General features: G+C 40.9%; 2 protein-coding genes across 5 annotated transcripts; both read left to right on the top strand.

Annotated features, from left to right (window-relative positions):
• The first annotated feature begins 14,007 nt into the window (after nt 1-14,007).
• tfap2d (transcription factor AP-2 delta (activating enhancer binding protein 2 delta)) lies at nt 14,008-32,067 on the top strand. The gene is made up of 8 exons (XM_061051661.1): nt 14,008-14,308; nt 14,994-15,509; nt 19,196-19,256; nt 25,559-25,724; nt 27,274-27,392; nt 27,531-27,672; nt 29,262-29,375; nt 30,336-32,067. The coding sequence occupies exons 1-8, from the start codon at nt 14,270-14,272 to the stop codon at nt 30,550-30,552; spliced, it is 1,374 nt and encodes a 457-aa protein (XP_060907644.1). The 5' UTR covers nt 14,008-14,269; the 3' UTR covers nt 30,553-32,067.
• An 8,918-nt stretch (nt 32,068-40,985) lies between these two features.
• Nucleotides 40,986-54,429, top strand: tfap2b (transcription factor AP-2 beta). 4 transcript variants are annotated; one of them, XM_061051659.1, is made up of 7 exons: nt 40,986-41,133; nt 43,291-43,749; nt 45,153-45,207; nt 46,225-46,444; nt 46,822-46,940; nt 48,072-48,213; nt 52,354-54,429. In XM_061051659.1, the coding sequence occupies exons 1-7, from the start codon at nt 41,086-41,088 to the stop codon at nt 52,640-52,642; spliced, it is 1,332 nt and encodes a 443-aa protein (XP_060907642.1). In that variant the 5' UTR covers nt 40,986-41,085; the 3' UTR covers nt 52,643-54,429. The 4 variants fall into 4 exon arrangements, with proteins under 4 accessions (XP_060907642.1, XP_060907640.1, XP_060907641.1 ...); XM_061051657.1 differs by having other exon boundaries at nt 46,201-46,444; XM_061051658.1 differs by lacking the exon at nt 40,986-41,133 and adding an exon at nt 42,606-43,009 and having other exon boundaries at nt 46,201-46,444.
• The last annotated feature ends 294 nt before the right edge of the window (nt 54,430-54,723 follow it).

The raw sequence follows: 54,723 nt of genomic DNA, 5'->3' as shown, positions 1-54,723 counted from the left end.
TCTGTTTATTTCCCTGCATTCGTTTGAAATGGTTGGTGTGTGTGTGTGTGTGTGTGTGTGTGTGTATATGCGTTTCTCTAGGCCTCTCTGTATGTGTGCGTGCTGGTATATGTAAACCATCATCCTGTGAGTGTGTGTGTGTGTGTGTGTGTGTGTGTGTGTGTGTGTGTTTGGCAGGTGTTTGATGGTTTGCAGCGGTAAATGGGTTCATTGTGAGAACAGCAAAGGTTCCACATCAGGAGACTTCCCTGGTAATTATACAGGAGCAGTCAGGTAACCACACACACACACACACGCACGCACGCACACACACGCACGCACACACACACACACACACACACACACACACACACACACGCACGCACACACACGCACGCACACACACCTCTATATAAGTGGTGTTGTTGTGATGTGTTTCCTGTGTGTTTGCCTTGCCATAAAGCAGCAGATCTGTGATCTCCGGTGTAGCGTGTACGCTGCGGTTGACACACACGCTGGTTGTTACACAGTAAACAAGATTTGTCTTGCATCCGGCGACTTAAGGAAAACGGCGTACGTACGAGCTTATGGACGACCAAAAGGCTCAAAGCTGGAGGAGTCTGTTATAATTGACCAACTCTGCTTTCAACTCGTACAGCGTCTGGGTGTCTCTTTAAGGCCCCTCTGCTTGGTTAAGGTGTCGGTGTGTTTCATCTATAACTCTCCTGTTTCAGACCTGCGTGTTGCATTCGAGGACATCTAAAGCTTCAAAGGCTAAAGAGACAACAATGAGTGAGACTTGAGTTTGACAACAGGAGGGAAATCAATAATGGCTAATGGTGGCGTATGAGGGACAAAATGTGATCCTTGGTCATGTTAGGAAAATATCAAGGCCGGTCTATTCATTTTCTGGATTGATAGCAGAACTGTGTTGACATTAGAGCTCCTCCTGTTCCTCCTCACACAAAGGGAGCAGATTCTGGTCCTGCTGCTGGGTTGACACGCTTCTATAGGGCCCCGTCCAGCTCTCCTCATGTCTGGTGTCTCCTCCATGCTATTGAGACTGTGCTGGGAGACACAGGAAACCGTCTTACAACCTCTCATAGCCAATGTGCGTACCATCCAGGAGAAGCTGGACTGCCTGTGCAACCTGATCGAGCTCCAGGTACCGCCTCATGCTACCAATACACAATCTTCCTCATCTTTCTATAAGAGAATGTTTACATATTGTTCATATTCATTTGGTATCCATCACTTCATTACATTAGTCCATAACGTTGAGCTGCTGTAACTAAATCCCCCCCCCCCTTTGAAGGATCAATAAAATGTTGTTTTTACTTATCTTCATGTATTACTAAACTTCTCTTCGGCTCGTGGCCTCCGTCAGGGTCACGAGCCGAAACGCGTCGGTCTAAATTGTTAATAAAGTTGATCTTCTTACTGCAAGTATTGCGGGAGCATTTTGACCTCTTCTAAGCCTTTCACTCTTCATGCACCTCGTCAGCTGGTGAAGTTTGTGCCAGAAAATCATTTTTTTTCTCCCAAGCTTCTCTTCCAAACACATCAGTAACAACTAAATTGTTGCGTGTCTTCAATTCACCAAGTTTTTTTTCCCACTCAATTGAATAAAACACCCGTATTTTTGTGCTGTGCAAGACTCAAAGGTGCTGGTTTGAGTTCATGTCCACACAACAGACTGTGGTTAGTCTAAGCACTCTGGTTACGAGAGGGCAAAGATCTCAAGGCACTGCTGACATTTTCTGAATAAATCATAACCACAAAAATCTGAATGAAGCTGTACTCACTTTGAGATTAAAACAAGAAGCCAAATCCTGCTGAAAAGTAATAAGACAATACATCATTGGATAACATTGTCTTATTATTTACAAGTTACCAGGTATGTTCATTTCCAATATTTACTTTGTGTGAGTTCATCCCACAAACATACTGGATGAAAGCCATGGAGGCAGGAAGGGACCCACAGAGAAAGCCTTAGTACAGGGTCAAGAATTTAGTTTTCTTTTTAACACCCCCCCGAGACTGACACATTATTATCTGTCTTTTAAATGTTTGGTGTTGTTGTGTCCTTTACAGAGACAACATGGACTGGCTCATAAACTCTCTGGATTCCTGTGGAGAAAATTGAGTCAAAAACTTTCCATCCTGCAGCATAAGTCACTTTTAAGTTGTTCAACATTATTGTTCAAAGTATGTTTAGTATGTCTTAGTATGTATATTTTTGCTGGAAATGTACAAATTTCCTCTTCTCATGTTTTAGTTAGTTTGTGCACATTCGAGCAGCTTCATTGCTCAGTGATTGGCTGGCCTGCCTGACCTCCTCCGTGGTTCATTTGTAGGTCATGATCCCTGTTGTGGTTTGTGATTTGGCTCATTCTGGGGGAGACTGGCTCTGTAGTGAAGGAACAGACATAAGTTGTGCTTAAAGCCATGTTTTCTCTAAAGTGTTCGGAGGACAGTGAGCATATGGATAGACGGATAAGAAGAGAAATATGCTGCCGGGTACTTTGCTAAGTTTCTGTGGAGATGTCTTTACACTATTGTTGTGGTATTTGTCAGCATGTGGGTGAGAACAGATCTGGTAACTTTGTGCATAAGTACAGTATGTGAAATTTCACAACTTTGGTTTAAAGACATGGTTCTACTAATCTGGTTCTTCATTATTTTCAGGCCTCATTAGGACCTTCTTTACATAACATTGATTCTAGTGTAACATTAAACAGAGGGGGATGGCATGCTCCTAATGGTCAGAGGTCAAACCAGCGATCAGTGTCGTCTGTATATGTGGTTCCTGCTCTACCGACTGAGCTAATCCAGCAGCCCTGCATATTGTTTGTTGGTCTTTTGCTTTTTCCTGGCACCAGGTTCAAAACAGCAACACGTCGACATGGGACAGAGGAGAAAACTTCTGAAAGATTATTGTAAGACAACTGAGATTCAAGTTGAGGAGAGCTGCTGAAGTGCTTCATTATGAATAAAACCACCAGATATACACAGTATCTGAGTTAGGAGCATAAGGCCACCGCTTCTTGTTTTGAAATTCATATCATTGTGTGTGTGTGTGTGTTGCAGAGTGTGGTGTCGAACACATCATCTAATCTGAAGATATTTAAAATGCCAGCTGAACACTATTCTGATATCTGGGGAAAATACACCTCAGGTCGGACTTGAAAATGGGCCGCCCAATTAGAGGACTATAGCCTCCATATATGGGTCACAACCTAACCGTTAGGCCGTCACCACTTTTATTTTCTCTTTTTTTTTTTATTGCTTCTGGTTAATTTTTGTTTTTCATTTAAAAAAGAAAATGATTCACAATTCACACATTCAGTGTCAGGAAGGGAGCAAGAGAAGATAACTCTTATTTTGCCTGCAGCTTAGTCAAAACGCAGGTTAACAAAAGAAGGTTGGTCGAATTACTTATCAGCCAATTTTAAAGCAATGCATAAAGAAATTTCACAGTCTAATAATTCTTTCTTTATATATTTTCTAAAACTGAAATGTATTTATAGAGCCCTTCAAATTGTTCTGTATGAAGTTCCAGTTTGACTCCAGCCACAGAGATACTCATCTGCTTTAAGGTCGTCCATGCAAACTGATGCTTCAAATTTAATTTCCTCCTATGTACCTCTTGTTCTGAGCTAAACACAAACAACTTTTGCAGATATTCTAGCAGTACTCTTTTGCTTCATCATCTGGTTCATTCAATGTATCTGTGATGTCCATGGGAAATAAAAGTCTATCTATCTATATTTTGTTTGTACATGTGCTATATGAGCTTTCCATGTTGTTTCCATCTGCAAATAGCACAAATGTTGCAGTAATTATGAAGCTTCGCATGTCATTATTATAGAAACTAGTTAAGGCCCCAAAGCCGAGCCTTGTGGGACTCCACATTCAATGTTTGTGAAAAAGCTGTGGAACCAATTTGTCTGAAAACAAAACCGACTCTCACTTAACAATTTTATCTGTTTCATTACAAAAAAAATCGAACTTCAGTACAAACAATTTTATCAGGCACTTCAGAGAAATCAGAAACTTGTGACACTGGTCTATAGATGGTAAAATTCTCCTGTTTGAGAAAGTGGAATAACCTTTGCTACTTTTATTCTGTGAAAATGTTACGTACGCATACATCACTTTATTAAAAAACTTTTGTTTGTGAAAAGTCTTGTGTTGTCCATCACAGGGTTACACACTATTATAGTCTAACAGATGCAGTTATTCAAAACACAGTGGAGACTTTATGCAAAGAGTTGGATAAAAGCAGACTTACATGTGCATGCAATTCCCAGAAAAGAGAAAGACAACAGACAATATTGAAGTTCTTGTGGTCAGGATTTATTTTACAATCATTCCATATAACATGTTTGATTTGAATGTTGTAACACAAAAAGAAAGAACAATGGCGTACATTGCATGACACCATACAACAAAGTGTCTACAGCCTGGAGGCCATTGTTGCCCCTGTAAGTGTTGTCCTATACAGTTAAGAGCTTCTGGAGTATCTCTTGTGGATTTCAGGACTCTCGTTTTATTATCACAATAGTTGCCCTTCTGTCTGTTGACACAAACATCCACACAGTGTAAACAGAGCTGTACTAAAACGTGTTTTCCTGTGTTACTGTACTGGACTGAAAGAACTGTGAGCGAGGGACCGGCCAGATCGTTTGATTCTTAAAGATTTTCTTTTAGCAGTCGTCTCGGCCTCCATTTCATCTTGTTAATCCTGATGTACATCACGCAAAGTCATCCCACACACACACACACACACACACACAATCACACAATTACACACACATACTACATACATTCAAACAGCTCTGCTTTAAAAGATTACAGAGATTACGCAGGAATTACACGATCAAAGTCATTGAACCTGCGTCGCCCCGCCTGCATGTGTATACTTACAAGCTTTGAAACAGGGTGTGAAACTATGCGTGTGTGTGTGTGTGTGTGTGTGTGTGTGTTCCCCTTTCTGTTGTCAGAGACCTGCAGGTTAATCTCCCCTCAGGCTGCTCTGCCAAAGCGGCGCACTCTGCTGGCTGGGACAAGAACAGCACAACAAGGGGGAGACACTCTCAAGAAACAAAACTCAGTTAAAGATTTCTAAAATGTTACACTAAATACATTTCCAGAGGAGGAGAAACTCAAAAAAAGGACAAGCTGAGACAAGCTGGAGAATTTATTTCATTCTAAGGTCATCTTTTCTTGCCCTGTTGCCCTGAAACAGCTGATCTTGTGTTTTTTTCGCAGCACAGTATGTGGTTAAGACACAACTCATGTTTGCTGCTCCCTCACTGAATGCACGTCAGTTATAAATACGTGTTAAGTTTTGCAGTACCAAAACCTGAAATAGAGTAAAAGATTATAAAATAAATCACTACAGATTCAACAGAAAGGAGTTGGAGGAGCGTTGCTGTTGAGAGACCTTGCTGTTTTGAATCGTGCACAAACAAATAAAAAACTAAAAGAACTGTTGCAAAAGCCAATCAGGTAGTTTCATGTGAGTTACTTGCCAGCTTGTCTTTGTTTTTTTTAAAGACAAACTATAAAAGTTGTGTTTTATTTTAGACTTTTTTTCCTAATGTAAACAGAGCAGGGCAGCCTGTACAAAAGAAGTGGTGAATGAGGTTATTAGATTCAAATGATTGGTTGGAAGATTTTTCAAAGTGCAGAGGAAAAATAAACTCAAATTTTGTAACACAAGATTCATTTTTTTCAAGCTTTCCTCTGATTATTGTTGGTTTTATCTTATGATGTATTCCACCTTTTTGAGCTTCCAAATCATTCTAAAAACATTATTTACTCCGCTTAACTGTGTTAACGAGTTATTGCTGGTCGTTGTCTCGAGGTCTCGACCTTTTCTTTTTCTCCTTACCTCAGGATAACAAAGCTTGTTTTCTCGTTATAACGGGATTGTTTTCGGTTGATCTAGAAAACCAAACAATAGTCTGGTGACTGTGATAGGCCGGACCATGACATGACATGCTGCCACAGCCCACACTAATGAGATAAGTGAAGCCTGTTTCTGTATATGTTTGGTGCTTTTGCAAATCTGAGGATATGAGAAATGCATTGCCGATCTCTCGTAAACAACTGGAATTATCTCTTGTCAAAAACAGAGTAAATAAAAAGCGTGGGTCTGCTTCAGGCTTCCATAGTTCACAACCAGTAGATATGCAATAAGTTAATATGGTAGTATTTAAACTTCCCATTGTTTTAAGGCAGTCTGTTAAAACACTTCTATGTCAAGAACTTTTCCACGGACACTTTACGGACCAATGAGCCCTTTTGCTTTTAGATAAAGCATCCCCAATAGTAAATTAAACCTTCAACCAAAACATTACTGTATGCACTCATTGTGTTAGTGTGAGTGGAAATAAATACAGTGAGACTTCCTAAAAGCCCCTTAAAGACCCCACTTTGAGGATCCACTGTTTTAAGAGCTTAGCATGTGATTCCATAGAAACGTTTTTGGATATCTTTAACTCCGGCAGGTAAGTAAGTCACAAACACTTTCTGCATCCGTGGGGGTCGGATAAGGTCGTTACAATTACTCTTATACACAATCTAGAAGTAAGAAATATAGACATAAACAAGGAATTTAAATAAGAAATGAGTCAATGAGCATGAAAGCAGAAAAAAAGCTATGTACAAAAAGTGCAGTATTAAAAAGTGGAGCTGTCACACAGAGTATTTGCACATGAGGCTCATTAGAAACAATGATATGATTATAATAGATCACACTGAATGATACGACACAGTATAGAAGTACAACAATTTAACAGCTTTCTCCTTTTTTTTTTTAATTCTACGTCTGTGTTCATTGTTTGTGCACCAAAAACACCAGGCAGGAAAAATTCCTTGTATGCTAAAAAAACAAAAAACAACTTCATGATTCAATCCTGATTCTGAATCTGATGACAAAGGAAGAGTTCCACTCAGGGAGAAAAGTCTGATAGACTTGAGTCAAATGAATGTTGTCTCAATAAATTAGCACTTGTTGACAGAACTTTGGATGTGTTGATGTTTGGTTTGAGTCCTATCAGCTTCTAAAAACCACAATATACAAACATTAGAAGACGCTGCATTCACTGACAAATCCACCAAGTTGTGGTAACTCGTCCCTCATGTCTTAAAGGAAAATGTTACATTATTTGTGTACACATGACAATCTCTGTAAGACAGTAAAGTATTGAGATGAATTGAATGTGGCTGCAGTGGGTGCAGAGGAGAAGAAAGCCTCCATTAAAGCCTGCAGCCATATATCGAAACTAATCACACATATAATCATCTCCATTATGCTGTCTGTCTTTTTTATAACACAGCACGTTTATGTGCTATTTCAATCCAACATACACAATTGATTCACAGCATGTGTCTAAACAATCAGAACCCAGAGAGATAATTGATTAATTTATAAGTTATAAAGGTCGTTTTTATCTCTCCTTTAAACTGCCTGTTGCATGTCATGTAGCTGCTGGATCTAAAAAAAAAATATTGAGGAAGAGGAGATGATGAAAATCTGAGAGTACACCCTGATCTATTCCTCCCATCTGTGCACTCAACCCCCCCCACCCCCCCACCCCCCTAAAAAAACTGGATGGGAAATAGTCAAAAGACTTTTAGCTTTCGTGTGATCTTCAGGAGCACTTCAGAAACTCCTGAAAAAAGAAGTTAATGAACATCGATCGACGCGCACAGACACACAAACACACGCATGTGCGCACACACAGATTTACACTAGGCTTACTGATCCAACAGCTGCTGAAGTTAAGTTTTACAGATCAATTTTGAAGCATCAGTTATGGCTGTAATGTCTATTTAAAATATTGTTGGCCATTCATGCTAGCGGAGCATTCATTGATTGTTTGATACGGAAGTAAAAACCTGAATAGACCGCGCTGTGACAGCCAATCAACGAATCCCATCGTGGCTTATTAATATGATATTTTGAGTTATTAATTACTCACTTAATTAATACAGTTATTAATACAGTAAGAACATAATTTGGATGATTTTTAAACAAGATTTGCAAACTTTAAATGAAAAGTGAAAAAAACATTAGTGCGCCTTTTTTGTTGGCTGTGCCCCAATAAACAAGCATGATTATGGCCTCTAATGTCTAAAACTTTTCCATGATGTTAAAGTTTAAGCCTAGTTGTTGTTGGTCACTGTTGCCATGCACAGGCCTATAAGGATTATATTTGTCCAATATGTCATGGAGGGACTGTCCGTTGGCACCAGATTGGCCTTTTCTTCGGTGTTTTCGCAGCAGCTGACACGCGTCTGCCCTGAGTTGAACTCCTGCGTTGACTTCAGGAGTAATTACAGCAACAAAGAACAACAATTAAACGCGCTAATTGACAACACAAACCGGCAATGATACCCGGTGGCTGCCTCTTGTGAATGGGAAAAGCCCGAGCACACAAGCTATGGAAAGAATAATATTGTTTCCTGGAGAGATGCGGGGTACTTGAAGTAGCCTAAACGTCCTGTGGGTTCTGTATTTTGTGAGTGGGTGGAGGGGGTGAGGAGAAAGAGGGGGGTGGGAGTGTGTGTGTGTGTGGGGGGGGTGTCACCCCGGGGCGATAATAATTAATATGATGTGTGCACTTGACAGGAGGTGGATGCATTTTTAGATGATATTTGTTTTAATCCCTGAGAAAGAAAATAAATCTCAGGAAAAGTGTGGTGAGAAAAAAAAAGAAAAAAAAAATTGAATATAATCCAGATTTTTTTTTTTGATTTTTTTTTTGTTTTTTTTAGGGCCTATCTCTCAATCTGGGACTATATATTCTGGGCCTGCTCTTCCATCTAACATCGACCACCTGTTTCCTGCCTCCTCTGCTCTCCTCACCTCACGCACTGCATCATGGGGAGAAATTAATTTGCTGCAAATCTTGAAGGCTTAAACCAGAGTGGTGACGCCCCCCCTCCCCTCCCCTCCGCAAACCCACCCCTCCCCTCCCCTCTCCTCAAACTGACAAGTAAATCCCCACAATTAGCAGATCCATATTAGCATATTAACCTGTCCTTCTTTTCTGTATGTAGGTCACACACCATTTTCTTAATTGCTTTTGGACAAACATCTTCTGGACCGTTTGTTATGATTCGCCTTCATTATGCCAGTCGTTATTTTGGCTGGAAAGGTGCGGGCCTAAACACACACACACACACACACACACACACACACACACACACACACACACAGAGACACACACAGACACACACACACACTGGCTACCACAGCACCGAGTTAACGGACGCTCATGGCCATATGAGGTCGGTGTCTGACCGGAGCTGATTAAAAACCAAAAAACAGCCTCATAAACAAGGCCAACACATGTGCACACAGACTGCGAGCAGACACTATTGTGAATGTTTAGTTGCCTCTCACTTCTGACAACAGATTAGTAATGTGTAAACAGACCTCTTATTTCACACCATATTAGGCTATCTATAAGACAAGGAATTAAATACAAGCTTGTATAAATCCCCACAGACTTTAAACGCATCGCCACTGAGGACTACTGAAAGTGTTCAAATCTGACACAATATATTTAAAAGGAGCCTTAAAGCCTATAAGGAGATTACAGTTTACTGTGGCAGGGCTAAATGACTGCAGGCTATGTAGTGATCTATTATAGATAGGCGAGGTAAGTTGCCCACTATTAAGGCCATTTAAACCAATCAGGGGTGATAGGAAGACCAAAACAAAAAGGGTGACATCCAGTTTTAAAAGACATGGGGATTATCTTTCATTTCATGAGTTTACAATATGAAATCTGTGTTCAGGGGGGAAACGGTGGACTTTCAACATCATACTTTGGATGAGGCAGTTTACCCTGCGCTGCATACATTTCATATTGCGCCATGAAAAATGCAGAAAAGTTATTATTATATCTTATTCTCATATCAAAGCTATTTTTTCCAGGTTTAAATGGGACCTTGTGATTAAGAGATTATTTGTCAAGGATGATATTTTTGCATTTTTAGGAAAATGTTGTCTTATTATCTCCATCTGAGACATACTGTGGAAAGATTATGCTACTCATTTATCATGAATGAAATCAAAGGTGCACCAAAGCTACATTCCCACATTAGTATATAAAAACCTTATCTTCTGCCTCGTCTTAATTCATGACACTTGCTCTACAAAGGAAAAAAAAAAAAAACTCAGCTACACAAGGCCCTCCTCTCTCTCTGCAGGATCAGCGCTCCATCCAGGAACCTCGGGGCTGATCTAAATTCTCGCCTCTGGGCTGTGGGCTGTGCGGGGTTTCGGGGCCTTTCCCTGCCTCGTCAGGCGGCAGATGGACTGGCTCCAGTCCGGAGATCAGTGCGCATCTGGTGCTGCGCTCCCAGACCCGCCGGTAAAAGCGGGGCCACTCGTCGGCCTTAAGCCCCCATTAGAACCGTCTACCGTGCAACTGGTGCCTCCACCGGGTTGGCGGTGGTTAACAGTCGCTGCACAACCAGCATACATATACCCATGAAGGCTACCTCTCTCTAATACAACATGAATATATGTGACTTGGTGATCTATGGGTTAATTTAGAGGCGAGACCTGAAAGTGCATTGTTTCTCACAGCAGCATAGAAAACTAGTTTTTCATTGACACAGACAACAAGTTAGACTGCCTTCACTGATCTGTTAGGTTAATGTCATGTACACTTTGGAGGTTAGACCATTTTTCTTTCAAAGCTCTTTCATTGACTTAAACAGAAAACCTGACAGTCATGACTGATATGTTTGGTTATCTGTCACATTTTAGGAGGTAGACCAGGATTGTGTCTTTTATGGTAATTGAAAAAAACTGATCTGAATGGTGACTAACATTGACTGCCCTCATTGATCAGTTATCATGTGCAGATTTGTGGGTGTAGAACTAAAACTGTAATGTTTCTGGAGGTAGAAAACTAACTTCAATGGTCTGTTATTGACATTAACAACAAACTAGTCTTCACTGATCTGTTGGGCAGATTTGGAAGTAGACCAGACCTTTATAGTGGTAGACATCTCATTTCAATGTTCTTTTAATGACGTAAACATTACCAATAAACAGCCTCAGTGACCTGTTAGGTGTTAGTGATGTACAGATTTTGGGGGTAGATTGATAATCATGTCATTTTCTGGTTGTAGAAAACAAATTCTAAATGTTGCTAATTGACCAAAAAAAAAAAAAAAAAAAGACTGCCCTTTGCTAATCTGTGAAGAAACAGGTCAATTAAGTGGGTTGTTTAAGGGGGAATGCCTAAAATTGATTGGTAGACAACCAAAATTGAATGGCCTCGTTTTTGATGTTTTCAGGAGGAAGAAGAAAGGTGTGAATACTGTTACGACTTCTGCTTTGGGCAGGAAATCATGGAGCCTCCTGGTGTGTTTTTTGATTTAGTTTCCTGGCTCCAAAATGGCAGATGATGTAAAGATATACTTGTCGAAAACATTCTCCAATATCATGATCATATGAACATATTTAGAAGTACTACCTTAATTGACACCAAAGCTCTCTCTTATTCCCTCCACCTCTTTGCCCGGTGGCCTTCCCATTCATCCCTCCACCACCACCTCCTCTCCCCCCCTCAACCTCCTCCTCTCTCTCTCTTTCCTTTTTTATGTACCTGGCGTGCGACAACCGGCCTTCACCGGTCTCGTCGTGCAGAGGTTTCCCGTCGAGCCCCGAGGCAAAACAATCGGTAACGGTTAATTAAAATATAAAAGGCCTTGAGAACTTTTTCAAAAGGAGGCTATTTAAGACGGAACCCTGCACCGCTCGGGCTGTCTGCGTTTGTTATGAGACTCTTTTTTTTTTTTTTTTTTTTTTAAGATGTGATGGGCTAAATAGACATGATCAAGGAGAAAGGGAAGATCTTGTAGAATATTTAAGCATGTTTTGGGGGGATATTTTTAACCAAGTGACCAGGGAGGAAGTGGAAAATATATTTACAGTTGGAGAAATGGCAGCATATGAGGAGAAATCAATACAACTATTATTAAATGAGCAAAAGCCTAAATAAGTGATTGTTATGGAAGTGTATTATTATTATTAATATTTGTATAATTCTTGTTATTATTGTGGTAGTGGTGGTGGATTAGGAGAGAGAGACGCATGCAGTAACAGATGGGAGGGGAAATAGTTTCTTAATTAAAGTGCAGAGTCAATCCCGGCGTCCCGGCGTCAGCACGGTCACAGTCTGCACTTTAATAATATCAGGGAGTCGCTTTGGTTACAGTTACAGCTGAGCAGGGGGAAAAACATCCAAAACAAGACTGATTAGGGCTTATCTCTGCTCTATCTCTCTCTCTCTCTTTGCTCTCTCTCTCTCTCTCTCTCTGTTGGGTTTGTTTTGAAATCTGACAGACTCTCGTCTCTCCTCCTTCAGCTTCCTCTCCCGTCCTCCCCTCCTCTCCTCTTTATTTCCCAGCTTTGCTCCTCTCCAGGCTGTGACCACAAGCTTTGGGCTTCTGCTTTTTTTTTTTTTTTTTTTTTTTTTTTTTTTACATTTTGTATTCCTGTTGCTTCCTGGGTGGCCTAGGGGCAAGGCAGCAATAGGCTGTGCTGTACACTCATTCTAATAAAACAGACTACTTCCTCATTGTGTGCCGCTCTATATCTGCTCCTCGTGTTTTTTTATCCTATAAAACAACGACAAAATGAATGTGTTGAAGAATATATATTTCACCTGACTCTGACATTTATTCTCGCCACAAGCTTTCAAATAAATATAAACAAAACTCCTCTAGCATCTCTTCTTCAACAACACAACGGCTCCATTCAGCTGGGCAGGACCACCCCGAGGGCGCGTGCTCAGGTGAGTTACAGCACGAAGAGAAGGCAGAAAGAGAGAGAGAGCGTAAGAGAGAGAGAGAGAGAGAGAGAGGTCACGAGGATGACCGACTGACCGAAAAAGAATAGTACCACTTCTTTTCTACCAGTCCAATAATAATCATAAAAAATCATAATAATAGTGACAACATAATAATAATAAAACAATAATAATTATAATAATAAAGAATATAGTGGAATAAGAATAATCTATAAAAATTAATAACAGAAGCAGCACACGCCATCATCAATACTATGTATCCATGCACGCGCCTCTATACAAAGCTGATTTGAAAAGAAAAGAAAAAGGTCTCGTGCTTCTGTTGGTTATTCACAATGGCAAAACTAATAGTGCCCCCCCTTAACCCCTCCCCCATAAAAATTGAACAATGTTCATTAAAAGTGGTTTCCATGCGTAAGAAAAAGTCACAAAATCATAAAAATATTGAACAGCATTTTCGATTTAATTTAGACCGTTTGCAAATGAAACAATAAGTAAAATAAGAAATAAGTAGCCTAGTCCTCTATTCAATATTTAATTTCCAATAAAGCTATTTCAATTATTTAATTGTCTGAAGAATCAAATCTGATCGATTCTGTTGTGGAAACATCGAATTAATCTATACCAATGAAGGTTTTTATTATTGTTTTATTTTGAAATCAGAATACACCACAGTATTAATAAACATGACTAAAAACTGAAATAATGAAAATCTATTATTAGACGTAAGGCATGCAGAAAGCAGCGAAAACTCCCCGTTTCTAAATGAAATCTAGTCTCGAAGCTTTCTAAATGAAGTACAAGATCATTCCAGAAATAAACGAAAATAGGCTGCAGTTTTATTCCGTTCATAATTGTCGAAATGAGCTTCATAATATTTCAAAGTAAACTTACATTTCCGTTGAAAATCCATACATTTTTTTTAGTAAAAAAACGCCGGAGTGAGTGTAAAAAAGAAAATGATAACACGACGAAAGCAGGTAGAAGACCTCGTGAAAATACAAACGGGTCAAAAAAGGAAAATGTCCACAAAAAGGGTTGAAATTGTTGAAAGAAGCACTTGGTTCCTTATTAAGGCGAAGATACAATATTTATTCCTTGTCTCCTGGGATGCTCCGCTCCGTCTATTGTCCTCCCATTCCTCAGTGCTGATGCTTAATTTTCAAAACTTCTATATTACCAAGGGACCTACGACATCAGCCGAGAAATACCCTGCAAGTACAAAATCCGTGCGCCAGCCCCGTCCGTGCAGAGGGGAGACGCTCGCGTTCCGCCTGCTTTCTGCCGTTACCGAGAGCGCGCGAGGGGGGACTTTTCCATTTTCTCTCGCTTTTTGAGGATTTTAACGCATTTTTATTACTACTACTATTATTATTATTCGACCTGGGCCATAGAGCGGAGGGAGAGAAAAAAACACTGGTTACTTTGGAGAAAGCACAATGTCAGCGACCTTCCCCGGACTTGTCCACGACGCAGAGGTACGTAAATGTATTTTCTTAACATCCTTTAATTCGTACAAATCGCAACCGGAGCGTAGAAGAAGACTTTGTGTTTTGGTTTAGGCAGAGTTACGGAGGCATTTGAAGGCACCATCTCCTCTAACGAAATCTCCAACTGGAGTAGCTATTTTGCAGCGATTAGATGGATAGGAAAATAAAATGCATGAGGGGAGATAAGAGCTGTGCGTGTTAGTACAGCTGCCGGTGAAACGGGGCTTTTAATGTGTGAGCCGGTAACAGTGTGATTAGAACATTTCAGGGCGGAACACTCCGCTGTGTCTCACTCTGCTTACCTCCCATCCAACAATGAGAGCGAGAGCTGGGACAGTAAATTCGCCGGCAGCTTCGGTAATAATAATAATATATAACAGCACGCCTTTTTAAAAACCGCTGCGAGCGGAGTGACAGGCACGCCAAAGGGAGGGAAAAAATACCGATGGCTCCTGTTGCCGTGCGCTCGTTCCCCTCCCGGGCGTGTGGAAGTGACATCTCCTTCAGGTGGTTTAAAGTAGGAAGAAGAAGAAGAAGAAGAAGAAAAAAAGGCTTTGAGTGTGTGAGTTGTGTTTTTTGGAGTGTGTTTGGGAGGCAGAGAGAGAGGAAGACTCCGGCTGATGCTAAATGACACAGCTCATATATTTTCCCCCGTCTCTTTATTATCTTGTAGATACGTCACGACGGATCAAACAGCTACCGGCTCATGCAGCTCGGGTGCCTGGAGTCCGTGGCCAACTCCTCGGTCGCCTACTCCTCCTCCTCCCCGCTCACCTACCCGGCGCCGGCGGGGACGGAGTTCGCCTCGCCCTACTTCTCGGCCAACCACCAGTACACGCCCCTCCACCACCAGTCCTTCCACTACGAGTTCCAGCACTCCCACCCGGCCGTGGCCCCGGAGGCCTACGGCCTGAACTCGCTGCACTCGGGCCAGTACTACCAGCAGATCCACCACGGGGAGCCCGCCGACTTCATCAACCTGCACAACGCGCGCTCGGCCCTCAAGTCCTCGTGCCTGGACGAGCAGCAGCGGCGCGAGCTCGGCTGCCTCGACGCTTACCGGCGCCATGACCTGTCGCTGATGACGTCACACGGCTCCCAGGCCTACGGTGTCGGCATGCACCACCCGGACCAGAGGCTGCTGCCCGGAGCCGGTCTGGGTCTCCCTCCACCATCAGACGACCTACAGGTAGGCCTACCGGAGGCCGCCACTTACCCCCTTTTCCTGCCATACCTCACCCCCCCTCCCCCCCAAACACCTTAATGTAGTGGTTTATTAAAAGGACACCTTAACAGAACCATCATAGCTGCCACTTCAGACCCAGCATCCCTGCCCCACTGGCCTACTACTGACCCCCCCCATCCCTCCCCCTTTCTCCCCTCCATTGTACCAGCAACACAGCAATTCCAAAAAATATTGAACAGAAAGACAGTGCCAGATGTCTGCTTCATCTGTCTGTTGTATTTGGCATTGACTAAGCTGTCTTACATTTCACTCCGGCCCCGACTCCTCGGTCTTACTCGGGAGGAAATAATATTATTGGATTTCATCTTTAGATAATTTTTCGAGCCAAACCAAACGTGACTGTACAGCAGGCTAAGTAAATGTCAAGTCCAGCCGGCGCGCAGCTTCTGAAAGGCAGGCCTGTTTCTAAAGGTTAATTGACTGGCAGTCTATACAAATCCTATTGTGAAAGCCGCCCTTTATTTTCCCACAAACACACGTGACCCATATTTTACATAATTCTTTTCGATGTAAAGAAATGGTCGAGATGAAAACGCATTCGCACGGTTCTTGAGTGTGAATGTGTGTGTGTGTGTGTGTGTGTGTGTGTGTGTGTGTGTGTGTGTGTGTGTGTGTGTGTGTGTGTGTGTGTGTGCTCAAAAGTGTGTGTGTCCGGCTGTCTGTTGAAGCAAAGAAAAGCCGCTGGTTGCTCTATTCTCCGGTAAAGGGCGGATTAACGGATCGGGGTTCAGGGCACAATGAGCAGCCCGAGCGCCATAAAGCACCGTAGTTTATCCAATTACCGACTTAACGTCAATCAACTTTGTTACTTATGCAGCGACATCTGAGCTGGTTAAAGCACGGCTCTAGTTAAACACACTTTAAGACAGCGACACATCGTTTCAGTCACGTTAAGTGTTTACCAACTCGGCTCGATAAAGTGACGCTTTTGATGTCGTTTTAAACGTCATCACGCTGCAAAAACATCCTTTGAAATATCATGCAAAAACTAATTTTTAAGCCTTCTATTTTATACGATTAATAATATTGTAATAGTTGTAAAATCTAATTATTATTTTAATTGAATTAATGTATTTACTACAACCTATAGGAGTGTGACAGTGATGTCTAAGAGAAAAGGTATATGAAATGAATAACAAAAAAATGTTTTTTTTAGACAATTACATTACAGATTATTTTAAGGGATCGATACATTTATTTAGCATTTTTTTCATATAGGCAAAAATAAATTATATTATTTCTTATTTAATTGCTATAGTTTGTCAGCATGGATTTGGCTATTTTTACGCAACCCCTGAGTGGAATATAAAAATATAAATCACAAAATAATGTCAACAAAATATATGTCAAACGTCATAAATGTTTTTATATATATTTTTTAAATCAACTTTAAAGACAAAGTTGGTGTTCTGTTTATTGTAGCACATTTTATTTGATTTTTTTTTTTTATGATATACGCTCGGCTAATGCTATATTTATCTAAAGCTTGGCACATGAAAGGCCACAGGTCTGACCCTTTATTGAGGAAAAGAAAGAAAAGGGCTCGTGAACCTGAACTCGCACGAGGCGGATGTATGAACGGGAACAGATGCGCCTATGGTCTCGTGCAGCCCGGTCGCATCTTTGAGCGCGTGAAAGAGATTTTCATGGTGAACAAAAGCAGCTGCCACACCTTTCTCCCGTCACTAAGCTAATTCATGCAAGACCTCTGCGTTTTGTATATTGATTTTATAATCACTTTAGCTTCGGAGTAAGAAGAAAAGAATCAGAGCAGGAGCTGGTTAAGAAAGAGCTACAACAAGCTTCTTTTTTTTCAGGTTTATTTTAATCAGGGGGGCTTTCTGCGTGGGCCAGGCCTCGAGGCTCGCACGAGGGATTAAGTGTTTTCTGAATAAAAAAGCGCGTGTTCTCTTTTCTTGATGACATTGTTGATAGCTCGCGAGTCTGATCTGGACCAAAATGGCGGCGTTAACAGGTTTCTATACATGTAGGCCCTGTAGCCCCTATATATATGTGTGTGTGTGCTACAGGCTGCTTGTTGTTGTTGTTGTGTGTGTGTGTGTGTGTGTGTGTGTGTGTGTGTGTGTGTGTGTGTGTGTGTGTGTGTGTGTGTGTGTGTGTGTGTGTGTGTGTGTGTGTGTGTGTGTGTGTGCGTGCTTCAGATTGATCCCCAACAGGTTGGTGGCTGAAACAAACTCTGGACACTCGTTTCTCATTTCTCAGTCAGGATGAGTGCTGCTGTCCTCGCTTATAGCCTGAAGCCTTTCAAATTAAGCTCGTTTCTGGGTGATCCGTGAGCTGCATCCTTTATTTCTCTCTGCCCTCAATTTTCCTCAAAGCTGCTCAGTGACGTACACTTTCTAACAAAAAAAGCTTCCAGCGCCCCAGAACTGGTTCAAACGGGGTGAAACATGGACAATTTATTTTTAAAAAAAACCCACAAGTTGAGAGCTCATATTTCTTAACCTGAAGGTGCTGAACGGAAATCTAAAGCTCCCATAGGTAGTGGTTCTCAACCTGAGGTCGACACCTTTAAAGGGGTCAACAAGATACACTTGAGGGTCCAGATGTTGAAGCCTATTGTTTGAGAAAACCCCCACTATGTAAAAAACTGTTGAACCATTGACTTATCCTATAGGTTCCATTATTTAAATAAAATGTCCTGAGAGAGCCAATTAAATCAGGACGAAATAAAAACATGACAAAGAGTCGAAGCAGGCATTTCAAGCAAAACCTTAATGAATGATCCATCAGAAATAAATACTAAAAAATGTACGTTTTTATTGAAAATACTGATTTAATTAACCCGGGGGATTCTTAAAATGATCAAAATTAAAACATCTGAGAGGGGGGGAATCATTCATACTGCATTGAACGTATGACAGACTGTCAGATTAGCTTCATTTCAAGTTGAGTTGTATAAGGTATCACCCATCTGTATAGATTTCTATAATATTTTATTGTAAAATACTGGATGCATTCTCTTAAGGCATCTTCAGTGTTTTATATTTATACAACCTGAGAGGGGAAACTAATTCAAATGAGGCGAATTTTCTACATTTCAAGTCAAATCATAGAAATCCCTGATCCAGAGGAGATAATTACTCAAAATTATATCATATGTTATTTTCACATGACGTTTTCTTGTTAAATTCTGAATTCAATCACCTTAAAAAGTGTCTAAAATGTTCTAGAAAATCAAACAATCCAGCAGGGAACATCACTCACACTCATGACAACTTGTCAAATTTGCTGCCATTCAAGTAAAATAACAGAAACCCTGATTTATGTAGTATCAAAAAGGAGGCACGTCATAGTTTCATTTACTTCATGTTGCATTCATTCTATCGTGTCGGTTTTATTACTGCATGAAAAACGTTGTCAAAGAGTAATCCTCTTCTTTTTGTGTGTAAATGTTGATGAATTAAAAAAAAAACTTGCACTGCATGTCCACGCACCGCCACTCTCAAGGAGAAAAAAACAAACAAACACAATTCATTTCACGTGTTTCTCAGAGTCTGACAGCTGATGTAAAAAAAAAAAAAAGTGAGCTGCAGCGGTGTGGAAACATGTGGAGAAGTGATTTCACCTCCTTTGCTCGGTGCTTAATGAGAGCTCTGTCTCCGCAGGGCTCCGTGGAGGCGCAGTGTGGGCTCGTGCTGAACGGCCAAGGGGGCGTCATCCGGAGAGGTAAGAAAAAAAAAAAAGGGCCCCTGTTTATTCTCTGCTGTAGTCTAGTCTACCGGAGGGCCGTGAAGCTCTCACGGCTCGACACGACACGACAAGACAGCGAGCAGACAGACAAACAGGCGGAACACTCCCCTCTCTTGTCTGCTGTCAACACGTTACAGCAGGAACGGCCCCATTTTCTCGCCTATTTAAACGCTCACACTGCAGTGTACAGGCGCTTCCTATTCACTGTCACTCAACACCTAGCCTTTTTTTTTTTTTTTTTTTTTACCAGCGACTCTAAATATTGATTTTTTTTTCTCCCCTCCAGAAAAGTACAATGTCAACAAAGTCATGAATTAATATGGCACTGATTTGATAGTAAGGGGCTTGTGCAGGTGTTACATTAGACACTTCCTCTTTGTAGTCAAACCTGCAGGCTGAATTGTGACGGCTTGCTTTTGTTCATTCATAGACCTCGTATTTTTTACTGTAATATTTATTTGTATTTTTCTAGAATCTTAAATTCAGCATAATCGTCTTCTATCGCTGTGGATGAGTTTATCCATCAAAATCAAACAAGGAGACCCCATAGGAGTTATCCGTGCTAATTTATCTGCTTTAGCTGGTATGAAACCCCAGATTACATTAATTCAAGATGTCACACCAACATTAAAGTCCAAGTAGGTGTTTGATTTAACATGTTAATCACCAGAAAAATATGTATCCTACAGGCAGGTGTATAATCATGTAGCCTATTGTAAAATGGTCAATTCACTCCAATTCAGTTCCATTGTCAAGCTAGAAAGATAACGTTAATATATAGGCTATTAGAAAATGATTTGAAACTAAAGGGGCAATCAAGGATAACCTGTATTTTTTATGTGTAGGCTAGCCACTTCAATATTAACTCGCACGTGGTTGCTTCCGGGCAAATTCATTATTTTTTTATGCAATGTATTTATTTGTGGGCTGTGAATAATTATGTTTTCAGTGCAGTAATTCTTGTTCCCTGTATGTAGGCTAACCTGTATGTTAAATCAGATGCAAAGGAATAGATTTAGCGTCTCAGGTTGACGCTTTAGGGACAGGATGCTGACTTTGGACTCGGTTCTCTTCAGGCTGGTCCGAGTCTTGGGTTTAAACGCGTTTTCTGCTCTGATTCTGGCTCCACAAAAAGCCTGCACCGTTTTTTTGTTGGGTTTTTTTTTCAGCCTGTGCATGTGTAGTTTTCCATACAGAGAGGAAGGCTGTGTCTCGGGTTTAATTTTTCATCAGCTCAGCCTAGGTGTTGGGGCTTTTCTCTCGGATTGACGCGGGAATCCCTCCGCTATCACTTTCGGTTAATGGTGCGCCGTATTTGGCCCTGAGCTCAGCCGCTGCAACCATCACAACCAATAATCTTTGCTTTACCTCCCGCTCCCCGTATCGATAGCTTCTCTCGCCTCGGGCGGACGCTTTGATATGCTAATGCCGAGCGGGGGCCCCGGATTCAGCCGAGATCATATTAATGTTGTTCTTTCTGACTGCGGCTTTGGCGGCATGAATATTCACATAACCTTTTTCAAAAGAAAATCACTCAAGAAACGCGGATCCTACTTAGGAGGAGTCGTCTGTGTTTTTAATCACCCTGCTCTCCCTTTTTCCACTTCAGCTCTCGCACAGCAGCTGATCTGTCAGGCGCGCGCCCCTCCGCCACTACAGCACGTGCACGCCTCCTCTCTTTTTTTCTGTCGAGACATTGGCGGGTTTTTTGTTTTTTTTTAAAAAGGCGCTATAAACATTGTTGTTAAAATATGAGGAGGATGACATTTGGCCCGTGTTTCTTTTTCTTTAATTTTCGTGGCAAACTCGTAAAAGGCGCTTGATTCCGCGTGTGATCCCGCCCGCCGCTCGCGCCGCAGCCCCAGGCTACTCTCCGTTGCTTAAATACCGTTATCGCCTCTGGGCCCGCCGGCGCGCTCCACTCACTGCACTACCGGCAATAGCTCTTTTCGATTGCCCTTGGCAACATAAAATACAAACTACTTTGAATCAAAACATTTTTAGGGGAATTAATATGATGTGAACTCGCGGCTTTTCAGAGACGCGCGCCCCTGTCAGAGCGCGTGAGGCTGACAGACAGGTCTGCCCGGTTTGTGTCACAGAGAGAGACACACAGACGAGCCGGACTTCACACACACACACACACACACACACACACACGCACACACACACACACACACACACGCACACACACGCACACACACACACACACACACACACAAGTCCAAGCTTAACCAATAATATTCGATCCCCTAGCGTCTACTTTTTGACTGCCTGGGTGAAATACAAGTCCCATACAGCCTTGTATAAAAGCGCTGCCCGCTGGACTACAACAGGCTTTTTGTTGGCACTCCATTATGATGTCACAGTGAGGCTCTGTCCAGGTGCTGAAATGAAAGGTGGACGCCGCTGTCCATGGTGCTGAACGTGGGGGGGGGGGACATGTTTTTGAAGCTACAGGTCTTCCTGCGGGCCAGAAAAAAAACGAACCCAGCACATCTCTGCTGATTATGAATAATTGATTTCAAGAGATAAAATATAGGTCATATTTTTTTTTTTAGAGCTCTGCTGGTGGCCAAATTGTCCACATTGCCCCCAAAAAAAGACTGGCCAATCTTTGCCTGCAGCGTTGTTTTTTTATACGGCCTAAATGGCGTCCTCCCTTCATTCCATCAAACCAAGCAGGGCCCAATAACAAAGCGACACGCCCTGCTGTTGGATTTGATAATGAGGGAGATGAATAATAGAATATAGCCTACAGTACATCAGACAGAAACCTTGCGTTTCAGCTGCTTGGGACGTTAGTTCAAGTGAAAGTTTAATAATAATAGATCTACTCAGAACAGCAGATTTATTCCAGGAGGACTCAACAACACTGATTCAGATGCAATTAATAATGTGAAAGAGCCTTCACTATCACAACAGCGATCACTTATTCACACATGCAGGAGCCTCAGTGAAATCAACATGGAGGATGGTGGAAGGTGATTAAAAGGAGGTTTGCTTTCCCCCCTCCTGGGATTAAAGCTGACTTTTCCTACAGACAAGACAAATATTGAGCTGAAATAGATATCACATTATATGTACATAGTACAAAACCTGATCAAATATTTAACCAGGGAAATGTAAGAATACTGAAATGCATTGATATTACAAGTGGTGATTGAAGATATTTGATCTCATGGAACAAGTCTGCATTTAATATTACTGACTTCTCTGCTCATACTCGAGCTTTGATTTAAACTGTATGCAAATATAACTGGTAGGCTATATTTACAGCTCATCGCTGCAAAAAGCTGTGAACAAGCAAGGCGTAGTTTCACAGTGAAAAATGCGTCTGGAATATTTTCTTATTTCCATTTTTTTTGGACAATCTTTGAAGAAATAATCCTATTTGGGTCCTTTAAGAAAATTCTCGTACTCGCTGACATCATGAAGGGATTGAAATAACATTGTGTTATCTGATTAATCTACTGTAATATAGCCGATAGTGCATTGTTTTCAAAGGACGGGGATTAATCTAAGAGAGTACTAAATGTTAAAGTATCGAGTGTTATGGTTCATTTGGAGAATGAAAAGCTTTAAGGAAGGACATATTTCCATTTACAATGAAGATTCTACTGCTCACAGATTACATTTTTATTGTAGCTGGAAATGAAACTCAATGTCTGATCTGATCACGGTTAGGTGGTTTATATTGTTTATCATGATGTGATATATGTGGGATTATTACAAATTACAGCCAGGGAGACCTCAGGCTCATTCAAAGTTTATACACAGCTACTCACTAAAAACAATGACGCAAAAATAATGGCATTATCTGCATCCTGAGAGGGAAAAAGTCTCCATGTTTGAATGTCTCAAACTGTAACATGAACAATCCCATGCTTATAAAACTACTGAATACCCTTGAGAGGATACAGTCGTACAACATTTTATAGTTTAAGTTCTTCACGTATTTTCTGTGAGTTGAGGCTTTTCCAAACGGTTAAAGGATTTTATTTGAAACATTCAGTAACCTATAAGCCGTACATGAAGTCAAAAGGAAAAGCAGATTTTCTCTTAGAAATACAAAATCTTCTATTACTTGTAGGATTCATCTTAAAATTAGAAACTTAATGCAACATTTAGCTTATCAGTGTGTTTAGGAGTCTTTACAAAACCTTTATAATGAACATGTTAACTATAACTCTTCAGATTATTTCTGCTTCAATGGCTGTACATTTTACATCAGGATGTTTGTGAAGGAGTTAGGTAGATGTTAGTTTACTGATGAAGTTTAGTGTGCTGCCCTGTTGTGTGAATGTTTACGTACACACACACACACACACACACACACACGTACACGTACACGCACACACACACACACACACACACACACACACACACACACACACACACACACACACACACAGTGAGACTGACCATCCAGAAGAGAGTCTGCTTGTTGTTTCTTGGTTTCTGTTTTGTTTTTGTTTTCTGTTAAATCATTATAACTAAATAATTAGTAAATAAACTGTTTTATTGACATAATGCTAATTCATATTGACAAAATAAAAAATGTACAAAGGGCCTCTTAAAAAATAACACTAAATCTTATATTAAAACACGTTTAATTATAATGAGTTTTATTTAAATGCCAGACGTTGGGTAAGATTTCCGATACATTTAATGTTGTTGTGAAAGGATGTTTGGACCTAACATTAGACTCTACGCAGAGGCATGTAGGTACTTCATGAAGCTTTAAACAGAGATGAATTATTTCAAAAAGTAGAACATGGCTTTCTTTCTTAGTCCAAAGATAATTGGACATTCTGGGGACACATGGTCGTCAATGAGCATTAAAACAATCCGAACCGGCTGCATCTTTGATTTTGTGTTAGAGGAAGTGTGAGTGGAAATGTGTGTCGTGCATGACAAGAGAAGGGTAGTTAATGTAAACATCAGAGCCTGACTGATATGGGATTTCGGAGACTGAAACCTATTTTAGTGGAGGAATATAATTCACAGATCCAAAATAAGGCGGCAGATACAGTCACATTTATGACCTGGGATGAAAGAGGCCGTGTATTTGATGCCCGTTTGCCATTTTTGCACGGTTATGGGTCTGCATGGGTACTCAGAAAGTTGATTTCTTAAACAAGAAACTCTGCTAAATACAATATTCAACAAGCAATACAAGTGTGGACATCACATGCTGCAGAAAGAGTTAGGATTGTAATGATACCAACGTTATGATACTAGTTCAAATCAGACGATATGGATACCTGTGTTAATACCAAGGCAACAAAAACAGAAGTCCTAGGTCTCCAATATTGGGTAATTTCTTGTTTGTATAAACAAAAATTGAAAGCAAATTCCTCTAAACTCTCAACTGTAAAAAAAAAACAAAAAAAACCAATGGAAATGCTGCCATGGTATTTGTAAAATTATAGTTTTATCACTCACAGTCCAGTTGACTCTTCCTGTGAATTGGAACATACCACCAGTATGACCGAAGATTTGTACTTTTTCAAAGCGTCTGTACTTTGATGATATCGATCATTAAGATAAGATTGTATCACTTTACAACATAGAATCAGTGTTTTTAAGGAGGTGATCACACATCCAACTATCTTCTGAAGTCGGTGCGCAGGACATCAAACTGTCATCGCTCACACTGCTCTTGTCACCGTGTAATGCATTCACCAATTTATTAGAAGAAAATCACAATGTTTCGGTCCCTCTGAAACTTTTCTCAAGGGTGTTGACCGTTCACACACTGAAGGACTGAAGCGTTGTGATTTTGTCTAATGAATTGGTGATGCTTAGTAAGAGTAGTGTGAGGGATTTTTCTTTTCAATACAACATGTAGTATGGAAAAGTACAGAACATGTTGACAAGCTCATAAACAGCTGATAGTAAACATTAGAGCTAATGTGCACTCCATGTCATCATTTTTTTTTTAAATATAGTAAAAATTGTTTTCTGCATTGCATATTCCTTTAAATAAACTTCTATCACGGCGCGTATTAAGAAAAATATTTTACGCAAATACAGTATTTGTGATGAGCCAACAGAGATATCTATCAGGTTCAGGATCAAGTCTGATCGACAAGCATTTTCTTTAATTGGATTTACATTTTTTAACAGTTTGATAGCCACTTTTTTGTTGTTGTTGTTGTCAGAATTCCCATCTCCACTGTTTGGTTACCTCTTTAAAACGGCTGAGAACAGTTTATCGGTGCTGCTGTTGGTCCTGTTCTAACAGCTGTGTTTGTGTTTGTGTTTGTGTGCAGGCGGGACATGTGTGGTGAACCCTACAGATCTGTTCTGCTCCGTACCGGGCCGCCTGTCGCTGCTCAGCTCCACCTCCAAGTACAAAGTGACCATCGCCGAGGTGAAAAGAAGACTGTCCCCACCAGAGTGCCTCAACGCCTCCTTACTGGGCGGCATACTTCGCAGGTCAGTTACAAACACACACACACACAAACACACACACACTGTAGGAATTTGACTGCACTCAGGCGAATTCCTCACAACAGTCAATAAAAGTACACTGATGTACTGACTTGAATTAAAACGAAGTAGTCTTTCAGTGCTCCTGACATACACAAATATTTAAATTCAAACCTTATCTTACTGCATTTTTGCGGAGACATTTCATCTTTTTGAAAAGCAGAGGACCTTACAAAAATGTTCATGTTCTCTCAATAAGATCCCAGGAGAATAAGGAGACACAAAACTTCAGAAACATGGAGTCCATCCTGCTGCAGGAGAAGTAATATAGAAGGATAGAAGTGTAGGAGTGTAACTGTGAAAGGATGAAGACCAAAGGGAACACCTGGTCGTGCATGATGTGAACTAACAAAGCCTCATGAATCAACAACTTAAAGAAAAAGTCGTGACAAATGCGACTCTGTTGCGAGGCTGTTTCTGTGATTTTATCAACTTGAGCGTCTTTCAATCCAAGAATAAGGACGTAAAGGGATCTAGTGTCATATAGGAAAGATTTTAAAGCAAAACTGTATTTATTAAAAGCCTGATTCTGTTTGGTGAACACTGGAGAGCGCCGCCTGACTCTGTGTAGCCCCTCAGATGAAACACAGGATGTACAGTGCAGCGTCCACAAAGACTATTGTAGGCGAGCAAGGGGCCGGGGCTGCACGCGCCGCCATGCCCAGGGAGCCAGAGGGAGGCGAGACCAGGCCAAAGCATGCCAGGATCAGAGGAAGCAGAGGAAAGCAAGAGTTGCCAGCGCTGTATTATTGATGAGGTAGAGAGAAAGAGAAGGGGGAGGAAGAGGAAGAGGAGAGAGACAGAGAGAGAGAGAGAGAGGGGGGGGGGGGAGGGCAGAGAGAATATGGCCGGGTCTACAAGAGGAAGCATTAACAAAGGGGGGGGAAAAAAAACAGATGAGTTGATTCATTTGGAGTAAATTATGTCAAGAATGTGCTTTTACAAGAGTGAAGACGAGCTGTGTTTTGACTCGTTTCTCCGTGATTCTATTAACAAAAATATCCCAGAAGGATTATTCGTTTTTTATCGGACAGGAATGAAGCGCCAACGTTTTCAAAAATTTTTTTTACATAAAAGATGAAAAATTGACAGCGACTGTTGTTCCTACCATCGTTCCTCCAAAATAGAACTTCTCTCTTTGGGAACTCAAACTATGACAGGGGAAACTCAGGGGGGGGGGGGCATGTAATCATATCATCGACGTATAAAGGAAGCACACTTAGCGTACAATCAGGCGACATGTTTTAATTTTACACCCTTTGATTTTATGTTTTAATTTTATGCCTTTGACACATCAAAGAAAATCTATATTTCCTCAAGCCTCACATGCAAGACGTGATTAAAACCCGTTCCTTGAAGAGGCAGGATGATTACTTTTGTCTTCTGCTTTCAGTTTTGTGAGACAAAAGAAGGGACATGACGACATTGAGTGGATGCTGTTGAATATGTCATGTGAAAAAAGTTTTTTTGTTTTTTTTTTCATTTTTCCCCGCAGAGCAAAGTCTAAGAACGGAGGCCGGTGTCTTCGGGAGAAGTTAGACCGTCTGGGCCTCAACCTGCCGGCAGGACGGAGGAAAGCTGCCAACGTCACTCTGCTCACCTCCCTGGTGGAAGGTAAGGAACTGTGTGTCCTGAATCGTTCGGTTCTACCTTATTGTCTATTAAACTTTTCATATTTAATCATTTGAGAGCATTGCTTAATTAGCGTTTCTTTTTTTTTTTTTTTTTTTTTTTTTGTTGCTTTGTGCTCAGGTGAGGCGCTCCACCTGGCGCGGGACTTCGGCTACACCTGCGAGACAGAGTTTCCCAGCAAGGCGGTGGGGGAACATTTGGCGAGGCAGCACAGCGAGCCGAAAGAAACCAGCGCACGCAAGAAGATGGTTCTGGCCACAAAGTAAGGATACAAACTCATGCAGATACACACAAACACACAAACACACAAACACACATTAATAAAGCAGCACAAGCCCCTTTCACACATGCACTCCTGAGAATTTCTAGAAACATCAGGACAGTCTGCCCCCGAGATTCGCTTGAGTAACCGCACGCGTCCCTCACAGCGGGAGATTTTTCCGTGCCGTGGGTCTCAGAATGTAGGGCATTGCGTTAAAAGGACGTTCAGGAAGTCACCGTGTAATGTATTCAACGTATCCAAGATGGCCGACAAAACAGAGCCTGATGCTATGATGACAGTTTTACCTTTATATCAATGCTATGGGTTACTGGACGTATTCACAGGTTCAACAAGAGAGTGGAGAAACAACATAGTGAGTAAATATAACAGAGTAAGAAGCAGCATAACGTGGTTTTGATGTTTTATTCAGTCGGTTACGAGTCACTTTTTTCCTGACTATTACCTGCTGCGTTCAAGGAGCCGCTCATCCTGACTTCTTGCAGAAATTTTACCGGGAAGCTGGTCAGATAAAGTCCTTTAAAAATGTGTCCCCTTTGCTGCCCACCCGGAAAAGTTTGGGAAATGAATTTACAGGAGCGGAGTGCATGTGTGAAAGGGGCTAAAGAAACCACTTCCAAAGAGTGATTGAATTGTTTTTGTAACTTCTCTGCAGGATAGACTTTTTATCCCTTATTTAAACGTCTCTATTTCTCTGCTATCATGGACTCATCATGTGAAAAAGGTTTCAGACCTGAAGTTGTTGTTTGGCTGCGGGTCTATAGGTGTAGGTGAATAACTCGATCAATTTCACAGCTGCAACACAGCCGAGATAAAAATTGATCATTTTAGAAGCAATGCTTTGATAAACAGAGCTCGGAGCAACGCGTTCAACAACAAGAAAGCTTCACAGCAAGCGGGTATTGAGTATCTGTGAGAGAGGCCGAAAATGGAGGAAAAATGGAGGAAAAATGGAAGAGATGCTGAGGGGAAGTTTGGTTAACAAGAAGAATATTATGTTAAAACATAAAAGCAGAAACTTTGGGAAGAGTATTATGAGTCGGAACAATCTCCCACCACACACTTTGTGCAAAAAGATTCTATTCGATTTGATTTTTAAGATATTTCGCTCGCACATTTTGGGGCTATCAGGCATACTTTAATACTATGAGATCCTTTTACTGCTATTTCTGACAAGCCCTACCTCCTGCTTCTTTCCAAATAAGTTGATTTTCTTTTCTGATAAATGTTTTTTTTTACAACAATAAGTTTGGACATGGACAAAAATTCTAGAAGGTGACCTGAACCACTGCAGAAAACCAACTTTGACTCTATATTTTGCAGAATGTTTGCAGGTTTTGAGCGTTGTTCCACTTGTTTTTGGATTGACATTGAACTTTTCTTACTCGTGCATGTGCTAATTATTTCAAGTGCTTCCTGGGAGGAATTCATTTTTGTGTTGATGCAAAATGAGCAGGATGAGTGCGGGGAAAAAAAAAGAAGGGAGGGGGAAAAAAAAAAGGCTCAAATTGTGCCGCTTGTGTAGCAGACAGATGGTAAACCCTCCTTCCCTCCCTCCTTCTGTCCATCAGGCAAATCTGTAAGGAGTTCCAGGACTTACTGAGCCAAGACCGCTCTCCTCTGGGCTCCTCAAGACCCACCCCCATCCTGGACCTGGACATCCAGAGACACCTCACACACTTCAGGTAAGGCTCACCTGCTCTCTACGCACATTGGATGATGATATGTTGGAGTGGGGAAAAAAAGTTCCTTAAATGAAGTCAGTTTAAGAAATAAAAACTGCTGCGCTTCATTTCGGCTCCAAACGCGTTGCCATTTTTGAAAAAGATGCAGCTGTGCAGTTTGTTTCTTGGCACAAATGACAGAGGAGGAGGAGGACGAGGAGAAATGTCACTTCTATGACGTCACACTTTGCAGAATGTACAGTTTTATCAGATGATCCAAAAAAGAAACATGACCTGAGCCCCACTATTCAAACACATTCATATTTATTTGCATTAGCACTTTAACCTTTTTTTTTTTTTTACATCAGACTTTGAGGACTCCTCTAGCTACACTGTGGGATGGAGAATAAAGTGTGAAATTCATCTTTTTTTTTTTTCTGAATTCAATTTAAAGTCTGCAAAATCTCAAATATTAGAGAAAAATATTAATTTTAACTTCCAAAATGTCTGAGAATGAGTCTTCAAATGTCCTGAAATAATCACAACAGTGTACACATAACAGGGAGCTGGTCGGCTGTTTTGCTTGAGCAATGGATTAAACACAGAATAACTATCGTCAAGTAGCTGATAACTTTCTGTACATTATCTACCAAATGAATTTTGCATGTTTAACCTGATAAGATTAGGGCCTCGAACTGACTTTAACAGCACAGTGTTCCCTTATCAAAGACTGCAGAAGCAGCGTTTAGAAAATCAGAGGACATTAAACTCGGCTCTGAAAGGGGATAGCCTGACTGAAGGAACTCTTTAAGGAGGATTAGAAGCTCCTGAAGGCAGAGAGAGAAAAGTTTCTCTGCAGGAGAATAATCCGAGGGAAGACAAAGGAATGAACCTTCACTGTACACCTGATTTCTTTCTTCTTTTTGCACCTGACTCAAACAAACGTGTCTCACTTTCCTGATTTTCTCCCTTCCCTCACAGTCTGATCACTCACGGCTTCGGCACGCCGGCGGTCTGCGCGGCTCTCAGCACCTTCCAGACGGTCCTGAGCGAGATGCTCAACTACCTGGACAAGAACTCGAGCGGGAAGACGAGCGGGCCGAACGACCAACAGATCAACAACAGCTCGGAAAAGACGCAGCTCCGGAAAACAGCCGAGTCGCAGAGCAAAGACGGGAAAACGGAAAAGACTGAGTAGCCCCCCCACACCTGGTCCCCGTGCCTTGGAGCGCTACATTTAGGAGTGTGTGTGTGTGCTCACGTGTGTGTGTGTGCCTCATACGTTTTCTTCTTTGGGACAATTCCTATTTATTTTTAATTTATTTATCTTATTTTTGACAAGTAACTCCAACCCGAAGTGTCCCAAACAAGACATCCAGATGAACGAGTGATAACCCTGTTTGGCAGGGCGTGTGTTCATAAGTGTGTCTGCATATGTGTGTGTGTGTGTGTGTGTGTGTGTGAGTGTGTGTTTGTAATGACAGTGGAGGAGCCTCACCATGGAGTCGGCTGACTCATCCAGGACTGTTTATACGTTTATTTCTTTATTCTGGAAACAGTAGACATGCTGACATCACAGTTTTCCAGTACTGGGGGGTACACTGCCAACACACGTTATACAGGTGCACACACAAACACACACACGCACACACACACACACACACACACACACACACACACACACACACACACACACACTAGAGGGGTTCTTTTGGTAATTTGATCTCAACCCAGCTATGTCAGGTGTTGCTTTTCTGCAAGATACAAACAATTGAAACTCTTTTGGTTGGTCCTCTGGAGGTTCATTTTTTCTATTTTTGTAAAATCTCTTTGTTTTGTTTTTTTACCCATTCTCAGTGAACTTCACCAAAATTAATTCACTTTTCCAACCACTTTTAATACATTCAATTTGGGGGTGATGTCCTGATTGCAGCCCTTAATCAAGCATGTCGGAACGTGAAAGTCTAACATCTTCCCAGAGCTCAAAGAGAAGTCTTCAAATTGTTTCTTTTGTCAAACCAAAAGAATCAAAAGACTTTATTTAGAAAAATGGAAAAATCAACAAACTTGTTTTTTCATTAGCAAATGATTGAAATATTTGTTTGAAAAATCACCAAACTATGAAATGATTATCTAAAAATGTGCTCTCTGAATCACTCATGTAATAAACGGATTAATCAATGCAGCTCAAAAACACATAAAGTACATTTGACCCCTCCCCCCTCCCTCCCCTGTACCTGTGAGATCACCTGTGAGATCACCTGAACTCCACCGAGCAGACTTTATTTTGATTTCTTTTTGTCGTACAATCAGCGCCAGAGCAAAGCAACCAGTGTGTTTTTTCAAGAGACTGTTTCAGGATGTGACACCACTGCCTGAGGTTATAGGCTACACTGTGGTGTGTGTGTGTGTGTGTGTGTGAATGTGTGAATGATAAAGAGAGAGACAGAGAGAGAAGGGTCCAACTCAGCCATTTTGTAAAAGGTGACTCTGCGGTCGCCGTCGTTCCTCTTCCCTGTGCATGTCTATCTTTGTACACTCCCCCTGGATCGCAAGTTTAGCCGACACGAGCTCTCCGAGTCGCCCATGAACATTTGTAAAGATATATATAAATATTTAAATTACTTTTCTTGTAGGCTTTCAACTATATATATGTTAAATCCCTACCTTCTAAAATGCTGGTGTTCAATAAAGACAGTTGCTACGTGTTCTACTATTGACTCTGGTGTGGAGATGTATTGCACACACACACACACACACACACACACACACACACACACACACACACACCTACATATAAAGACGCTCAGAAGGAGGCAAAAGAGCGAACAGACATTAAAAGAAAGGCGGAACAGAACAAAGGCAGCATGTGTGAATTATCCATACGAGTTCACAGAGTTAAAATTAAACAAAGTCACAGTTCCTCTCTAATGTGGTGACACGAGCCGTTACCTACAGAAAAGTTCAAAAGCCTCCTTTGTGCGTGTCTTCTTTCAGTTTGAGCGACTTCTGTCAGCTCTTCTGCTTATTTATATTTCAGGAAAAAAAAAAAAAAAAAAAAATGTCTGATGATAAAACAGAGCGCAGCAGCTGCCTGCTGGCGTCTCTATCCGGGGCTCTGTAGCTTCTGTTTGCTCTTTAATATTCCCGTCATTTAAAAGGAGGTCACGTTCAGCGCACAACACTAAAATACAGAAATCAGACAGGATGCATTCAGAGTCAAGCCTGCCTGTGCTGGTTTGTCACCCTGAATCGATGCAGGAAAAGCCTCAGGTGGAAAAATAATAACGGTAAAGAGACACGGGAGAAGAATCCCAGTATGTAGAGTCTTGCTGGTTTCGTTCGGTCTGGTGTTTGACAGATGGTGTTTCCTCCCAAATATTCCCACATGCTCTCAATGTTTCATGATTCAGGGACAGAGCTGAACCATTGATAAATTAAGTGTACACTAACCTAGAGCGATGCACTATTGAAAGAAAAAAGAAGGTCTCTTTACTGTCTGTAACATCTTATTATGAAAGATATCAACATTTGAACACTATAATTAAAGGATCAAAGCAAACGTGCAAAGTAAGACCCAAAAAACAACTACAGGAAGTCCTACCATGCACTTGCACTGACATTTTGCTTCATGTTTGATAATCCCGGTCAACATTTTTAATAAGCATTCATCATTGATCAAGAACAAAATATTAGAAATTCTGTTTAAGCTTCTCAAACATGAGGCTTAGCTGCTTTGCTCTCATTTGTTTACGTTTTGATCCAGTTATTTTTTTTTTGTTGCGTTGATCAGACAAAACAAGTAATGTAAAGATTTCATATCTGCTGTTTAGAACTGTGATTTTGTAACCCTGAGTTTAAAGACTAAATGATTAATCAAAGACCTAATGTGGTAATAAACCCAGAGCAGATTTTGCTTATAAATGTCATTTCATGTCTAAAGTAATTTGAATTATTAAGATCTGTGAATGCTTCGGATAGCCTACTAACTAAAATACTGAATTGGAAGGTCATTGTTTTTGCACTTTCCTGATAAAATTACAAGCCCCCCCCCCCCCCCTAAATATATTGCCCACTTGGCTCTTCTCCTTCAAAACATTCACCTAGTATGGAGAAGAAATGTTTCATGAATCATATGTGTGACAATAGCTAACAACAACAGTGCAGTGCTAGTAGAGAACAGAGTTAGTCAAAGCTAGCATAGTGTTAGCGATCATGCTTTACTGCCACTTTTTGTGTTAAGAGTTGTAAAAACTAAAAAGCAGTTCCATAAAATCCAAAACTGTAGTTTTCTCAGACTGTCTTTAGGGAAAACAGGACGCTGAGCTGCTAATGTTAACCTAGCTTGCGACAACAGTGCAATGCTAGCAGAGAATGAAGGTTAGCCAAAGAAAGCTAGCAAAATGTTAGCCTTTTTTACCAACACATATTTTTGGGGCTATTTTTTTGGTGTCGAAGGGTCAAATGTTAACCATTAATAAAAAAAAAAACAGTTGCATGTTTTTAAAAATAAGAAACGTTTCTCAAATACTCTTCAACAAGACAAGTCACCGAGCTGCTGCTAAAGCTAGCTAAGCTCGTTTCTACATGGTGAGCTTATTTTTATGGTACGTCTTTGGAAATGTAAGCCAGACTTAAGAAGTAATACAACATCCATACACTATATTTAGTATTGGACTAGAACTTTTGAATATTTGTAATATATAGGCTATTTTTTACGTGATTAGCCTACTTTTTTTATCTGCCGTTACTTAACTACAGGTGGCCCTCCTAGACTCCAAAATGATCGAATATTCACTTCACGGCTTGGTATTTATTAATCATGTTCAGGTTTTGTCAAAGGAAGCAGAAGAAGAGCTTTTTCATTGCTTCAGGCTTTTACTCATTAGAACATCTTGATCCAAAATCCTCTCTTAAAATCAAAAACAAACTACAGCATGGGGTTTCCAGCTTTTTTTCCCCCCCAAGTACCATCAACTGATATATTCATATAAACAAGTAATCTTCTTGTTACTTGACAACTTTGTACCTGACTGAACATTTCATTAAGGCCTGAAGAAAATGTTTCCTCCCTACACTTCCTACAACAGGAAGTCTGTGTGACACAAACGCACCATTCAGGGTACTGAAATGTTGCGTTCAGGGCAGCAAGTGGCAATATGTTTAAACTAGCATTTTCTAGGCTACAGATGTAAATATGCGCAGGCTATTACCTTGCTTTTGTGTTGAAAAATGACATGTTTAAATCATAATTTCCGTGTCTTTATAGATACCAGGCGCACATGTAATCAAACTGTGTGAATATATCTCTCCTAGTGTGTATGTGTAGATGTAACAGAGGGATGCACATGAAGCACAGCAGCTCTCTAAATTGGCTCTTTGATGGTTGCTGCTGCATCTCAGTGGAGGATATGAGCGGCAACAAATAAGTCTGAACATGCATACAGTATACACCGACACACACACGGAGCTACAGCTACACATATGCAAACCGAGCGCTCACAGAAAGCAACTTAATCACACACTTTTCTTTGTTATTATTTACATGATGATCATGTTATCTGTGTGATAGGCGTCCGCGCTGACCCTGAATCTGAATAATAAGAGGCAGCTTTGTAAAAAAAAAAAAAAAAAAAAAAAAAAATACGAGCTGGAAAGTGAAATCGATTCATTGCCTGTGCCGGAGTTTCTGTACATTGACGAAACAAACAAGAATGAATCACAAGTTTGACATCAGCAATGCATAATGTGATGGGGCGGATGATGCATTATTCACACAGGGTATTGATTATAGCACAATGCAGGCTCTCTTATCACCACTTTTTCCAATTTCACCATCCTGCAGCATGTTTTGTTTATTCGGGATTGAATGCAATTAAATACACAACTCATTCCAATGCAGAGTCGATATTTGTGCATCGACTAAAAAGGGTTTGACATTCAGAAAAACACACAAAAAAAAAATCCACATCTTTAACCCAGAAACGCACGCAATGAATCCTGCCATTTCTATAGAAGTGAGTTAAACAGTGTGAGGTCTCAGAGGGACCGTAACTCCCGCTGACTGAGCCCCACAGTCACGAATACCGAACCTCTGACAACTTCTAAGCCCCGTCTCTCTCCAGTCTGTCTCCTCTGAAGCTCTAACCCTCCTCCTCCTCCTCCTGCTCATACTCTGCTAAAACCTCTTCCTCCTCTGTCCTGATCCCTTTTTCTAGTCCCAGGAACATTTTAGGCCTTTTCTCCTCACCTGCTGTACCGTCTGTCTCCGTCAACTGATGCACGCACACAGATCCTGCAATTCACTCAGACCCTTACGAGACCTGCTGAAAGACATAAACTCAATGTTCTCTATTTAGTACAACTGCTCTCTGTTGGATCCTGGGAGGAAAATTGATGTGTATGCTATTTGGTTTATTTAAAAAATGTAGAATGTCAGGAGCTGACAGGCATTGCACAACATTGACGGCAGTTCTCAAGAGTTCTAATCAGTATAGGAACCATCTTGAAAACATCGTTATCAAACAAAATCATCGTCATTACCATCATCATCATCAATAATATCAAAACCATCGTCATCATCATCATTGAGGTTGTACAGTAGGTGTTCATAAAGAGCTGGGTCTTTAGCTTTTTCTTAAAGGTGCAAAGGGACTCTGCAGATCGAATGGATATCATTATTAAAGCTCCTGTGAGGAGTTTTGAGTTCGTAATGAAACAGACTGAAATGTACTCTGATGCCTCTAAAAGCAGTAGAAACCTTCAGCATTAAGATTGATTATTTCTATATAGTTCTTTTTTATATACCTGTCACCCCTGCTGCGGGTTAGGTGTCAGACGAAGCGATAAAGAGCTGATGATGGACAGGGTGTCTATGCAATATATGCATGTGAGTGGCATGTTAGACACAAAAATGAATAAAGGATGACTGTTATTGTATTACAAAACACTACTTATATGTGTACAGGAAGAGATCAGCATGAGATAATAAATATACTTAAACCACAGGGGGGCGCCAAAAACAACAAACCCCAAGAGTTTCTTGCAGGAGCTTTAAGGTGAGACATGTTTTTATTTGTATCAAACAAACCACAAATGATAAAGATGGCCTCTGTTGACATGTACAAATGGAAGCTCAGATAGAAGAATAACTGGGTATTTATTGATGGGAGTGTTTTGTTAACTTCTTTTTTTATTATAAGATGTCATGAGTCTGTGAGTGTGTACTAAGGGGCTGTTTAAGCAGCCGATCTGAAGAAGAAGAAAAGCAGGCTTTACCTTTAATACTGGTCTGTTTTATTCAAAGTAAGACAGATCAGTGAGCCAACATGCTTAATACCAGAACAGTGGAAGTAAAGCAGCTAAATGGGATAGTCATCAGTCATGGTATTATTCATGATTTTCCTAAAGTGATATCAAAATGTGTTCCTTTTCTTTACAATTTGATAAAAGAAATTCCAACAAATTTTGGTAAAATATATTTTTAAGACCGATTACTCACAATATCAGGTTTAAATCATTTAGAATTTTACAGACTATATCAGGTCTGTACGGTGTTGTCGCCTCTCTTGGCCTCCGTGCTTTCTGTGGTGCTCTAGTGCGACCTAGTGGTCAGCAGCTGTACTGCAGCTTCAGTCTGAGTTTAGTGTCTAAGTGTAGGAGTAGAAACGATCATTGTAAACAGAAAATGAAATGATATTCTTACTACATTTTAATCCCTAACACAATTTAAACTGGGTTATTATGATCAAAAGAATGACTCATTAAACAGCTCATTGATGCTCTCAAAGTCTGAATAAAGAGCGTTCAGTGGGCCTATCATTAAACCACATAACACTGAGGATACAATGATACAATAAAAACAACTTTTTTTTTCATTAAACCACCAACAAAAATAGTTAGCAAACTTTATATAAACTCGCTTTCTCAAGGACGCTGCAGGGGTTTTGCCTTTTCATTGATACAATCACAAACAAGCAAACACTGCACCACATTTTATTAATTGTATTGAAGGTATTGATGGTTTCTCTTTGACGAAGAAAGAGACAAAAGTGACAGGACCCGGGACTCAAAGATGGAAACAAGCAAAAAAATAAAGTAGTTAAGTTGTTAAATTTCCTCTGCTTTTACTCCATGACATGATAGAAGTGGCTAAATGATTAAAGGATTATTCCACTGTCTTTCAGCTTTATATTCAGAATAACAAAAGCCTGTCTAGTGATGCATCTGGAAGATCCTAGGCATGACATTAAGTCATTAAATTAACCAATCAACCAAGGCATTACAACATGGGGAATACACCTCACCAGAGGAAATCAAAAGGCCAGGAAATTAAAAACATAAAAAAAAGGCCTGAAATGGGCGCAGTCACAAGTATCAGCCTCGCCCTGCATCACACTTCAAATGAAAGTTAAGATGGATATTGCTTTTTGTGTTGATTGTTCCAAACATGCAGCAGAGCTCAGATTGAGCAGAAATACTGTGGCATGTGTGTGATATGTGTGTGTTTGTGTGTGTGTGTGTTGTGTTAGCTGTGTGTGTTTTGTGTGTTACATGTTGTGTTTGTAATGTATGCTGATACATCGTGTGTCAAAGCCCTGCAGGACAACGACCACAAACATGCCTCCAGACCTCCAGACTGTCAGGACATCTGCCATCGCTGACAGTCATATGTCCCACCGTGTGTGTGTGTGTGTGTGTGTGTGTGTGTGTGTGTGTGTGTGTGTGTGTGTGTGTGTGTGTGTGTGTGTGTGTGTGTGTCTGTGTGTGTCTGTGTGTGTCTGTGTGTCCATGCGTGTGTGGAAGGAGAGCTAGATAGTGGGGATGGGTGAATGTTTGGCAGCAGGTCAGTCCAGTGAACATGAGAACAGCCGTGATTTTTTAAACATTCATGTCTATGATTCTCTGTGGCACTTTTTTGTATCATACATCAAAAGGAGCTTAAACATGGCAGACATGTAAGAGAGAACACACACACACACACACACACACTCTCACTTACACACACACACACACACACACACACACACAATCACACGCACAAAACATTATGAGAGTTTAACTTCTGCAACTGAAACTAGGTTTTTAAATGCTGCTCAAATTATGAAAATTCAGACTCAAAAGATAGTTTTACTGCAAAGCCATATTCACTGATTGCAAATAACTCTATGAGGGTTTGAGGGTATAAACCATCAATGGTTATAATGTTTGATTTTAAAACACTGAATCTGTTGCAAAACAATATAGCTTGCTTAATAGAGGCCAGTTATTTCACAGATTACAGTTTGATGGTTGGGTGCATGCTTACTCTTCTGACACTAGGGGGAGCAGTTTACTCACACTTGGATCAATGCTCACAGGGAAGAATTGAAGGCTGTTTCAAGGTAATGTCAAACTAATGGAAAACTTCTCCTGTTATTTTTATTGTCTGTTTCTGTAAATTAAACTTAAATGCTGAATGTATAGCTTTAACTATTTATTCCCCAATATATAGAAAGATAAGAAGGTAAAGGGACAGCAAACCCTGTCTTTTTAATAAATCAGTAAGACATGTTGTCAATCCAATGACAGTGGTGTACGCATTGAAATCTGATTGGCCAACACAGATGCCAAAGCCAAAATCTTAAATGATGCTTGGCTATTTTCCTTGTCAGAGGCGGGACTTGCTAGTAGCTGTCTTTGTATTTCAATGTGGCACAATCCCTTTTGTTAGAACTTTAAATGATCACTCATTTAGGCTTACAGCTTATGTATCTGTGATTACATCCTCAAATAAATAAGCAGAGAAGATAATGCAGTTGAAACTTTGTTGTGTTACTTACTAAGTAAAAAAAAGAAAACAGGAATATGAAATCTTTTAGATACATTAATGTTAGTATTTGAAGTAGATATGATGAGCGGATATAGAAAGGGTCAAAAAATGCTATTGTGGGAAAATGTGAAAAATTAATTTTCACAATCATGATGGTATTTTGGCCCTTCAAGGGTGGGAGGGTGGGGAACAGGACAGAAAAAGATAGAGAACCAATGACTTAACCTGATAACATATTGTATTTTCATTAACTTTTATCATCTAAATATGCAGAGTATGTTGTAAAGTTAGTGTAATGGCAATTTTCCAATTTTTTCCTATGTTCCAATTATTGCCATCAATACACAGGTAGGGGTGAAGTCTTACGCAGATGCAAACAATGGTTTTCTGCAGTTAGCTTTGAAATGAGTGCAGTGAGGTAAAGAGATGAAGAAGAGGTATGACATATTGTGTGAATAGAATATCAGAGTAAAAACACATTTCTCAGCGTTTTTCTTGAGTAAATGTAAAGTTAGTTACATTTCAACTCTGCATGGTTTGCACTATAACTGGAAAATTGTATTTTTTTAAGGTTGACTTTATATTTCTATTGAGAGTTAGGACAGTGGGTAAAGTCAGAAATCAGGGAGAGAGCAAGGGGAATGACATGCAGGAAGGTAGTCACAGGTCGGATTCAAACCCGGGATGCCTGCTTTGAGGACCACAGCTTCTGTACATGGTGCAGGCACATTAACCACTAGGCTAGCGGCGTCCCCAACAATAGTCTTTTCATACTGAGAGAGATTCCCTGTCATAGTTCTCATCACAAAACAAACACAGTTGAGACAATGACGACTCAATGACAAACGTGTTTTGATGCTGAACCAGCATCGTAAAGTTCAATATCATCAGCATAGAGGGGAAGTGGCACAATGATTGTGAAGTTCTGCACATTCATCTTGCAAAAACAGAATAAAATTGAGTTTGATATCATGATCTTTTTAGTGCCACAGATCTTTTATTTGACTGATCATTCTAGTGTTTTCATTTTGTATTCAGTCTGGCTGACCTCTAATCAGTCTGTTTAATATTAGTGTCTCCTTAAGGTCTTGTGTTTTAACTCCTTGTGTAATCTGTTGTTTGTATGTCGACTTGTCTTTGTTTACGTTTTTTTTCCCCTCATGTGTACGGGCTGCTCCACACTAATTGCCCCAAGAGGGATTAATAAAGTTGTTTGAATTGAATGTAATTGAATGAGTACTTCCAGTAAGAATTGTTTTTTAAAGCTACGCATCGACTATTTTTGTCATGTGTTTGTCATGTCAGTAGTGATGGTGCACTGCTAAATGACAGCAAATCAAAATATCAATCACTACTAAACCATCAAACATTGTTGTTCCCTATACATGTGCGAAACATGTGCAGGAGTTATCCCTGCTCTCTTCTTGCTTTAACATGTTTAATCTTTGTGTGCAGCATAGAGAGGTTTCTGTACTTTCTGTGTCTTACAAAGTGACTCCTGTGATACTCATGTCCTTATATTCATTCATGTAGGCCTATTGTAAGAAACATTGCCACATGCTTGAATTCAGTGTCTTCCAAAGTTGTCCATCTGTGAGTACAATACATGAAAGGCTTTAGCTAACCGGCCATGTTATTATTTTGGAAACTACAGAAATGCACGATAAATAAAACATGCATTGTTTTCTTTGTTTTCTTTTACTCACACATGGAAGCTTCCTGCTGCTGTAGCCTCACTCCTCTTTAGCAGTAGTGGAGTCTGTGCAGGAGTTCCCCATTCACAAAGCCTGGCTGACTCTACAGAGGGCGGAGAGAGAGAGAGGGAGGGAGGGAGAGGGAGAGAGAGAGGGAGAGAGAGAGAGATGAGACGTCTCTTCCTCACTTGGCTGCATTCGGTTTACCGACACCGGAGAAGCGACCATGCTGTGGAAACTAGTTGAGAATGTCAAGTATGAAGATATTTACGAGGTAACGTTGCCGTCCATCTGTGTGTGTTTTAAAGGAGGAGGACATATGTACACGTGTTTCATACTTTGAGGAATAATGCGGTGTTCAAAATTGTTAAAATAAGTGGGATGTTTGTGCAGGAGGATTAAGGGCCTTTTAATTTGTGATAAGGGGATTTTCAAAATCTGAATGTTGGGACATTTCAGCACATGGTTATTTCGTTCAGACAGAAATTTAGCCCATGTTTTCTTCAATTTCTGAAAATATTCTTTGTTATCTTTAATTGTGCAGTTCTATTTGCTTTTTATTTTAAAGATAGGATAAAATTAAAATACAATATTTTAAATCGGATGACTAATTTCCAGTATATTTTTTTCAACATTTTTAATATTGCATCATGATCTCCAATTTTTATTTTTATTTTTTGCAAATTCATATTTTAAGTGCTATAAAACTAACCATTATTCAAACCACCTGCTCTTAAAGAGGTAAGAAATACTTTATAAAAATAGATCAATAAAGGTGCAAAATCATGTTTTAAAAATTTGGTTTGGTTTTAGATTTTAAATTATAGCGTAAAATAAAACATAAGTGAGAGAAGCGCTGGGTCAAAGGACGATGGTGTGTGTGTCGGAATATGTAAATCATTCTGGCTTTCATCCCAGAACAATAATTTTTGTTTTAAACGAGCTGAGGGAAGAAATACCGCCGCGCGCGGGGGCGACGTCCTGCTCCGGCTCGCGCTGAATGGGGTAAAAAAAAAAAAAAAAAAAAAGGGCAACTCGCGAGGCCCCTCGGCTCAGCCCGGTGGGAAACCCCTTGTCTCGTGCCGCACATGGCTATTCTCCCACGGCGCGAGGGAGGGGAGGCTGTGTGATGTTGTTAAACAAGTCAAGCAAGAGGGCAAAGAGGGTTACAATATAAAGTTTAATCGCTTCCTTTGACTCGTGACACCGTTTCACACGAGCCCCGCGTGCGCCCTGTATAGTGTCTCGAGTGTGGTTTTTTTAAGCAGACTAATGAAGGCAGCTGCAACACAACATGAGACCCCTTTTATTTAGGAGGATTGTTGTTTTTTGCATGCTGTAGTTAATGTAAAATGCATGGGAATTAATAGAAATTGCGACTTTTGTTTAAGTTTTTTTTTGTCCATGCTGATTTATTATGTTAGAAACCCATTTTCTTTTTAATGGCTGTATCTGCTATGATCGTAACATTTCACCATGGTCTCCATAATAAGAGTCATTATTGACTCTGAGGGTCCTGCTGGTATTGTTGGTGGTTTTATGACGTCAAAGTCTACTCGTGCCAAAGTGTCTCTAAAGGCAACAAAGTGTACTTTTCTTGTGTCAGATTCTGCTAGAAAAAGACCCAAAAAGTGTGTTATATTTTTGTCATGGGAGGGGGGGGAGGAGGGGGGACTCCTCACGGGTCTTGTCCCCTCTGTTACGCTTTCTCCAGTGATAGACTCCCTTTCTATCTCCTGCTGCTCGCGCCTCGATTCAGCCCTCCACGGAATTTAAACGTCACTCACGGTTGCGCGAGAGGCTTCACGCTCCATGTGTCGCCCAGTCTCCCCCCCTCTGCCTTCGCGCACATTAATATTCCTGTAAGTCTCAGTCATGAATAACAATTACACCGAGGACCGGGGGTAGAGGCGTGCGCGCTCGGTTGCTCACAGTCAGAGAGGCTGCAGCTCCAGGCGGAGGAAGAGTTCTGCATGGAGCTTTAGTAGACCGGGCCGAGCCTGCAGAAAACACACGAGTTGCGTTTCACCTGGAATGAGTTTAGTCATCCCGGGCTACAACGGTCTTTTCTACCCTGCTGTTTCACTCTAAGCCTGCCCGAGAGAGCAGCAGACGGTTTACAGATGTTAGTTCACTCCTACTCCACTGCGGTGAGTTTTTCTCTCTGTGTTACAGAATCGCTGGATATTGCAAGGAAGTTTCGTTTTGAGACATTTTTTTAAATTAGGCTGTGATATTTTCCTCGAGGCTTTATTTTTTTTTTTTTTTTCTTCTTCAGGACATTCAGTGTCAGTTTGTTTAGGCTGCATCACCAGGGGCGAAATTCCTCCAACAAACGCATCTTGGTTCAGGCCTCCAATTTGTTTAGTTTTGTTCAAATCGTTCCAGTTTCCATGTGTAACATTTTCTTCTTCTCCTCCTCCTCTTCAAGGACCGGCATGACGGTGTCTCGAGCCACAGCTCGCGCCTGTCCCAGCTGGGCTCGGTGTCGCACGCGGGACCCTACTCGAGCGCCCCGCCGCTGTCTCACGCGCCCTCCTCGGACTTCCAGCCCCCGTACTTCCCGCCGCCGTACCAGCCGCTCGCTCACTACCAGAGCCAGGACCCGTACTCCCACGTCAGCGACCCGTACTCCCTGAACTCCCTGCACCAGAGCCAGCAGGGCGCGTGGGGGGCTCGGCAGCGGCAGGATATGACCGGAGACCGGATGGAGAGCTCCGGTCTGCTGGCTCAGCCCCGGGCGTCGCTGCCGCAGCTGTCCGGGTTGGACCCGCGGAGGGACTACGGAGGCGTGAGGCGGCCTGATGTGCTATTGCACTCCGCTCATCCGGGACTGGAGCCCGGGATGGGAGATGGACTACTGCACGGGCTGCATATGGAAGATGTACAGGTGAGACAAATAGACCCCTTTGTTTTTTTTCAATTAAGGATTTTAATTAGCCTACATCCCAAAAAAAAGGTTCCACAAAATCCAGTAGGCTAGATCACATTGTGAGGTGCATTTAGCATACTTTCACGTTTGCTAAATAGCAGATATATAAATAAATAGCCTTCTATAGTAAATGTGGCTACAGCTGTTTACAGAAGTCCTAAATGTTTATATTTACTCAACATTTAGGCTAACTACAACAAATATATGTTTCCCTAATACTTAATAAAAATAGAGTTTAAGTGGTAGCTTTTTCTTGTTATATTTCATTCGTCCTTTCCATTGTCTCTGCATGTTTCCGGTCCTTCAGAGTAAAGGTCAGTGATCTCAGAGCAGCTCCCTCAGGGCTGGACTCTCTCAGCAGCTGTAGCCTCAAACTAAATGGCCCTCAGCTCAACACACTGTCTGCACAGACCTGAGACTTCTACTTTGATGAGGAGATGCTGATATGTGAAAAACAAAAAAATACTAGCCATAAAAACTGCTGCATGCAGCTCAAATGTAGCTTTTGCAAATTTCAATTCAAATCATTTTTGCTGTCTTAAGGTTATTCAATAGGGCCATTTAAAACGGAAAGTTCTGGATCTGCTGTTATATGTAATTTGGGGAACAAATAGTACCTATGTGTTTAAAATTAGATTTAATTTTGAAAGTCCTTTTTTTTTTTTATGTGTTTTTTTTTATTTCTACCATGTATCCATGGTAGCGTTGCTGCTCCTGTTTTTTTCTTCTTGTTGATATTTAAGAAATTGAATGTTCCTTTTCTCACAACATGTAGATTGTTTTGTAAGCATCGCTGCTGCTGATGTGCAAATCATACAAAAGCAAGCTGGAAGACTTTATATTAAGCTGTGTAGGATTTCATCTTCTCCTCGTTCCCCCCTCAGGGCTCTACCATCACGAATTGTTTGCCATTTAACCTCCACAATAGATTCTCATTTCTGGCTCTCTCGTTTTTGTGTCATGCATATATTAACCCCACATAAATTTGTTTCAACAAATTCTTTGTTTTTTTTCTTGTTTTGCACGGGCGTGCAGCAATTATGGCGACATCAGGTCTGTTTAAGAGGGAATTTATCTCGCTGGATGATGAATGAGATTGATGAATGAGGCTTTGAAACAGTTGGAACAGCATCTTCTCGATGAGCCACATTATTACGAAGAAAGAGACAGAAGTCATTACAAGACAGATTTGTTTGCTCTGACTAAACAAACACCTTTAGAGTTTCAAAACCGGGAAATAAATCCAGTTGGCATATTTAAAGTATAAAGCATTGTCTTGTTGAAGCTTGTTGTTTTTTACAGTATGGATCCTCTTGATTGAAACAGACTATATAAACATTTGTTTATCTTGTTCCTAACAGACAATTGACGACACCAACGGGACGAACATCCTGGATCAATCAGTAATAAAGAAAGGTAGGAACACACTCATTTATAGACATGTTTGTCTCCATTCTTTTTAACAGTCATTTGCAATTCTGCGATTAAAAAAAACGACTACTTCTGAGCTGATCATAAACAGCCTATCAAATAAAACCTGTCAAACATTTTTATTCGTCTTTGAAATGTTTTGAGGATTGTGTGTAAAATGGCTATTTCCCCTCCATTAATTGGTTATTTAATATATTTTTTTATTACATGATATAAATTTATTATTTCTGGTAAGAATCAATGTCTCAATAATAAAAAGGTTAATCTGGACACATGTTGTACCTACACTGTACCAGGAGCAGCATATTTCCACGTTTTTGGGCTGTCAAATGTCGTGTTTTTTTGGAGTCGGTGATGAGAGGTTGAAAGGAGGGTTAACGATCCCGGGGTATTGACTGGCAGGCAGTGTGTCGCTGACAGGGCTGCCATGCTGTCGCTCTGATGATGTGCCGTGATTTAGTTACGGGATGTTGAGTGACTGAGCTCCCCGCGGGGCATTTAAGCCGCTGATGTAATAAATGGCACCGCTCACGGAGATCTCGTGAGCTCGTTTAGAGCTAATCTGCGGTATTATCCCCCGTGGAGCCATCAAAAACCCCCTCACAACTGGCCCCTACGCTTGCATGCATGCACGAGGCTGACTGGCTTCTTCTTTTTTTCTTTTTTTTTAACGCCATTAGCGCGAGCATTAACACCCAGGATTGAAGGAGCATCTATAGTGATGGCTGGTGGGAGTTAAACCGGCCGTGGAGAAAAGACAGGGAGGTGGTTAATGCGATTTAAGAGCGCGAGCCAATCAACAATCGATAATATTGTAATGAGAATGTCGCGCGACATTAAATAACAGCAAATGCCCGGCGCGTGGGGGGGGGCTTCATTAGGTCTCATATAGGCTACTGAACAAAGTTTAACAAAAAGGCCTCAGTTCATAGATTGACAACTTGTCTTAATCCCGTTTTTTCACCTGTTTTTTTAAAGGGCAAATCATTTTTCCTCTTTCAGTCCCCATGCCCCAAAAGAACATGGGCTCCCTGATGCTCGGGAAGGACGGCCTGATCGGTGGGGTGACCGTGAACATTAACGAGGTGTTCTGCTCGGTACCGGGCCGCCTGTCGCTGCTCAGCTCCACCTCCAAGTACAAAGTGACCGTAGGGGAGGTGCAGAGGAGACTGTCCCCGCCCGAGTGCCTCAACGCCTCCCTGTTGGGGGGCGTGTTGAGAAGGTACGACTGCAAGCCTCGGAGCATGTTGAAAGCTCAGGCAGAACTGTGGATGTAAAAAAGAAAAAGAAAAAGAAAAAAAAAAAAAACTTGTGGATCGTTAAATATTAAGAGGTAGATATTAATTAAAGCCGGAGCTGTAAAGTATCAGAATCTGTGCCATTTACAGCCCACAGTCAATTTAACACAAACCAAACCTCTGGAGACAAATTGAGCACAAAGCTCATGACTTCTGTTTAATAAAAGTTTCCAAAACTGTGCAGCTACTATTGGTCATTTATTAAGCTAAATATAACAGGGTTAGGGTTAGTTCTGTACGTCTTATTGAATCATTTCTTCATATTTTGTCAGAGTTGTACTGATTAGATTTTCTTCTCCAGAGCAAAGTCTAAAAACGGAGGGAAATGTCTGCGAGAGAAGCTGGAGAAGATTGGACTGAATTTACCTGCCGGAAGACGCAAAGCTGCCAACGTCACGTTATTAACATCTCTAGTAGAAGGTGACTGGGTTCATGTTTTTTTTTTCACAAAATAATAATACAATAAATAGAAACGGGTTTTTTTTTTCGCTGTCAAGGGTAGATGTTGCAAAAAAGAGAAATGTATACCTTTCATTTTGTTATCTTCCCATGAGAGCGACATGAAGTCAGGATCAGGCCAAACTAAGATCACAAAAGGTCATGATCCTCAGAGCGTTAGAAATGACAATAGCTTGTGTTATTAACAGAAGCTGAAGAAGAAGAAAAAGGAACTTAAGGGAAAAACATACCCACTATTGAGAAAGTAGAGGCAGGAGAATTAAATTACTTAAATGATGATTTTTTGCACGTGAGACCTACCTGCTAAAAAAAAACAGCTCTGAAAAGTGTGCTCTCTTTGCTTCTCTTAGGTCAACTTGTTGCCCAGAGCAATACTTCAAGATCATTATATTCTTATTTAGACTTTATAGCGAGCACTATAATGAAAGAAAATAAGATTTATATTTTTGAAAATACCAAACAGGCTACATATTCTTACGTTACTTATTAGATTAAGTTTAAGTTTTTGCGAAGGGCGTAATAAAATAGATCCAAAATTGAATATGTAGGCCTAATATGCACCTGGCATTCATTTCCACCCAATGGAACTGCGAGTTTTACCACTGTTTCTGGACTTTATTTAATATAATATATAAAATAATTCATTTATATTTTGTATTATTTTATGGTATGTTTTAAGTTTTTTTTTTGATTAGTTAAGGGACTTGTTATAACATGCCCGTTGAAAAGGGCTGATGATAAGCTCATTAGCTAACCCTGACACATTGATATTTTAACTAAAATGTTTAATAACGTAGGTATATCTGATAAATGATAAGAGTAGGCTAATACATAGGACTACGTTTTTGCGTCACCTGAAAAGAAGACAGCGGAGGGATATTAGCGTGTAATTTTTAAACAAATAGGCTAATCAGTGGACATGATTAATGATAAAAAGGAAAGCATAAGAAGGTGGGTTATTAAAGGGCGGGGAGGTCAAAAGACCCTCTGAAGTGAGCTGAAATCTTTTTAACATCGGCTGTGACTTCTTGTTCGTCTGTATTTTATATTTCAATTGTCTTGACACCACACCTTCACCTTCCCCCCCCTCAGGTGAAGCGGTGCACCTGGCCCGGGATTTCGGTTACATCTGCGAGACGGAGTTCCCCACCAAAGCCGTGAGCGAGTACCTCAACCGGCAGCACGCGGACCCCAACGAGCTGCACACGCGGAAAAACATGCTGCTGGCGACAAAGTGAGTGTGATGGAGCGTTTGATTAGATCCTGTTCGTCCATATAGTCTTTATAGAGTCTGTCAGAGAGGCAATATAATACGTGTCTGCTGCTGTGTGGTATACAGGAAGAGAGACCGGCGGAATGAGATTAAACCATAACACCAGCTGTTGTTGAATCGCTGATATGAGGAATTCAAGTATCTATAGACACATTTAGACAGCAGAGCTTCACGAAAATTAACGAGTACAAGGATCAGACGCCAGACAGAGATACAGGATTTGATGGGGAAAACAACGACTTAAATAAAAGAAAAGTGTAGAGATGTAAAGGTTTATATTTCAGGTTTTTGTTGCTGATGATTTAAATAACAGATCAACATACAAAGGTTAAAAAAGGTCAGCACCCTCTGACAGTAAGTACATTTCTGATGGAAGGAATCCTTGTGAAATTAAACTCTTTTTCATTGTCATGGGGCCTGTATGCCCCCCTTCCTAGGGCCTCTGCCCGAGGGTGCAAACCTCCCATATCCTCCTCTCTATATATTGCACCCACTCCTCTTTGGGAATACAGTGAATATGCACTGACATTTACAAAAGAGGGTGAGATTTTCTTAATGAAACACATCACACTGGATATGGATTTGACCTGTAATTTAAAAGGGCTGATTGGAAAATATTCATACTGAAGAATAAGGGAAGTTAAATTCATTATAAAGGCCTGAGTAAAAAACCCACATTACAGTCAAATATATTTTTATTGTAACTAAATTGAAAGTATCAGGTCATCAATTTTCACCTTATGACTGTGATTTATTTGAGATCCTGGATAAAGGATGAAATATATTGAATTCAATCTCATCACTTTGCATGCAACTGCACAACTTCACATCTTTACAAGCGGCTCATTGCACAGAATAACCTTTAGCTCGTGTATAAATGAACCTTATGGGCCTTATACAGCTCTCAGACATTATAAAACATGAGCTTTGAGGTGGCTGGTGTATGTTTGACCTCTGCTTCAGGTCTTAAAAGGGAACCATTTTCCATCTGACTCCTCGTAAAGTTGCTTTTATTAATCCGTTTTTATGGCTGTTAAACTGTGGAATTGAATCAAGGAGAGTGTGATTAGCTTTAGCGACTGAGAAATGTAGATTTTCTTAAAAGGAAGCCTGGCTAGCAGAGGTGCTGTGAGTTAAAAATGAAGACTGAATCCGAGAATAAATTTAGATGTTGGCCTATTTCTACTTTGTGCAAAAATAACCCAAATTAACTAGTCATCATTTTGTTCCTTTACATCCTCTGAAAGAAGATAACAAAACAAAAAGGGTTGGAAATTGATCAACAAAAGATGTAGATTTCTTCAGGAAAGACAAGGTAGCAGAGGTGATGTGTTTTTAAAAAATGTGGAATAAGCACAAGAATAATTATATTTTTGCTCTCTTTAATGTTTAAAACAAGCAATCAGGGTAGTGCTTTTTTTATTTCTATTCATTTCCCTGAGTTGTGTTTTTCTAAGCGGAAGGGTTTGGAATTGGAGCAGAAATTGTCTGATTAGCTGAAAAACAAAGAAATGTAGATTTTTCTTTTTGTAGAGAAACCGGGGTCGCAGAGGTGACGTAGATCTAAAAAATGTGGATAAAATTAGAGAAATACTCTAAATCTTTGCCTGTTTTTACCTTGACAAATAAGTAAAAAATCCATCTGCCAATAAATTAATAGTCCCATTCTGTGTCTGTTTATTCCCCTGAATTGGAGTTTTCTGGGTGATAAAGGTTGCACCAAGAGCCGTACCACCCTCTAACGAAGATCCCCTCAGGAAGCTCGTATTTTTAGCTTGCATAAATAGTGCTTTTCTGCTGGCCTGCACTGCATAAACCATCTGCCTATCTGTGTGTGTGTGTGTGTGTGTGTGTGTGTGTGTGTGCATCCCAATGTACTCAGTATGTACGGTGTGCTCGGTGGTGGATGTTTGATGCTCAGATTCAAACCTGTTCCAATACTGTGTGTCGGTGCTGCCTGTTAGAAATTCATTATTTAGCAGTGAAGTGTTTCAAGTCGTCAGAAAAACAACAGCGAGGGCCGCCAGTGTAGCCCGGGGAGGCGGCTTTCTCCTCTCTACTCCCCTAACCCCAGCTGGGCTCGGCCCGCACAGCCTGTCACTCATTTGCTGTAGCTCTGCCCTTAGGCCGCTGACAGGGTGTGCAAGTGTGTGTGTGTGTGTGTGTGTGTGTGTGTGTTTGTGGGGTGTGCAAATCTGAGAGAGGGGGTAAAGAAGACGAAGAAGTAGAGAGAGAGAGAGAGAGAGAGAGAGGGGTCTCTTGAATATCAAATGTAGGCCTAAAACCAGGAGATGATTTGCTGAAATTTAACAAGGACAGCAAGGTGAAGAAGGAGGGTTTTTCTTTTCTCAGTGCATTTTTAACATTCATTCTGCAGTGAAACTAAAGATCAATCTGTATTTAATTAGACATAATAACAGACAAATATCCACATTGAATGTTGAGGACACAAACTGTAAAACTGTCATGCTTCTACTTTAGTTAGTTACTTCATTTTCAGGCATAAAGGAGTGGTTCAAATATGCACTATGGACATTTGGCTTGTTTTTTCTTGGGGACATTTTTATAATAAGAGGATCATCGTTCAGTATTTTCTTCTTCATGAAGAAAATTTGTCAAACTAGCTGGTGAATGATATATTAATGTATGTGTATGGAGTCTGATAGTCGAGGAAGAAATGTATTAATCTAAAGTGTAATAGACGTATGAGTCAGGCCTTCTGGTCCATGAAGGCCTTTCATTGGGGGGATGATACTTTCAAACTGAGAATCCTGCTCTGTCAGAGCTGCCACTCAAACCCAGTCGTTGGATATTCTGTAGCCAGTGATTGCATCAACTTCATGCAACTTCTTTTCTTTTTTTGTTCTCCCCCAAATGCATTCTGAAAAACCCGAGGAAAATGAAGTTTTATAGAGTGAAATGAAGTTTCCCACCTGCATGCAAACAGGTGTTAGGATGCACTGGAAATAACTGCGATATGTTTAAAAAGAGGAATATTCTTACAGGGTTTCTTCTTTAGATTATGTCGCACAGGTTTACACAGGGAAGTAGATTTTCTTGCATAAAAAAACTTTCATTGGAGTATCGCTAAAATAAGTCTGAAAATGGGAATCAACCATCTTTATCTTTAATAGAGAACTCCTATTAATCATCTAAAATCACAGCGCTGATGATGCACAAAGTGTTTCCTTTGGTTTCCCGTTGAACAGACGTGACATGTATTTAGCCTTGCATTAATCTGACTTTTTCTTAACTGCAAATAATTCCAGAACTTCTATATATGGCATTTTAAACAGGTGCTGACTACCTTCACAACCAATCAGAGCCAAACAAACTTGGGACGTAGCTATTGGCTGACAGCCTAGTTCGCTAGTTCCACAGGTGTTTGGCATGACACAGTTTAGCATTCGTACATTACTGGAGCTACAGCAACGTCTTTTAATACTGACATGATCGCAGATTCTGATAAAACCACATTAACAGCAGCCGTCTTGGTTGGTTATGAAATTGCCTGAATTGCACTTAGCCCCGCCCCACTTTGGATAAATTGTTGTGATTGGCCTGATCTGAATAACGATAGGGAAACAGGAACATACAGCATCAACTCTTAGACTTGAGTTAAGTTCACTTCAGGAAGAACTGCAGGTACATCTGCTGCAAAATATTGTCTCCCCCCCCACAGAGGACTCTCAGTGAGCTGTGTTAGTGGTTGACTTTGGTGCATTCAATGAGGTTTTAAGTTAGGCAGAGGTTGCACATACTGCCTTGCTGACAGTGTTAGTATTGTTAGGAATTGTGGTACTGTTTGGGTGATCATTCAATTTGCAATTTGATGATTTAAATATTGACAAGTAGGTTTTTGTTGCATTAGCAGGTGCAGTGAAGGAGACAGCTGTAGAAGAGTTTTCAGAGGGTTCTGATATCATATAGTCAGAATTCTGTGTCATCAGCTCCATTTTTTATATTCAGAGGAAAACAGTCATCAAAATAACAGACACCTCATGCTGCTGTCAAATGTCCTCAAAAAGCAGCTGTGTGAAAACCTTTGGATAAGAGAGACATCCCCTCCTGACGTCTTGTTTTTTTTCTCCTCCCCTGCAGACAGCTGTGCAAGGAGTTCACAGACCTGCTGGCCCAGGACCGGACTCCCCTGGGCAACTCCCGGCCCAGCCCCATCCTGGAGCCCGGCATCCAGAGCTGCCTGTCCCACTTCTCCTTCATCACGCACGGCTTCGGCTCGCCCGCCATCTGCGCCGCGCTCACCACCCTCCAGAACTACCTCACAGAGGCTCTCAAAGGACTCGACAAGATGTTTCTCAACAACCCGCCCAACAACCGGCACGGCGGCGACAACAAGGCCGGCGACAAAGAGGAGAAGCAGAGGAAATGAAGCAGGGGGATGAAGAGGTGTTACAAACCCGTTACGTCTAGCTTTACACCACTGCCACACACACACACACACACACACACACACACACACACACAGGGCCGAGGAGGAAGAGGAGGACAGCCCCGTGGGCCAGTGTCGGAGATCACAGAGGAATTTTTTTCATCTGTGTTACGTTCTTTTCATTCCCCCCCAAGGACATGGTGGTTACTGTGTTACATCCATTTGCTCCCCCTGCCTGCATCCTGTGAGACTGAGACTCTGTGAGCAGCCAACAAAAGGACTTTGTGTATGAGTGTGTGTGTGTGTGTGCCTGCGTGAGTGTGCGCTTGTGTTTGTCCTCACCATAGACTGTAGAAAAAAAGATGAACAGCTCCTTAAAAAGTGAAGCCAAAAGATCTTGCAGCAGTATAGGCTATAAGCTCCGCCTCCTCCATGTTAACAGATGGTAAACGGGTCAAACTTATGGTTAGGTGTCTTCATGCTGGTTTTAATGTGAGTGTTCATTTATCTGTGATGTTTGCTTATAAATTAGTTGCATTTATAACTTCATGATCGACAGCTCCTTTGACAAATGCAGAGCTCTGAAGCGGAGTATAGGAGGAATGGTAAGATGAGCTACACTACAGTCATGAATATCCACCAAAAAACAAGAATGTCTACTTGAGAAAAACAGATGTTGTGCATTAGACTTTGCCGGTATAGCAGGGGACTTTGTCGATAAGTTCAATGTGTGTTTAATGCTATGGCTCTAAATGTGCAGACTCTATAGCTTCTTACATCATCAGTCATTTATTATCTTTTACCACGAGTGTCTGCTGTCGACTTTGCAGTCTGAGGGGTCTTTGCCGGTTAGTTGATCAGTTCAAATGTGTATGTCTGGGAGCAGCAGAGGTGGAACTGCTAGACCACTGCTCCACCAGCCGGTCTTTATTATGAGCTCCAAAAGACATCACCAGTCATCATAGTCCATAACTGTTAATGACAGAAAAAAGCTGCACTGCTGTAGACTTTGCCGGCCCCAGGGATCTTTGCAGGTTTGTTTGTGAAAATGTTTTTTTTTTTTTTTGTTGGGGCAGCAGTGTAGGTGTGGAACTGCAATACCATGGCTCCACCAGCCGGTCTTTACTGTGAAGACTCTCAAAGACATCGCAAACCGTTATAGTCCATTTAACTGTGAAGGTCTGCTTCAGATCATCGCAGAAATAAAAACAGATCTGCATCCGCTGACTTTGCCAGCGATGACTTAAGAATGTTAGCTTTGGTCAGCGGCAGGAGCGGGAATTCAAATACTGCAGCTCCGCAATCTACCGCACAGTTTACTGGCTCCAAGAGTTATCGCCACTTGTCTCGGGGTAATTTGCTTCACTTTTGCTTCACAGCGTTGAGCCGGAGTTGTCCATCTTTAATACAGTCACTGGTCCTCACACAGAAAAGCATTGCTGATATGAAGATTGGGTGATGAGTGTTATATCTGTTAAACAGGTTTGTGTGGCACGAGGCGAGAGGGTGTTAATTTATGTGTGTAAATATTTATTTATATTAATTTAAACGGATGGTTGTGTAAATAGGTGCAGCAGCTACTTTGGAGGAGTTGGCCTATTTATCTGTGATTCGACCGGTGGGTGGGTGGGTGTGGGGGGGCAGGACTCATCCAATGTTTTTCTGTTCTTATAGAGCTGTTGTCATGGTGATGATGATGATGATGATGATGATGGGTAGACATGCTTCTAATTGTCCAGTGATTTCATTTCTATCACATTGATAATAAACCATGTGTTTTATTATGCAGAGGAGTGCAGCCCGAGCCTTTTCTCCCGCAGGGAAAGAGTCCCGCTATCAGGGTCAAAGGTCCCGAGTCACTTTCAGTTCAATCAATTCAAAATGTAAATCATGGTGTTCATTAGTTAAGGGTATTTAACTTAACTTATTGCACTGAATATTTATGACCACCTCTGAGTAAAATGCTCAGAAATGCAGACGATGGCATGCGAAGGAAATTAAGATCGGACTCAGCTCGACACTGTGATGTCTTTTTTTTAATGTTGTGGGTCAAATTTAAAGGCTGGGCATCTTTACAAAAC

This window comes from Labrus mixtus, chromosome 12 (assembly GCF_963584025.1).
Source record: "Labrus mixtus chromosome 12, fLabMix1.1, whole genome shotgun sequence".
Taxonomy (NCBI): Eukaryota; Metazoa; Chordata; class Actinopteri; order Labriformes; family Labridae; genus Labrus; species Labrus mixtus.
Note: the sequence above shows the minus strand (reverse complement) of the source record. Positions and strands in the feature narration are given on the sequence as shown.

What these genes read in the sequence shown, in the direction of transcription:
- tfap2b (XM_061051657.1), top strand. Translation starts at nt 41,086, where the DNA reads ATGCTGTGGAAACTAGTTGAGAATGTCAAGTATGAAGATATTTACGAG. An exon ending in AGTATGAAGATATTTACGAG is followed by an intron (nt 41,134 to 43,290) that starts GTAACGTTGCCG and finishes CTCCTCTTCAAG; the next exon opens with GACCGGCATGACGGTGTCTC. An exon ending in TGCATATGGAAGATGTACAG is followed by an intron (nt 43,750 to 45,152) that starts GTGAGACAAATA and finishes TGTTCCTAACAG; the next exon opens with ACAATTGACGACACCAACGG.
- tfap2d (XM_061051661.1), top strand. Translation starts at nt 14,270, where the DNA reads ATGTCAGCGACCTTCCCCGGACTTGTCCACGACGCAGAG. An exon ending in CACCATCAGACGACCTACAG is followed by an intron (nt 15,510 to 19,195) that starts GTAGGCCTACCG and finishes CTGTCTCCGCAG; the next exon opens with GGCTCCGTGGAGGCGCAGTG. An exon ending in AGACACCTCACACACTTCAG is followed by an intron (nt 29,376 to 30,335) that starts GTAAGGCTCACC and finishes CTTCCCTCACAG; the next exon opens with TCTGATCACTCACGGCTTCG.